General features: G+C 46.9%; 1 protein-coding gene across 1 annotated transcript; it reads right to left on the bottom strand.

The window, feature by feature from the left end:
* Positions 1–13,922: 13,922 nt before the first annotated feature.
* On the bottom strand, positions 13,923–69,043 carry LOC144767210 (uncharacterized). Its single transcript, XM_078650772.1, has 2 exons — positions 67,475–69,043; positions 13,923–15,867 (listed from the first exon to the last, which is right to left on the bottom strand). Exons 1-2 carry the CDS (start codon positions 69,021–69,023, stop codon positions 14,315–14,317), a joined length of 3,102 nt encoding a protein of 1,033 aa, XP_078506898.1. The 5' UTR covers positions 69,024–69,043; the 3' UTR covers positions 13,923–14,314.
* Between the last annotated feature and the right edge of the window lie 3,046 nt (positions 69,044–72,089).

The raw sequence follows: 72,089 nt of genomic DNA, 5'->3' as shown, positions 1-72,089 counted from the left end.
CTGACCTGCGACTTATGTTTTTCGTAGGATTCATTCACAACACGCACTCGGCACGTTTGAAACATGGCGAATTCCGCATGTAACTGAATAGGCTGTTCCGCTTAGTACAGCGTGGACGACTCTAAGTAAAGATCTTCACATGAGGTATGTCTCGGCCCTTTAAGTGGGGTTTGGTCGTCCCGTCGATGGGATCACGTTACCAATTGTTTTCATCTTTGTTACAGCGTATGAACACGTAACAATACTACAACTGAATCCTCCGTGGCCTGACCTAGATACATACAAAGGCCGAATTGGCCAATTTTTAAAGGTATGATGGTATGTTTATACTGCTGCGGCATTTTATCTAGTTGATCACATGAGCCAATCTTTAATAAGGGCTATACGTTTTCCAACAGTATCAACCAGCGAGGATGATCGATACCTGGCACCATATTTGATTACCAGTGTCCCCGTGCCTGGATAGCCAATGTGAGTTAGTAATTGCACTGTACAACATGGCGAATGCGTTTTATTAATTTTTATTTACTGACTAACACCAATGCTATTATCATTCAACCTAGAGTTGGTGTTTTTCTTGGAAGCAGCTAGTTTCTCCTGGAACGGTTAACAAATCAGATTTCAGACTGATTGTTCTTATCTGAAGTGAGTTCCCCTTTGTAGAGTGTTTTTCACTATGTCTCCTCCAATCCTTGTTGGTTAAATTGCCCTCTGTAAATATGACTCACACCATCGAGACAGAGCATGATTAATTACATACTCTGTTCTCGTTGTCCTAGTCCTGAGGTCCGTTATGGCCCGGACTCCATGGTTTATTTTGACTGCCAATTATGGGTAAGATGATGATGACTGTTGCGTAGAATGAATTCATTTATTTGACACGGGTTTTTAACTTTACAGATAGGACGGCCCCACTTCGTCCCCTTTCCCACTGGACCTGTCCTGATGAAGACCCCGCTAAAGGACTCAATCTAGCCTACATGTAGGGGTCGAAACGTCGACGACTTCTCTTCTTCGGGGTTTCCGGCACATTCCCTGGATTATAGTGAATCATATATGTGACCGTAGAATGTCCCCATGTCAATTGTGTTTACAATATATGCCACAACTAGTGTTGGCTTTTTGCTTTTGGGAATAATTCCAATTACGATTTAAAGATTGTAAATACTTACTTCTTTTGAGTCTATGTACTTTGCTTGACTTTCTCACCGCTTTTGAGCACCACCTCCTTTCTTCCCTTTTCCCTTTTCTTGCCTAGGGGCCTTTATTGTTTGAATTGGAATATAATGTTTCACTGATTTATACGTAGTGTTGTTGAATAAATGACAACATTTGTTTATGAGTAACCTTTTTGTTTATTTTCGACTTTTTGCTTTATAATTATATTAGTGTGTGTGTTTCACCCAACACTTTCTCCTTGCGGGGACCCCCTGCTTACAATTACCACATAACGCCCAGGTCCCCGCGACTGCATGGGTCCAACCCCCCTCTATTGTAATGGAGTCTTTTCTGTAGCTTGGCTGTGGTTCCGGCGTAGAGGGCGTTTCCGTAGTCCAGTCGGCTGGTGACGAGTACCTGGGTGACAGTCTTCCTGGTCTCAGTCGGGATCCAGCGGAAGATCTTGCGAAGCATAGGAAGGGTGTTGAAGCACGATGAGGAGAATGCGTTGACTTGTCTGGTCATCGAGAGGGAGGGGTCCAGGATGAAGCCCAGGTTGCGTGCGTGGTCGGTTGGCTTGGGTGCGGTGCCCAGGGCTGGGGGCCACCAGGAGTCGTCCCAGGTGGAGGGCGAAGATCCCAGGATGAGGACTTCCGTCTTGTCCGAGTTCAGTTTCTGGCGGCTGTCCTTCATCCACTCGGCGACGTCTTTCATCCCTTCGTGTAGGCAGGTTCTGGCGGTGTCGGGGTCTCTGGTGAGGGAGAGGATCAGCTGGGTGTCGTCGGCGTAAGAGATGATGTTGAGGTTGTGCTGGCGTGCGATGGCTGCGAGAGGTTTCATGTAGATGTCCTACGCCGACGACACCCAACTGATCCTCTCCCTCACCAGTGACCCCGCCAACGCCAGAACTAGCCTACACGAAGGGATGAAAGACGTCGTCGAGTGGATGAAGAACAGCCGCCAGAAACTGAACTCAGACAAGACAGAAGTCCTCATCCTAGGACCATCGCCCTCCGCCTGGGACGACACCTGGTGGCCCCCGGCCCTAGGCAGCGCACCTAAGCCAACAGACCACGCACGCAACCTGGGCTTCATCCTGGACTCCTCCCTCTTGATGACTAGACAAGTCAACGCCGTCTCCTCATCATGCTTCAACACCGAACGCACGCTCCGTAAGATCTTCCGATGGATCCCGACCGAAACCAGGAAGACGGTCACCCAGGCACTCGTCACGAGCCGACTGGACTACGGAAACACCCTCTACGCCGGAACCACAGCCAAGCTACAGAAAAGACTCCAACGCATACATAACGCCTCCGTCCGACTCATCCTGGACATCCCCCGCCGCAGCCACATCTCCGGACACTTGAAGGACCTGCACTGGCTCCCCGTCAGCAAGAGAATCACGTTCAGACTCCTCAACCACGCACACAAGTCCCTCCATGACCTAGGCACCAAGTACCTCAACAACCGCTTGACCTTCTACACGCCCACCCGCCAGCTACGTTCGACAAGCCTCGCCCTTGCCGCCGTACCACGCATCCGAAGAGCCACCGCCGGAGGAAGATCCTTCTCCTACCTGGCGGCCAAGACGTGGAACTCCCTCCCCACCCACCTCCGGCTGACCCAGGACCATCTCGCCTTCAGGAGACAACTCAAGACCTGGCTGTTCGAGCAATAGCAGACCTCCCCTCCCCCAAGCACCTTGAGACCCTCCGGGTGAGTAGTGCGCTATACAAATGCCATGATTGATTGATTTGATGGATTGCTACACTGCACTGGTGGCGAAGCCCCACCGTCCCTTCATATCACTTGCTTTGCTGATGGCTAAATGCTGTATCGCTTGCCGATGGGGCAGGGTCAGAGCGTCAAAGTTTAAGGACTGGCTCTCCGATCTCACATATTCTCAAGAAAATTGTGTTCTTATGCTGAGCTACTTCCATTTTCATCCCGCCCCAGAGGCATTTGGGATCCTTTGAAGGCCTACCTTGCTGCCCAGCCCTCAGACACTCCTGAAGACACTAGTGTGGAAACAGAGACATGGATCCCTAGGGAAGACGTGTGCCTGTAATGCCCCTTGGCATAGGGTGTAACACAGTGTCATCCTGGCCTTCCATATGCCTATGGGTGACTACATAAGAGTAGATATATGTCTACTGGATCATGGGCCAGTATTATGCGAGCACTAACTGCCTCCCCTTTATGTGTCCAAGGATTGTGGACACTGAGGTTTGTAGGATGTAATGCTTGATGTATTTGAGGGAGCCCAGAAAAAACAACATGATGAACATGACCTTTTCCTTTTTCCCTATGCAACGCTTTTCAATGTATTGACTAATATCTGATGATCCAAATTGATATGTCGGTCTATGTTTGATTCTGATGTAGTGATTACAGGCCGTTGAAAATCAATAAAGTTTCAACAAAAAAATAAATAGACCTACACGACAGACATATGCTTAGTGAATTGAGCAGTTGGCCCCTCCACGCGCAACACGCTGCGGCTGATAGGTACAAGGTGGGAAAATAACTGGAGAGTGCGGTGCGTCTGCACAGGGCACTGCATGGGTGCGTGGAGAATCCAGAATTGCAGCCAGGAATTTCTGATCTGTGGATTGAGCAAGCATACGCCCAGTGGCAGAGGAACAGCCTGGGGAAAGCAGATAAGGCACAGGCCAAGTTGCAATTTGAGCCACAAACGTATAAAAAGCAGAGACACCGAACCTGATGCTGCTGACTCCGGGCCTGAAGTTAGTGACCTCCTGTGGATGCAGATCTCAAACAAATATTGGTAGCCATGCAACACAGTTTAACAAAAATAGATGGGCAAATAGACACGCTTACTAACCGTATGGACAGAATGGTGGAAAGACTAGACAAACATGCAGAGAGACTTGACACTGTAGAAAGAAGAGTCTCTGACGTGGAAGACGCGATCAGTGAAGGAGTGATTAGGAACAAGGTAATGGATGGAATACTATGCACCCTGCAAGCAAAGACAGAGGATCTAGAAGCACACTCTAGGCGGTGCACTATACGTATAGTGGGAGTTGCGGAAACAGCTAAAATAATGAATATAGAGCAGTTCGTGGAAAGCACACTAGTGAGCATAATGGGCAGAGACACTTTTCCAGAGATCTTTGGTATGGAGTGGGCTCACAGTGCCTTGTCCTTGAAGCCGGTCCTGGGGTCTGCCCCTCGCTCAATAATTGCCAAACCTTTAAATTATAGGGACCGGGATGGTGCACTGCAGAAGGCCAGAGAGATTCGGACTCTGCGCCACGAGGACATGAAGTAATCCATTTATCCCAACTTCACGCCGCAAGTGCAGGAACCTTGCCGCCAGTTTGTGCCAGTGAAGAGAAAGCTGCCAGAGTTAAAGCTGGAATACAGCATGATGTATCCCACTAAGCTCAGAAATGTAAATGAAGGGAAGACTCTCTTTTTTACAGATACCAAGACAGCACTCCAGTTCCTTAAGCAAAAAGAAAAAGTTAAAGACAAAAGTGACTCCCCCAAAGGTAATTTGAACGAAGATGAGGACGCTCCGGACCTAGAGGAGCAATGAGGTGTTGTTATCATCAGAGCTGCCCCCAACTCCCCTGCTAAATTGGGGATATGAGATCAGCATGTGGAGCTGCGCTAAGTGCACTGCAAACATTGTAAGCACTCCATGGTTTTATCCTTTGCTGAGAGATGACTGTGAAAGTGTTCACCTGGTGGGGGAGGAGAAGATTGGACCTTCTTATGCAGCTGCACGGATGGATTATTGGTAAAATGGTACGGAACATGTAGATGCTGAGCATGGACATACTTGCGTGCAATGGAGACGGGGAGGCGGGGACAGAACTCCTCTCAAGGGAGAGGACTCGATTATCCAAACTGGCCCTTGATGTTCTTAACGCTTAGCTAACAAGTGGAATCAAGCAATGTTGTTTGTGCACAGAAAGTTAAGACCCCTGAGAGATAGCATCTAAGTGAAGGCAAGGATTAGGGAAGAGTGGAGATGGAGCAACATCCGCCCTCATGTGTGCACCACCTTGTATAGTTTACAGTACTTTTAAGTAACCGGGAGGGACATATGGGGGGGGGGTCACAGAGATGCTATGCAAAGTTTGGGAATGTATAGCGTGGGTGGGATCCATAACGGGGTTGGTATGGTCTGTTTAGTTTTATTAGGTAGAAGTGTGTATGTTGACAGTTTGGCTCCTGGTAACTGCACCGCACACAAAGCACTGAGATCATGGAAGATACAAGAAAAGGAATGATTGACCCACACACAAAGCTGCAGATTAGACTCCTCACAAGGAATGTTAGAGGGTTGAATGACCGTAGGAGAATACGGAAGGTGATAGAATATCTCAAACACTACAGTGTAGATGGAGCAATATTACAGGAGACGCACCGGCCCCCAATAGTGATGACTGCAAAGTCAATCAATGAATCAAAATAGAATGGGATTTGGGAGCACACTGCCTCACAGTCCCAGCACAGTTCACCCCTCTGCATCCTGGTAAATGCAGTACACAGTTCAAACTTACTTCAAAATCATCTGGGGTTAATGAAATGCCGTCAAGTTCCTCACAGGTCACAGTACACTAATCTGCACCAACTTTGATGGAACACTCCAGCAAAATACCAAGTACGCGCGCACTGCAAACTGCATTTACCATGATGCTAAGGGGCGAACTGTGCTGGGAGGTCAGCAGTGTGCTCCCACCCCTTCCCAATCAATCAAAATACTTTATTCAGCTTTTGTATAAAAACCATAAAAGTTCAAGTTACATTGTAGCGGACGGATCCCATCCATGAATATCATTGAATAAATAATTTTAATTCATTATAAAATAGATTTTTAAAAAAGGCATAAAAACGTATCTACATCATATATAAAAATCAAGAATGATCACACTTTCAGGACTACTTCATACATGAAATTTAAACGCAGCTAGATCTAAGCCTAACTGCAACCTTTAAACGGCTAAGAACGTGCCATAAAGTGGACCCTGAAAGCATGGCCAAAGAGATAAAAGAAGGGCGCACTTGCGTAAAGTTTTTTGTTTTAAAACGGGGATTACAAACATTTCCCTCGGCACCTCATGATACCTACAAAACATTAAAAAATAAGTCATTTCCTGATCGGATTTGCCATTGCAACTGCATGGCAACAGAGTCTCGCCTTTTCTACTTCCCCGCGGGTGGGCGAGGAGAAGGTGAAATAAATCAAAACGGAATCTTGTTAATAAAAAACGGTCATGCGTTTTGGGAAGCCCTAGGAGATGCGGTTCAATTGTGGGTACGTCTTCAGAATAATATATTTACATACACTCGGCTTCATTAACTCACGCTCTTCCCTGTTCACCAGCCGCTGTCTAAAAAAAGTCTCCTTGGCCCTAAGAAGATCTTTTCTTTCTATTGAATTTGGATTACTATAGAGATCCGCTCTACCAAGAGTCCTATATCCATCCAGATGTATTTTAACCAAGGAATGTAGTGGGCATGGTCCAGAATCATACAATCCCTTAGGCACTCTCTATTTAGGGCAGTACCCTTGTTCAACCAGACTTTGAGCCAATGAGAAAGGGGGCAAAACGACAACATGTCAATTTATTGCATCTGGATTTACCTCACATCCTAGAGGGGTCCTTATCTGGGCTGACAATAAGGCTGGTGTGACGATAAAAAATGTACGCATTGACCCAAGCAGTAGAATTGTGGTGTCCATTGTTATAAGGAAGACGTAGTGGAGAAGTGTGGCTCAGGGGTTAGAGGCGGCAGAATCGGAAGCTGAGATCGGTCCTGGACCAGGGTTCAATTCCCCGCCTCGGCGGGTCTTGGGCTAAAAAATTCCACGGACTCGATAATTCTCGTTCCGGTGCCTACTCGACTCACGGGTTCACACTCTGCGACTCTGGGCAATAGCTTGCTTAATCTCCACTACGGCCCCTCGCGGCGGGATGCCTGGCTTTCACCTTGTGGATACCCTGCTGGGGTTATCTCACAGGGGAATACCAGGGCGGGTTCCCAAGGCAAGCGCCTTGATGCCTTCGGGTGATACGTGCGCTATATAAATCGCAATACATTTACATACATTTACATTTACGTAGCAGTCCTGCCAGTTGGACTCTCCGGTCCTAACTATGATGGCCCGCAGTTTTATCACACACTCTGCGCCTACCTGCACCAGGACGATGGCCTGCCTCAGATTTGGGGGGGCGACTTTAATTGCTTCCTGGACCCTGCTAAGGATAGATCAATGGACCCGACCCGTTGACCGGCAGCGGGTGCACAAACCATCACCGATATAATGGACTGTTTGGCAATGGTGGATATATGGAGACATTGCTAAAAAAAAAAAAGGGGGGTATATGCTCTATTCCACCGTACATGACATACCCACTATGATAGATTATTGGATAATCTTTAAGAGCCTAGTGCATAGGGTTAACCAACGTGAACCTCTCCCCGTACATATTAGTATCACTCGCCAGTGATATTGACCATGGAGCTCTGACAATGCCAGACCTCTGCCTTTACTTGGCGATTCCCACCGTACTCTCTCCTAGACTCCGCCTTTAAAGTGGAATTGAGCCAGCTAATAAGTAAGATTTTCTCAGACAATGTAGGCTCCGTGGATACATTTGCTACAGTCTGGGAAACATTCAAAGTTTATATCGGCGGATGGTTATATCAAAGTACTCAGGGGTACTGAAATCCCCCTGGAGTAGGTGAACACTCCTAGAAAAAGAAATATCAGAGTTAGAAACATCAACGGTTGGGAGATAAAGAAACGTTAAGGTACATCCAGGTTTGACTAGAAGAGGACAATGAAATATCAGCCTAGGAGTTTCAGCATATGGGACAGTATGCGGTAGCCAGAGCATACAGAGAAGGGGAACTCCCAGGGGCAATGCTAGGAGCATTGGTGCACCCTAGGAGAGAGGTAGATACTCTGTTGGAAGAGTTAGATGAAGATGAAAAACCCCTACATGAGCCGCACCATATAGCAGAGAGATTTCGCAAATACTATGCTGAGTTATATAGGTCTTGAATAACCCCGGATGAGGCAGCCATGAATGCCTATTTGGGGCACATTAAAATTACGTGGGAGCATCTGATGGCTCCGCTGGACTCGGAGGAGATCCGTGCAGCACCGGCGGGTATGCAACCTGGGAAAGCGCCGGGGATGGATGGCCTAACAATGACTTTTTATAAAGCATATCAAGATGTCCTGATACCACACTAGTCACGCTCTATGAAGAAATGGTACAGACCGGAATAATACACCTTTGATGCGCGAGGCCCTCATAGTTGCAATACCTAAACCTGGTAAACCTCCCAATGCCTGCTCCTCCTGTGGGCCTTTATTGTTAGTAAATGTTGACAGGAAAATATATGCTAAAATACTTGTCAATAGGCTGGAGTTGATATTACCAAGGGTGGTGGGGCCAGAGCAGACAGGATTTGTCCCGGGTCGGAGTCTGAATACTAATCTTAGGACGCTGCTGGATGCACTATAGCACCTGGACCCCGAAAGAGAACCGATCGCAGTCTTTTTGGACGCCCAAAACGCATTTGACTCAGTTGAGTGGGTATTCATGAGAGCAACCTCAAGATGGATCGTAGTGGGAGAAGTATTTCAACAATTTGTTAGGACACTGCACAACAAACCGGTGGCACATATTGATATTGGTGCAATAACCACGTCCCAAAGTCCGATTACAATAGGCACCGGTTAGGGCTGCCCACTATCGCCCCTGCTATACGCTCTCATAGTGTAGCTGCTGCGTGCGCGCTCCGAGAATATCATGGTCACAGAGGGCCGCGATTCCTGAGCTACAGACTAGTCATAACAGCATACGCTGACAACATGTTGCTGTATGTTCGGAACCAGGGAAGAATCTTACGCTTATGTTAAGAGAAGTGGTACGATTTGGGGTCTTTCAGGGCTAAAAGGTTAACTGGGATAAGTCCTTCATGTTTCCACTTACCCCATCCACGTCGCCACCAGTATTGGAATTCCCCTTACGATATACCACAGAAGCAGAACGATATTTGGGAATACAGATTCATACAGACCCAGCAATAGTCATACTTGAGAACTACAGTAAGGCAATAGAAATGTTAGAAGAAAATGTGAACTGCTGGGTCATACTACCACTCTCTCTCATTGGGCGCATAACTCTTATGAAAATGGTAGTCCTGGCTAGGTTTCTGTTTCTGAACATACCTACTCTCCTGTCTAAAGCAATTTTTGCGACATTATGCAGTTTTCTGACAAAATTAGCATGGTCGGGAAAGCAGCCAAAGGTTCGGTGGGAGGTTCTCACTCTACCTTATGACATGGGGGGTCTTAATGCACCAGACCTAGAATTGTACTATAAAGTGGTGCAAAGCTCCTTCGTCTACTACTGGATTCATGGCCCACACGATCTGCCTAATCAGTGCTTGGAGAGAGACGCCGCACACCCCCACACAACCCCTGAGGAACTTTCAAGGCTCCAAACCGCCAAATTGGAGTCTTTGATCTACTGAACACTACATCACATGCACGGTGGAGCTTGTGAGATAAACAAGGGGCACACTCTTGTATTCCCGTATGTTAAACTGGAGCGGTGCACCTGGCTCTCGTTAGTACTGGTAAGAAAAATATGAGAACTGCCCTGCAAACACAAGGGGTAACAAAGATGGGAGATCTTTCTCACAAAGTAAAGTTTGGGAATTGGAGGAATATCTCTGAGCAAGACACCCGCCATCAGCCCTGACTCGATATCACTGCCATGAATTGAGAGAATTATTAGGACAAGACTTGCAAGAGCCACCAGACATGCCGGCACGTTCTACCCTGAAACAGAAGAAGCCCCAGACAAGTTAGTAAGAGTGCTCTATGCTTACGCACAGGCAGGTGCAGGCCCAGTGAGACTAAAGCAAGATCGGACTCGCGGAGAGACTTGGGTAGGCCCATAGAAGATAAGGTATGGCAGTCCTGCTGCGCTAGAACTAAGGAGGGATCTGTAAATGGGGACACTAGTTGATACACTTTAAGTACATAAACCGTGTGTATTATACGCTGGAAAGATTGTACCGATATGGCCTACGGGAATCTGCAAACTACCTGCGATGCAGTGAGCAGGAAGAAGGGTTTATACATGCTGCTTGATACTGTCCAGCGATACTTCAATTCTGGGAGGGAGTTTTCCAGGCATTGACGGCTAGAACAGCCTCACTATACAGATGGAACCAATGCTAGCTTTATTGGGATACGATAAGGACCTAGGAAAATCGGTCAGGAAGCTAGTAGTTATTGGACTACTATTAGCTAAGCGCAAAGTAGCGATGCGCTGGGCAAGGAGCCCTGCCCCAAAATTGGGGGATCGGCACTCGGACATGGCATACTGTAATGAGTAGTTGGACACTTCTAATGAGCTTCAGTCTGTGCAGAACCACCCTAGGGACTACTGAGCCCTTTATAAGGCATACTTAGTGGACAAAGGCGAAAATGCAGAGGAGGAAGGGCACGCAGAGGGGCGATGCTGGACACAGGATACTAAAAGAGGATTGCAGGCTGCAGCGTGGTGGGCTATGGAATGGGGCTGGGGTAACACCAGACCCCTGCAAAGGACGAACGAATGTATGCAGTTGAAGAATGTACGGACGACAGGTCCTCTGGGGCAGATGTGTGGGGAGAGGTCTATCGAATGACTGTCAGCAGCAGAAAGGCCACTTACCACTGAATGCTTTACAGCAGAGAGGAGTTGGACAAGAAAAGAAAGGAATGCCCTGAGAGTGTGAAATATTTTTCTGGACTATGCAGTTATTTCTGATATTTCAGGAATTGCCTTAAATAAATGGAAGATCCAAACTACCTGCCTGTGGAACGGAGGAGGATGAGTGGAGCCTGCAACCTGCAACCAATTATCAATTGCATTTTGTTTTCGGTGGACTGGTAATTGTGAGCCGCAGCACAGAGAACATGAAATGCAAAGTGCCACAGAAAGAAAGTGATTGTAGCTACGAAACAAAAAGGTTTAGGCGATCCTCTAAACCAAAATGCTTGTTGATCCTCAATTACAATTGACATACATACACAGTTGTTCCTGTGTCTTAGTAAGCATGTAAGGTAGCGCAGATGGTTAAGGCATCTACTGCGGACATCTGCAGCACGCAGAGCACAGGCTTGAAGCCTTTCAATATGCAACACGTCCTCGACCCTTCTTTTGTGAAGGCGTCCCCTCCCTATGATGGGGAATGCTATACAACACGTGGATTGGAGTATAATGGACATAAGGTGTGGATATTCTTAAAAGGGTTGATGCGTGTGTGTGTGTCTGTTTTGTATTTCCAAAATGCTTGCAGGTATAATCCTATGTACTGTTCATCCCACTAAAATCTAAGGGGCAGATTTACAATAACTGGCGCAACCCCAGGGATGCGCCAGTTATTGTGCGCCACAGCTCCGCCACCCATGGTGCGCCGCATTTACAATGCGGCACTCCATGGGGCAAAAACGGCACAGATGCATGACACATCTGTGCCGTAAAGGCGGCACATTGCTGGAGTTGCGTCGCAAGCAAGACGCAACTTCAGCAATGCTCTGGGGGGCCCTATCTGTCCAATGCTGCGTCAAGCCTTATGCCTGCTTCATGCAGGCTCAGGGTTTTGACGCAGCATTGGCCTAAAAGTGACTGAGTGAAATCTTGTAGATTTCACTCAGCCACTTTTAGGAGGCGTTCCTGCGCAGGAATGACCCCCCCTACGCCGGAACGCCTCCTTATGGCGCAGAGCTTTACAACGTGACGCATCTCCCAGATGCGTCACGTTGTAAATACCCCGCACCATGGCGCATCTTTTGCGCCACCGCTGCGTCACAAAAGTAACGCAATGACGGCGTAAAAGAGGCGCATGGGGCTTGTAAATCTGCCCCGATCGTTTCAGTTGCATTTAGGAACCAAACTGTGTTGTTAAATGAAACATACGGGAACCTTACTAAGGCAGAATGAAGTCCCTGCATGAACCAAGAAGAGGTAGACGAAGGGTTCCTGCTGCTCAGGCGTCGGCAGTGCAGTGACTCGTAATAATGATCATTTTATCTGAGCATGGTCATGAGAGATCGACTCTCCTTCCAAAACGTAAAGCCCTCCATCAGTGCTGGCAGGAACGTCCTGCTCGGGTTTATGCATATTTGTGGAAAGACCAGGATGCCATGAGCTCAGGTGCAAGCAAAGGAAATCAGCAATTTGACTGTTGTTGGGCTGCTAATATACAGTAATTTACAGGGTCAACGGGCCCTCACAGTCCTGGGACCCTGTGCCACTGCACCTGCTGCACCATTGATAAAGTGCACAGAAGCATGAAGAGTCAGCACGCACCAGCAGGAGTGTGTGATGAATGGACCGAGAACAGCAGGAGCTTCTGCCGTCCGCTGGGAAAACACGAACATGGACTTCAAACAAAATATTAGCTCCAATCCTAAGGCTGAAAGAGATATCTGCAATCACGAGGAGCACAAATAAATGAATGCTTGCAGTGATTCATTTGTTTTAAAAAAAACAACATGTACCGGGGCTCAGGCCACTGCTGTTGCTGCACACGTGCAAAGCTGGCGCTGCACCATTAGTGTACTGCCCTATTGGCTAGTTCTCCTGCTGGGGGAGTAAATCATTAGGGGCCACTTGTACAAAGCATTTTTGCAGTCGGAAACCCCCAACCACAAAAATGCTTTTACAAATGCACCAAATACAAATTGTGATTCAGTAACACGCTACATACTTGCAATTAGTGTTTGTGATTTGGTATTTAAAAGGGGCGTGTTTACGGCATTTATTCCAATTACTGAATCTGAATGGGCTGTATGAATGTTTTGCGACCGAATTAAGGTCACATTTTACTGACTCCTTGAAGGAGTTGGTAACCCATTTGCAAATAGGTAGGGGTCCTTTGAAGAATGGAAAACAAATATTTGTAAGAGCAGGCAGCTGTCCCACGGACCCCACTGTCTACTCTTAAAAAATTAAACGAAAAAGCTTATTTTCTTTCTTTTTAAATGCATCCCATTATCCTTTCAGGAAAACGGGCTGCATTAAAAAAACATAAACAGACTGCTTTATTAAAAACCAATCATAGACATTGTGGTCTGCTGACCTCAGCAGGCTGCCATCTCTGTGATGGTTGTGATTCCTAATGGGTCTCAAATTGCGACCTACCTCACTAATATGCATGAGGTAGGTCTATTTGAATCTCGCTAGCAATCGCTAATGAAACTCAAAAGAGTTTCATACATTAGGAATTCCGATTTCCAAATTACAACTCAGAGAGAATTACAATTAGGAAATCGGTATTCCTGATGCTAGTACATCCTGCCCTAAGTCTTGTTGTATTTTGCATTCTTCGAATGAGGAAAGCAAAAAAGGAGTGGGATGAAAAAAATAAATTAAAAAATCAGTCTGGACACAGTACTAACTCCTTACAAGAGGTAAATCAAGTTATACCTGGCGGCACTCAGAGATAAGGAGCTGCTTGGTGGGTTCGCTGCTTTCCAGTTGGTTGCGGCAGCACTCTTCACTACCGAAGCCTGAGTGCTGTAGAGCTTACAGAGCGACAAAAAAAGAAATGTGCGCCCTATAGGAGGGGATCTTAAATTAACAGAATGCTGACTCGAACCCATTGAAATGAAAGATACAGCAGGATTTATTTAGGAAAAGATGTCTACATACATCTGCAATAAACACAGTTCAACTACTAACTCTTAAACATATGTGGTAAAAGGTATGATGGGAAGGAAAAAGAGCCCACGTTTCTTTCTGCAGCTCCAACGTTAATCACGCACCACAAAGAGCGAACAGCACCTGGGCTGAAGATGGAAGCAAGTCCGTTCCATGAGGCGAGTACCTCTGTGCGCTGCAGAGGGGCTACGGGCTTCGATTTGTTAGGACTTTGGCATCTGCAAATAGGGGGCTGTGCTGAGAGCCCTAGCTGGGAGCTCAAAGTTGTTGTGACGTGTAAGTAGTAGTTTAGTGTGTGTTTTGTAAGGCAGTGTGAGAGCGTTGAGGCTGTGCCCTCATGTAATGCATGAGAGAGGTGGTAAATGAATCCTATATTCGATTGGTACAATAGAATCAACTAGCAGTGAGAAACGCTCAGCACATTTATAAAGAAATTAGATTAGTTGGTGCGTTTGTAGATTTGCCTTTTGATTGAAGCTCTTCTCGCACACAGTACAGCGCAAAGGCTTTTCTCCTGTGTGTGTTCCCTTATAAGCAAAGCGCTGGGAACACTCAGTGCAGTGATAAAGCTTCTTTCCTGCGTGTACGATTTGATGCCGTACAAGGGATCCCTTATCAGCATAGCGCTTGGAACACAGAGTGCAGTGATAAGGCCACTCTCCTGTGTGTGCTCTTTGATGCCGTACGAGGCCTCCCTTTTGCGAAAAGCGCTTTGAACACACAGTGCAATGATAAGGTTTCTCCCTGGTGTGTTTTGTTTGGTGCTGTAGTAGATCTGCCTTTTGATTGAAGCTCTTCTCACACATGGTGAAGTGATGAGGTCTCTCTCTGGTGTGTATTAGTTTGTGCTTTAGTAGAGTTGTCCTTCGCTTGAAGCTCTTCTCACACAAGGTGCAGCGATAAGGCTTTTCTCCTGTGTGTATGCGTTGATGCTCTACAAGGCTTCCCTTATAAGCAAAGCGCTTTGAACACACAGTGCAGTGATACGGCTTCTCTCCTGTGTGTGTTCTTTGATGCAACACAAGGTGTGCCTTCTGAGAAAAGCGCTTTGAACACACAGTGCAGTGATACGGCTTCTCTCCAGTGTGTGTTCTTTGATGCACCACAAGGCTTTCCTTATAAGCAAAGTGCTTTGAACACACAGTGCAGTGATACGGCTTCTCTCCTGTGTGTGTTCTTTGATGCAACACAAGGGTTGCCTTCCGAGAAAAGCACTTTGAACACACAGTGCAATGATAAGGTTTCTCCCCTGTGTGTTTTCTTTGGTGCTGAGGTAGATTTGCCTTTTGATTGAAGCTCTTCTCACACATGGTGCAATGATAATGCTTTTCTCCTGTGTGTGTGCGTTGATGCTCATGGAGAATTTGCTTTTGAGTGAAGCTCTTTGCACATACAGTACAGTGATAAGGTCTCTCTCCTGTGTGTACGCGTTGATGCCGTACAAGGGTTGCCTTCTGAGAAAAGCGCTTGGAACACACTGTACAGTGATGAGGCATCTCTCCTGTGTGTACGCTTTGATGAGGCCTCTCTCCTGTGTGTACGCTTTGATGAGGCCTCTCTCCTGTGTGTACGCTTTGATGGGGCCTCTCTCCTGTGTGTACGCTTTGATGAGGTCTCTCTCCTGTGTGTACGCTTTGATGCCGTACAAGGCCTTTCTTTTGAGCAAAGCGCTTGGAACACACAGTGCAGTGATACGGCCTCTCTCCAGTGTGTGTTCTTTGATGCTGTAAAAAAGTTGCCTTTTGAGTATAACACTTTTTACATGTTTCGCAGGGATATGGCCTGAGGCTGGTGTGTCCTTTTTTGTGCCTCACAAGAAGTGTCTCATTGATAAATCCTTTGTCACACACATTACAAGCAAAGCGTCTCTCCCTCCTGTGCATTCTGTGACGTTTATTTAAGTAGATATGTTGAGTAAAATTAATCTTGCCTCCGGAACCTTTATGGCTTTCTTTCCCATATATATTTTCTAGATGTGATTGTTGTTCTGCAAAATAGAAAAACATTGAAAATTGCATGAAGAAAATATTTCTTGAAAAAGCTGCATTGTTATAATATGGAGAGGTGAACAGTTACAATGCAGAGAAAACAATGTATGTTCTAAGAAGAAGAGTCACACTTCCCTTTGAGACACAAATGGAGGCTAGTCCTCCTACACAAAGTGTGTTGACCTGGTCCTGCAGCAGGAGCATGCTGGGAAATCAAGTGATTCACAAGAACCACTGTTCGACATGGGGTTTCTGGTTGGCTAGGGTAGGCACCTAAGCCAGGCAGAATCCACCACTCTAGTCAGGGTAAGCCAGATACACACCTAAGATAACCTGCGCTCACCCTCTGGTAGCTTGGGGCAGAGCAGTCAGGCTAGTTTAAAGAGGCAATGTGCAAAGCATTTGAGCAACACACTCGCGCAGCAACACAGTGAGTAAACCACAAAAGGGAATCCACACAGTATTAAGTAAAAATAGATTCTATATTGTACATCAAACAAGACCATAATGACTTAAATCACACCCTTAGTGCAAATAAGACAGGTTTGACAGAGAAAAACACACATTACTATGAAAACATAGGTCACAGCGAACCTGTGCTCCTATTACACGTCATATGGTAACTGTAGTAAACGTGGTTGAAGTGACTGCATTTAGAAACCAAACTTAGGGCGCAGGAGCACCTACTAAACGCTAAACAGTAACTGAGCTTGAGTCTTACAGCTGTTCTCCTCTATGGACGGCCTGCGCCATTCTTGAGGTCATCTCCAGAGCAGAGACAATGCTGTGAAGGAGAGCAGGGCGGCTTTACCACTCTTCTGGACCCAACCCACCTCACAGTACCTTTGTGGGTGCAGGGTCACTGTCCTCAGGGCATCTGTAACTTGCTAAAAATGTTGTCATGTCTCGGGAGTGGGACCCGATGTTGTGAGCTTCGTGCCGTATACACGTTAAAACCAGAGGGCGAGGCCGGCTGGAATTTGCCTCAGAATGCAGGCCCGCCAAATGTTACAGAACAACGTGCCGTTGAAAGGCCTGCCTTGAAGGCTTTGTGCAGCTCCAGTAGCTCTGCAGCCTTAGACTCTGCACTGTACCACCTCAGAGCAGTACAAGTCTTCAGGACCACGACCAGAGGGGCCACACTAGTTTGTTCTTGGTGGCATCTGACGATGGCGATATCTTGCCAGACTCCGGGGGGTGAGGTTCACAATACAATTCAGCTGCAGTGAGCACGCTGGCTCAAGGACGTGTTTGTTTCTATGGTAATGCCTCCAGGGGAAACAACGCTGTGCTCACTGGAGAAAAAACGCTCACCACATGCTGGTTTGTAAAATATGGAGCACTTCCCTAGAATGCACAAAGGCACTCCCCTGGTCAGAGCGCTGCACTGTAGGCCCATGGTGCACTGTCCTGTAATGCACAAAGTTTTACCTTGTGCAGAAGGGAGCAATATATACTATTCAGTTTGTGTCTATCCTTACCTTGATCCCCCAAACTACTAGGGTCCACTGTTTTTTGTAATAAGTTAACGCCCAAGGTCCCTAGTGTACTACCTTTGGGACCCTTGTTTCTCATAACTATATGTAGCGCAATCCCACGATTGCAAGGGATTGTGAATCCTCACCCCTGTCTCAAGGGGTTTTTCCCAGCACCACCCTTTTGTTCCCTCCTTCCGCCCTTCACACACACTCTTGCGTTTCTTGTTGCTTAGGCTAGGCATGTCTGACCACCCACCTCTTTCCACTCTTGACTATATTAACAAAATCCTAGAGGGCCCCTCCCTTCTGACAGACTCAGTAGATACCCCAAACGAACCCATGTACCTCACTGGTTGAAGAACTGAAGAAACCAATAAACAAGCATTTACAATGCAACGGTTTCGCCTTTGGAGAAGTTAGAGCTATTGGCATTGTAAATGACAAAACTTGTATTTATATGTTGGTTTTGAAAACAGATAAATAAATGGCATGGTCATTTACATTGCCAATAGCTTAATCTCTCGCAAATGTGAGAACTATTGTACCCTACGGACGAGCTCAGCAGACAGCAATTACTACCACCCACACACACACCCAGAGCCAAACACACACACCCAGAGCCAGCCACACACACCCAGAGCCAGCCACACACACCCAGAGCCAGCCACACACACCCAAAGCCAGCCACACACACCCAGAGCCAGCCACACACACCCAGAGCCAGCCACACCCAGAGCCCCCCCACACACACAACCAGAGCAGTCACATACACACACCCACTGGAGCAGTCACACACACACACACTGGAGCAGTCACACACACACTGGAGCAGTCACATACACACACACACACTCTGGAGCAGTCACATACACACACACACACACACACACTCTGCATGCGCCCCATCATCATCACCCCCCCCCCCCAGTTATTACACATCTCTATCCTGCTCCGCCCTGGGTGTGTGGGGCACCCAGTGAGGGCAGCTCTGGCATCCGAGAAAAGCCCTGGAACTGCCAGGACTCTCCCAGCGCTGGAAACGGGGGGAAAGGTAGGGGCGGGGAAGAGTGACTGGGGAGCCCGCAGCTTGAGCTCTGATCACAGAGACCGGATTTACCTCCACCCCATCCCCCCGAGAGGTATCCGCTCAGCGCCTGCTGTCTGTGGGGCTCTGTGCGCTGCCTCGTGCAGGGGTCTGTAGGGCTCTGTGCTTTGCTGCCTCGTGCAGGGGTGGCGGTGGTGGAGCTGCACTAGGGCTCAACCACAGCTGCTTCTTACAAGCCATGCCACCCCCCTGCGTCACTGCTGCCGCCTCTCCTGCCTCCCCTACGTCACCGCTACCGTCTCGTGCCACCCCTACGTCACCGCTGCCGGCTCGTGCCACCCCCTACGTCACCGCTGCCGGCTCGTGCTTGCTCACAGACGTCCTCAGAGGCTCTGGTAATGAAGAGCACCAGCGCCACACGCAGTGCGCAGACACAACTGAGGAGCGTTGGGTCCCGACCCTCGCACTGCACCGGCCAGAGCATCCTCGCTCCCTGAAACCCAGTGTGTATGGGGCGCAGTGTCGGTGGCAGGCGCCCCCCCTGCTGTGACAGGCGTGGAGGGGACACAGCTTGTGTTCAGCTAGATCAAAACATTCCAGAAGGGATAGAGTAGGAAAGATGTGTGGGAAATGAGTCCCTTTTCCCTTGAGATAGCACTGGCGGGCTTCAGGGAGCGAGGTTGCGCAGGGGCTTCACCGGTGGACAGGCCGAGGTGCTGCCTTCAGCATAGTGTAACGGAACAACGAGGGATTGGGTGGAAAAGGAACTGAGAGGGACGGGGACATATGGGGGGGGGCATGGGGGTAGAGAGTACAAACGAGGGTGCTTGAGTGAGGGCAACGGAGAGATGCGATGACTTTAAAGCATAATGAAAAGCGGGCAGGATGGAAGAGTGGGGTTGTACAGGCTCTTGGGCGAGATGTAGAGAAGAGGTGAGCGGGCTATGAAAGGGGAAATAGAACAAATAGTTTAAGAGGGGAGAGAAATGCGAACGGGGGGAAGGGGTTAAACATTGTTTAAATACGTCGCAGACCCGCGATGAGGGTGCTAGGACAGGCCACCAGTCCAGGAGGCAGACAGCGGGGTATTCCCGCCAAAGACCAAGGGGTGTGGGGGTGCGGCGGTGGTCAGAAGCGGGGTGCCGGTGAGACCAGGAGTGTTAATTGATAACGTGTGCTGGTGAGAGTAGGGGTGCTTGTGGAGGAATAGTACTACTGAGGGGGGAGCTGCTGGCGGAGGAGGGGTGGTGAGCAGAAGGGGTGCTGAGGAAAGCAATACTCGGGGAAGGGGAGTGCTGGTGAGTGGGCGGGCTCTGTGGGATGGGGGTTACTGGTAAGTAGAAGGGGCTGGAGAGGAAGGGGTGCAGGTGAAAAGAGTGGTTATACGGAGGTACAGGGGTGTTGCTAGGAGGAGAGCTGCTTGGTTAGAATTCCTGGTGTAGGTAGGTGTTAGAATGGGGCGCTAGAAGAGGCGCTCCTCGGAAGTGACAGTAGGTGTGGGGGGAAGGGGACCTGCAAAAGAGTGCTGGCGAGAGGAGGTTGCTGGAGAGAGGAGAGTGCCTGGGGGAGGGGTGCTGGAGGTGGTGGTAGTGAGAGGAAAGGTTCTCGTAAAAGGGGCGGGCTGTGAGCGCGGCCGGTGTCAGCTCCTTGCCTGAGGTTTCTGACCCCCCGCCCCGTGTGATATGTCAGGCTGATCCTATCTGGGAGAGCGGGACAGGCAGTCTGTACATCCCAGCGCCAGCTCCAGCGCACCACAGTCCAGCTCCGGTGCAGGCGGAAAGCTGCGAGACCCCAGAGGAGGAGGGAGTAAAGGACCCGGGACAAGGCGGAGACCCCCTGTGAGAAATGCCGAGCGCAGGGCAAGTCCGGTCCTGTCCCTTCCAGGGTCACAACCAGTGCGCGTTGTAAGCTGTGCTCAACACAGAAGCATCCAGTGCTGAGTGCACGCAACATCCCTGACACGCGGAAGCACCCGGCGCGAGCAGCACAGCGTGTGTAACATCTCCGAAGTGAAGAAGTGTCCAGCGTGCACAGTGCAGCGTGTACTGCATCTCAGAAGAATCAAGTGTGAGCAGCGCAGTGCGTGCAACACATGGGAAGTAAGCGCGCGCACACTATGAACAGTGCAGTGGGTGCAACACCTCGGAAGTGCGGGAGTATCCAGTGTGCACAGTATCACCGGCACTTACTCGGAAGTGCTTAGGATCGCGTCTGTGCAGCTGCAGTGCCAGGGGCTGTGACCTGCATCTCGAGCCCTGGAAGGCGCTCAGAGTCCCGCGTCAGTCCGCACCTCGCCCCTGCTCCTTTGAAGCGCATGGGCTGCATATCTCAGTTCCACCCTGTCTACCCCGCATACTTGCACCTTTAAAGCGCCGAAGGCTCCGGTGCTCCCGGCGTCTCTCAGCCTGTGTATGCAGATGGTTCTGGCGGCGGAGCCTGAGGCTACAGTGTTCCCAGGCTCTCCCAAGGGAGCACCCATCCTCTAGGCACTTTAAGCACCGGGATGCTCCGAAGTTCCCAGTTTCTCCAACAGTACACTAACCCTCTAAACCCTTGAAGTGCTGGGAGGCTAAAGCGTTGTTTTGCAGCTTTTCAGACACCAGTACCCGGACACGGAGGCTCCTGCAGTCTGAGCCCATCTCGTCTACCAGCGGGCACCCACCCTCGGTACTTCAAGCACCAGGAGGCTCAAAGGGCAGTCTATACTGCTGTGCACTGACGTCGGTACTCCATACAGTGCCAGAGTCTGAAGTGTCGTCTCTGCTGATCTGAAGACGCGGAGGTTGAGTGTCCCGAGCTTCGCCCAGTGTGCTCTGCACTCCTGGACTGTGGATCGCCGTGCTTCCGCCTCCGGCGTCTGGTGTTCAAGGCGCTACATTCCCGGCACTGGGGCAGCAGGTGGACTTCTACAGAGCGGAGCCCCTGGAGGTGCCAGGTTGCGCCTGACTCCACAGCAGCACATTGGGCGCCTGGATTATTGCCTGCACCGGACCCGTGCACCATGCCCCGCAGCTCCACTCCCAGTACCCTCCTCGTCATCCCCTCCAGGGGCAGATTGCAGCTCTCGTCCCCCGCCAAGGGTAGCATGGCCCGCACGGGCTGCCTCCTCTTCATCAACGCCTTGGTGCACCTGTCCCTGGCTTCCTCTTTCCTGACAGGTAAGTGCTTCGTGAGGGCGTGCACTCCAGGGGATGCTGTTAGAAGGACTGGCGTAGATTCAGCAGTAACATGTTAATACTTGGAACAATAATACCTGTTCAGGCTTTAGTAGAGTATGTAAGCGCACAGAACATTAAAGAATCTTAATGCATTGCTCGATCTTATTGGTACGCAGCTTATCGACAACAGAAGGATGAAAGGCTTGGCAGAAGGATGAAAGGCTTGGCTAGGTAGAACAGAGCATGTGTCGCTCAGGTTACACACATCTCCACATATTGTGTTTTATTCCATTTAGATAATCTGCAGGCTATGGTACACATCACACTAAACACATAATTGTTCTGACTCATAAGCGCCTACAGGCGCTTTTTGTTCTGTTCGCTGAATCAATCAATATTGTGTATCAACATTATGGTAGATAGCACCTATAGTGTGATACATCCATCACAGAATGGATGATAAGTCTATGTGCTGCTATATGTTATGATATAAACATTGTATGCGCTGTTATATTTCATAATGTGATACGACCACGTAACCATACCCCACGAACTCGCCTTGAGGCTGCCCTGCAGTTGACAGCAGGCAGTAGGGTTCGCCTTAGCAGCAGTGACTGCAAGTTGTCGACCGGGCCAGGGGCACACTGGTGTCTGGAGCTCAGCCGTGACTTACACCTGGCGCTGCGGGCCGAACGGGCTCTTAATTGCGCGTTGGGTTTCAGCCCGATCCCTGGGTGAGATAAGGTAGGGAGCCCGGCCAGGACGGTCGCCCCCATGCCCCAGGTGAGGGGTTCTCCGCGGATCAGCAGTGAGGTGACCGTGAGATAAGGCAGGAGAGCCCGGGGTCTGGGCCCTCCTGCCCCCTGCGATAATTTTCTCGCGGATCATCAGCGAGGGTCGGACGCAGAAGCTGCCGGACTGAGGCTCCCCTCTCACTCTCCCCCACAGCTGTACCCTCTCCTCCACAGGAGCACAGAGCAGAGGCCAGTGATGAATGAGGCAGAGCAGACCCCGGCCGCGCTCGGCTGGAACCGCTGCTACCGAAATGCCCCGGTGAGAAACATGCAGATTCGCGAACACCTCCTCGGCTCCGCAGCAGAGACTGACTGGGGCTGTCTATCTGGAGGGGCTGTGTGTCTCTGGAGGTCCTGCGGCGATGTCTCCGTATCTGCACTTCCCGCAGAGGAGAGATGTTAACAAATCCCCACTGTACACAGAGGTCACGAGATACCGACCCATAGGAGAGCTAGGGGACATATCGGTGAATTCCCGGGAGAGACCGTCGGATCTGTCTGTAAGATACGGGTATCTCCGTTCTCTGTTATTTTTATACTTTACCTGTTCAGACTCAACAACATTTGGCGATTCTGCAGACTGAGGCTAAGAGATCATAAACGAGTCAGGTCCCGGCCGCGCTGTGATTGGCTGACGTCACGGGGGTGTCCCGGGCCGGCAGCCAATCACAGCGCGGCCCGGGAATGACGTCACGGGGGTGTCCCGGGCCGGCAGCCAATCGCAGCGCGGCCCGGGACAAAGGGGCGGGGCTTAAAAAAGCACCAGAAACGCCCCCGAATCGCGTTTTCGTGAGAAAGCGCGATTGACAGCCTCTGCCTCCCAATGGCTAGCCTCCATTTATGGAGCTAGCCAATTGGAAACAGAGGCTGTCCTAACCTCACTACTAAAAACAAAAGATTTCGACTGGGAGGGGCTTCGCCCCTCGCCAAAAGTCGAAACCTAAAAAAGAAATAAGACTATCTCTCCTGATAAAACTCTTGACAGATTACCTAAAGGCTAATACCATCCCAGTTGGCCTGCAAGTTCGCAATATTCTGGGTGTCTTCACAGATAACTCGAAATACCTTAACGGCTTCAGCTATATCAGCACAACATGCTCCCGGCACTGGATGGTGCTGTAGTGTAGTTCCTATATTCCCAATAGGCTCTGCGCATTGGAATAACATAAACGATAGTTTAGACGTAGGACTGAGGTCGACTAGGTCTCTATTGAATATGTTAGACTTAATTATGAATGCCAGCTAGCTCGGAGGTCACTAGAAACTTTCTCGGGTGAACAGGAGGAGTTAACTTTCCTGAATAGACAAGAAGGGATTAGTTTCTGACAACCGCATACACATGACAACTTTGCTCCCTCCAGAATAAGGAGTATATCTCCAGAATCGTGTGAAAACAATAGACAGCTATTTCACTCAGTCAATCGTGCATGCTTAGTTTCACCAGAGTGCAGAGAAATAGAGAGACAGGCGTTTTCAATACAAGGTGTTATTTATTGAGCAGTCTTCTTTCTCATGCAAGAGAAATGAATTGCCACAATTGCAATGCTTTTCATAAAGTAAAGTGCGTTCAGTAAAAAGAGTATTATGAAATAATACTGTAAAAGCATTGATATGGTTTCTGAGCCATATGATACTTAAAATGGATAAAATGCATAAATTACATACAATGATAAAAGGTTGACTAAACGTGCTCAACTGGTGTTTCTAAAATACGCCTACCTCGGTGTACCTGACCTAAGCCTAATACGTGGGAAGGAGTAAGTAAGTTAAGATAGTTTTGCCAAGAATCTGCATCAAGAATTCTCTAAGGATCTAATCAGCTCCGTACCTTGTTTATAGAATGAAGGAGGTCTTGTATCTCTTTCTCAGGACTCGATCTCCCAGCAACCCGCAAGGGTGACTGGAAACACTGGAGCTAAATTTCTCGGCAGGAGAAAAGACAGCGCCTCTCTCAGTGAGTCAAATGGGAGGGTCGGCTTCCTTCAGCACTCGCATCAGCTGGGCGTCGGGCAAGTAGATACCCGCTCTGCTCCAAACCACCGTGTGTTTGCTTAAGGCAAATGCTGGTATATTTATACCTGAAAGGTGCAGAGTTTGACGTAAGGTTGGACATAAGACGTCATTAAGAACTTACAGTTCTTTCTGGACTCCAGGAGTTCTTGCACAAATCAAAACAAAAGCAGGGGGAATTCCCGGGCTGCTGGAGGCTTGGTTTGTTTATAGAACGCGTTGTACTTTCTAGGAGTCTATGGGAGTAGCCTTGCCGTATTTGGACTGCATTGGCTATGGCTAAATATGGATATGATTCTTATGCCTTTATAAGGATATTATTTGTTATAACCACATAAGGGCATGAATCGGAAATATTTAATTAGGGTCCTAGATACGTTTACAACATTGCTGGGGATTGATATTGCCACAGAAGAGCTACAAAAAGTAATTACTGAAATACGCGAACTTGAGAAACAACTCAAGGATAAAACCACTAACACTGAGGCCCAAAAACTTCTTGAACAAATACAGAAAACTATTGAGGACTTCCATAAATTTGAACTCAATAAAAAAACTATAAAAGTTCAAAAGGATATTAAAAGCTTCTCCCAAGAGAGAACATATCCATACCTCAGTAAAGACTATTACATCAACCGCTCCTACAGTGGACCTCAGAACCAAAGACCCTGGGATCGGTTCAACCAACGCCAAAACTTTGTGGGACTCTCCGATAGCTCGGTAGATTCATCTGACCAGAGCGATAGCCCAGGCCCTACCCACAGGAATTTTTTAGGCCGAGGCAGAGTCCAGCACGAACCTCTAGGAGTCGGGAGAGGAAAACAACCACAGAGATGGCCAAACCCTCCCAACCCCCCAGGCGAACGCTTTACCTGTCGGCAACACTACCGATGGTAACCAATGAACCTGTCAGTCTCAGTAATATAACTGAACAAGATAATGCACTTCTCCCTATTTTCAATCTTACCCAGCACACACTGTCCAGTGGTGAAATGTCACTGCTCAACAAAGGACTCTCATTTGTTCCTACCATTCGCCCGAACTACCTTGATACCCAAACCGAGCTACTTAGATTTTTCTGAAAAATCAGGCTTCACAGCTTTTTTCTTCTGAACCCATCACACTTGAAGCATGCCAACACTCCCTTCAAACCACCCTCGAAATTTTCTCCCACTGGAGGAATGATTCCACCTGAAATTCCCACCTTCGAGAAACTGGTTCTGAATGACTTCACCACCCTGGAAAAACAGAAATCATTCATTCCATATAACATTTCCATGAATGACAAAAACGCCCTTGCATCTCTTAAAAACAACCCATCCCTTGTTATTAAAGCGGCTGACAAGGGGGGTGGAATTGTAATCCAAGAACTAGACAACTACCGGAACGAAATCTTCCGTCAGCTCAAGAACACCAAACATTACTGTAAACTTCCAAGCAACCCTGCAGAGGAAATACAAAAGATGATTCATGATGTCACTAACGAGGCACTCGAATCAGGATATCTATCCAAAAAGGAACATTAATTCCATAACACAAGAGCCCCCAGAATACAGGTGATTTACTGCCTCCCCAAAATTCATTAAAATTCCGACAGTCCACCTGGTCGTCCGATTGTCTCGGGGTGTGGCTCCGTGTTAGAGCCCCTCGGACATTACATTGACTTCTTCATTAAACAGTTTGTCCCGGACACCCAATGCTACATAAAAGATAGCATGTCCATGATAAACATGATTGAGGACCATCCGTTTGACCCCACACCCAGCACCATGTGCACGCTGGATGTGGAGTCATTATATACCAACATCCCTCAATTTGAGTCTCTTCGGGTAATTGAAAAAGTTCTGAATACACGACCGCGCCCACATAATAACCCCTCACTATTCATTTTGCAACTACTGGAAATGTGTTTAACTAAGAATTTCTTTCTTTTTGAGGGACAATTCTATGGCCAGGTACGTGGAACTTCTATGGGAGCTATTTTTGCTCCCAACCTGGCCATTCTGCACATGGACCACATCGAAACATCATGTATCCTGACCCCTCGAATCCTTTCCACAGTGGCATAGCCCTGTGGAAACGGTACATAGACGATATCTTTCTACTATGGATAGATTCTACAGATTATCTCATCCACCTACTACACTGGCTCAACAACAGTGGTGGGCTAAAATACACGCTCTCCATGAGTAAAGACTCGATACCATTCCTTGATCTTGACATTAAACACACAGATTGCCGCCTGACCACTACTCTCCATCGTAAACCGACTGAGCGTAATAATCTGTTAACCTACAACAGCCATCATCCCCGTGCCTTGAGAGACTCCCAACCTTACTCTCAGTTCCTGCGTATCCGAAGGAATTGTTACTTTAAGGAAGATTATTTTAAGAAGGCTAACATTCTCAGCAATAAACTCAGGAACAGAGGGTACTTGCTAGAAGCCCAAGCCCAAAAAGATCCAAGACAGACTCATTTGCGTAACTACTTTCTCACCAGCCTCAAACTCTGTAAGGAACAGCATACTGAAGCACTGGCCAGTACTGAATGCAGGGGAACTACAATTAGAACGCCCCATGTTCGCTTTTAAACGGGCCAAAAATATCAAAGACCACCTGGTACGAGCGTCCCTCCCACAACCCACACCCAAAGTTACATTAAATGACGTATGGGGACAACCCGCACTAACTGGCCACACGAAATGTGGCAACTGTGTAGCCTGTGACTCCACTATTGAAGGCAAAACCTTTTCATTTGACTCAATCAAGTTCGAAAGAAAACAATTTACTAATTGTAATTCATCAAATGTTGTGTATGCAATCTTTTGCCCATGTATGAAAATATATATAGGTCAAACCACCCAGAAAATAAAGCTTCACATTGGGCAGCACCGGAGCAGAATAAGATGCAACACGGAAAACGCCCCCTTGGTGGAACACTTTATGGAAAAGGCACACAATGAAAGAGACTTGACTTGGACAATTATCACACAGATCAAACCACCACCACGTGTTGCGGATGTGTCACAACTTCTAAACAAGGAGGAGCTCCATTGGATACTAAGGACTAACAGTATCCGCATGGGACTCAACCGCCTTGAGGATTGGACAACACTCCTCTAACTGAATGTGCAAACATCCCCACGATATGTCTGGTTAGAAATCACTGTGTCAAAGAAATGTTCTGTCTCCATCTATGGATAGAAAATATTCTCTCAATGCGATCATCTGTCTCCATTTCCTAATAGTTGAATTGCCAATTTGAATGTACATTGTTAATACATTTTTGAATTTTTCACTGTAACTCACGTCACCACCACTACCACTTCACAACCTCTTATTTCTCCACTCCAAGATGGCCACTGTGTCCTAGGTACCCGATTCCCAATCCAAAATGGCCGCCACACAGTTATCATGAGTCCCTCCTCTATTTTCCCAGACCACATGCCCAGTGCTAGCTTTTTTAACCGGCTCTCCCAGTACAGTTTAACAGCGATCCCCGCCAGAGATGCCGTGCCCTGCGATCCTGCAACCGGTACAACTGTGCAACATGCTAGCCCTTGTAAAATGGGCTCACCCAGCAGAAGTCTTGGAGAAAAGAGGCAACAAGGTCTTTGATGGCGCTGAGATCTCGAAAGAACAGGGGGCAAGCAAACAAGCCCTTGGAGAGCACTTCGGGGCACAAAATGAGGTGGCAGGGAGCAGACAGCACATACAGTTAGGTTGCAAATTGGCAGTCCCTTCTGCAGCCCAGCAGCAGCAGGCCAACACAACAAGGCAGTTAGTCGTAATGGTGGTTGCACCTGACAGCACAGCAGTCCTCATGGCAATGAGCAGTTTGTAGAGCCAACAGTGTCTGTCTACAAGTCCCAAGCAGCGTCTAAAAACATGGGATCAGAGCTCCAGTACATATACTCAAAAATTTCTTTGATGAACGGGTGTTTTCAAATGAACCCTCAGAAGTGTGCAACAGTCCCTTGCAGCCCATTCCTGGCTCCGGACGATCTGTAGGGGGTAAATCAGCCCTTTGAGTGAGGGCAGGACACAACCCATTCAAATGAAAGTGTGAATCACCTCTCCCCCAGTCCAAGAAGACTATCAGCATGCAGATGAATGCAGATATATCCCCTGTCACACCCAGCTCCTCCCATTTGGAAAGCTTGGTTGTCATGACTCTTCCAAACATGATAGTTGCAGGGGTTTCTTTGTGGTTGAGCACTTTATACTCCTTTTCATCTATTGCATCTATGAACTCTTCAAAAGTCTCTATCCATCCATCTATCGCCAATATTCTGTTTTTTTGCAATATCAAACGCAGTTGGCGGTTTTAAGAATGCAGTAGCCGTGTATACATTAGAGGACAGTAGTGGTCTCTCAGGCACCTTCTGTGGAACTTGATCAGACAGAGTTTCTCTAGCGCCTTGTGATGTGCTGGCTTCGGGGTCAGCCTCAATGACTTTTGGAGCTTGGATCTCGTCCTGGATCTCCATCGGAGCTGTGTATGTTATGGCTTTCTAAGGAGTTGTTCTGGGCCCCTTATGCAGCAGCTTTGGTGGTGGGCCGCTTCGTCTGGGGAAACTCGGCAAACCCAACCCGGCCCTCTTTCTGGGACTGCTCTCCAGCATGTTGAGAGACAATGATTTGTTGATGGTTTCGGGAAGGAGATAAATCTTTGTACTTTACAAGTACATGAAAGCAGATAACGTTGGTAGATTGTGTGCTTAAATATTTTTTCCCAAACACTTGGTTAATCTCGGCTTCATAGCATGTGAATTTCAGTGTAATGTGTACTGAACTATTTCTGTGTGCTTTCCTTGTCCACCTTTAGTTTTCTTACTCCGCATAGCATAATAGTATTACTTTGCGTAATGTCGCCATATATTCCATTAGAAGCTGTTTCATTCAGTTCCTGTCCAGCGATATGTAGACTTTCAGTATCGCTGTCATTATCTTTAAACATTTTAAGCAGGCTGGCACTGCGCTGAGACTCCACCAGTGCCAGCATCGATTCGGCACTTAAACTGAGGCACACGTGGCACGCACGAGCAGTGTGCTGGCCCACAGCAAACTTTCTGGAAGAGCGCTTTGAGTGTACGTGCTTTGTCTCCCTTATCTTGTCACCAGTTATAGCTTCCTTCCAGCCCAAGTACTCGCCAATAACCAAGCCACACATGGATAGTAGTTGAACACGTCTTGATTACACTGCGTGTACGTCAGAACTCTACATTCTACGCCGGCATTTATCTCATCTCTACAGGGCTTACGTGCTTACCGATGATATACCTTGGAAGTCACTCATGAAGGATCGAATTTGTTTCAGTTAGCCTTAGGACACCAACCTGTTCTACGCCACTGTGAACCCATGTGGTACCCTTTGTAAAAGCTTTCAGGACCAACTAGGCTACCCCACTGGTACTCCATAGCTGTATAACTAGGCTACCCCACTGGTACTCCCAGGCAGTCCGCGGCCAGGACCAGGCCCTAGACCACCCAGATGCCACTGGTCCTTGCCCATCCAGAGAGTGGGGGTAGTTACCCCTGGCACATAGTAGCCATTCTCCACTCTTCCCCTCATCAGGGCAGTTCTGGACAGCCACTGATCCTCCAGCCTATGGCCCGCACCCTCAGACTGACCAGAAGTCACGGGCGAGGCTCTTCCCCCCATACCTCTCCTGCTAGGGTTCCGCACTCTGCTCCTTTGAGAGGTACCCTTAAAACACAACTCTCCCACCAGTTCAGGAACTCTCTACAGCAACTGGTCTCCCAACCTAGGGTCTAAACCCTCAGGTTGCACCGGGGTCAGAGGTGAGGGCTCCCTCCCTCTGCACCCCCTTCCAGAGTTCTGCACCCTCCCACCTGAAGCGGTACCCCTGGAAGCCAAACTGGTCAGGACACTGGTTACAGATGTCCCTCCCTCCAGGTCAGGCAGATCCTGAACCTGTTCTCCCAACCCAGGGACCAACCCCTGCGGTTGAACACTTGTTGTGTACGCAAGGACTTCTGGGGATGCACACAGCCTCAACCCCATGAGGGTAACACATGACTCATGTGTCATGTGAAAGTCTGCCTGGCGCAGATCTCCCGACCCCTGTTCATCTGACAGCACGTGAAGATCCCCCGGGACAGTAGTGGTGTCACCATTGCCATTCATCGGTTACTCAGCCCTTTTGACTGGCCCCTGACCCACTGGTTCTTCCACTGGAGAACACATCCTTTTCTCAACCCTCAATCCAGACTTCTGCACCCTCCCAACTGGAGCGGGACTGCCAGACACGAGAACCAATGGAGCTCCGTTTACAGACGCTCCAGGGTCTCCTGACACTAGGAGATCCCCCTCAAATGGCTTCCTAGTACAGCCTAGGTCCTCAACCTGGTGTTCCCTTAGGGATCCCTCCAGGCCCTGAGACTGGGTTTCGGGCACCTGGGGACACACAGTCCCACACTCACTCCTACACCACTGAGACAGGATGTGAGCCCCTACACCCCTCCCACTACACTGGGACCTAGCTGGGTTTACACTGAACCTCTTCCCCCACACAGGACGGGAAGATACGCAAGCCACTACTTTTGGAATAACTCTCCAATGCCTTGGCAGAACTTCGGGCCCTTACCCAGAAGTCTGCTTCCTGTGCAAGTTCCCAAGGATTAATGGACTCACACTCCAACAGGTGTTGGCACAACCCCGGCAAACAATGTCTGAGCATGTGCTCTTTGATAATTATATTGATCAGTCCCTCAAAATCATGTTCCGGGTAAACCGTCGCCCAATCAACCAGTGCATCATAACATTCATCCGCAAACTCCCCCCAAGACTGGTGAGACAGTTTTCTTACTGCCCCTGAACTTAAACCTGTACTCCTCTTCTTGGGAACAAGGTACTATACTTTGGGAACTGGGAATGGGGTTTCCTGCACTGGACTCCATATCGCTGCCACCACTGGATCCCACCCTCACTGGTGAATCCAGAAAACCACAGCTGCCCTCGGGATAATCTACCCTCCAGAGCTAATCTCTCCCTGGTGAAGGCCCTCTCAGCCTCCGCCATCTTCTCCTGCGCTAAGACCCTTTCAGTCTCTAGTTTTTTCTCCTCCACCCTAAGCTGCGCTATCTCCTTGGCATGCTCTAACCTGAGCTTCTCCAAAGCCAGCTGATGATCCATTTCTTCCTTCCTATCTACCCACTCCTCTGGGGATAGGGAAAGGGATGGGGCACTGCCCCCGACACTGGACCCAGCTAGAGACTCCCTATCTATGGGGTCCTTACTTTCTACTAGCGTCCTTGTGCTGTCATTTTCTTCCTCCCCTTTAGACTCCACAGGGCCCCCCTCAGACCCACCACCCTCTTAGTGTGCGGCCAGGGTCCTAATCTCCTCATTGCTCTCACGTTCCCATTCGTCCTTTTGCCATTGGATCCGGTTTTCCCAAAGTTTTGACGTGGTGTCTGACCCATTCACTGCTATGTCTCTCTCCTCACAGAACCCCACCAACTCCCACATACTGTATCTAACCAGACCATAGAAATTAAAGGCAGACTCCATTTTGGCAGGACGCTCAGAGACACATGCAACACAGGAGACCTAGGTGCAAGAGCTGCAACAGGGGTACGTAATTCAAAAATGACACTTTTAGGAGAAAAAATCAAATACAACTCGGAAACAATAATCCCCAAACACGTGATTATCTAAATGCAGGGATTGTAGTGCAACCAGTTGTCGCTGTGGTACTGCGCAAATGCAAATCCTATCCTCAACGCTGATCACCAATGTTAGAAATGGGATCTCTGGTTGGCTAAGGCTTGCGCCAAAGCCAGGCAGAGACCACCACTCTAGTCAGGGCAAGGGAGTTACACGCCAAAGATAACCCCTGCTCATCCCCTTGGTAGCTTGGCACGAGCAGTCAGGCTTATCCCAGAGGCAATGTGTAAAGCGTTTGTGCAACACACATACACACAGCAGCAACACCCTAGGCACACCACAAAAGGAACTCCACACAAGGTTATATAATAAATATCGTTTGTATTGTCATAAACACATTAGAAGCATAATCACATAATATACACTGTGCCAACTGGCACTAGGCAATATTCACAGGGGATTATATACAGGACCATGCCAATCAGGCCCTGGTCATAACCATCAGTACAGGTAAGTAAACCACAAGTAATGAAATAACCAGTAACTACTGATACCATGATGATCTCAGCATTATCACCTGTAATAAGCACATTATGTCTGCATCACTTTGGGCATTCACACATTACACTATCTCATTAGGCATAAACACATTAGGATAGACCTCATACTCATTAATCACCTTAGGGTCTGGCACCCTACAAACCTATTAGTCCCCCTGGACAACTGGCCTTCTCAGGGGCTCAAATGCCCTATGTCCCAAATGTCAGGGCAGAGGAATGCATCTCACTCCTACCTCACTCAGAAATGCCCCCAAAGGAATGCTGGCCTAAACGTGGCAGCTGCCCACTACTTGCTGGGCAGCTGTGAAATCCAAAAAGATGGGCACTGGCACCCTCTGTCCTCCACTAGGACTCTAACAAAATAAATGGGCCCAAACATTGCAGCTGCCTGCACTTCGCAGGGCAGCTGTGGGAATGCACTGGCAGTCCTGGCACTCACTGTGCCTCTGGCGCCCAAAACATTGCCCCACAAGCAATGAGGATGGGCACTGTGCACATAGGAGTCCCGCCCTGGGACCCAAATGTTGCAGTTGCCCACTGTCACGCGGGGCAACTGTAATGAAATCTTGCCAACACGGGAAATAGCACGGGTCTCTTATTGGAGATTAGACTGGAGAAGGGCCCAAAATGTTGCAGCTGCCCTCTTCTGCAGCGCAGCTGAGAAAATGCCACAAGCACCGACAATGTGCCTCGAGCAGCATCAACAAGGCGGTGCATTCAGCTTCCCCTCAATCACTGGGGGCGCACCGGCAGTTTTCTCTGGGTTCTGGCGGGTGGGGGCAGGCACCAACAATGTGCATCGTCTCTCTCCCACCCCTGGGCCCCTCCTCACCTGGCGGTCTCTTCCTTCTTTTGGTCCAAGGAGCACGGGGTAGGCTCCCGTCTGCTTCCTTTCTCCTTTTTCTACAGGAGCACGGGGTAGGCTCTCGTCTGCTTCCGTGTTCTTGCGGAGCGCCACGCCCACAACCAGGCTGCTCTGCCTGGCATCCGGGTCCCCGAAGGGCAGCGCGGCGGCCCCTCTTGTAGATCCTCTGTGTTCTCTGCAGCGGCCTCACGCGGGGGCCAGAACTGGCAGGGAGGGCTCCCGCTTCGGTTTTAAAAAAAAGTACTGGGTTGGAGGAGCTTCGCGAGCATACAAGATGGTCATGTGAGCGAGGAGCTCCCGAGACCCGCGCCGCCCTTCGTATTTATCCTTACTATATCCTGACTTTGAAGATGGGCTTTTGAAGGCGAACTTTGGCTGACTTCAACATTCTTTGAAAAATCGAAATCGGATTCTTGGGTCCACTTTTACATCGTCTGTAACTTTCACGGCCCGCCCCGAGGTGAGACCGGGGGCTCAGTTGATTTGCAGGCTGGGGAGTAGTTGAACAACAACGGCCTAAGGGGGTTCTCCCCCTGGACGGCCCCTGCCTAACTTTCGGTTTCGCTTCCTACTCCCGGCGCAGATGGACTGAAACACCGCTCAGATCGACTCCTGATCCTGCTTTGTTTCGCTACACTGCGGATTGCCATCTCATCTGATCACCGTGTCTTCAACATTGTTGGCATTTGCGTTCATTTGGTCCAGTTTCGTTGCTTTTTGCCCACAACACGCCCGGCCATTTTCACCAGGTCGCGTGGACCCCTCCGGGGTCCCTATTCCAATATGGCCGCCAGACACGAGATGGAGAAACGCAAGACCAAGACACCTCTCCGTGGAGGCCCATCCCAGACTAACATTATGGACCACTATTCTCAACTAAAGGGATCCCCCAGCAGTGCTTGCCGTTCGCCTGACGATCCTAAGGCTGCTTCTGCCGCAACAGAATTATCGTTGCAGGATGTCATGAGTGCCATCACCGGTCTGAAGACCTCCATGGGACAGCAATATGAGGCTCTTGCCTCCAAGATAGACACGGTGGCCGTGGACGTCACGCTGATTAGAGCTGACCTGGCGAAGACTAATGAGAGGGTTAAGGAGTTGGATCTGAAGGCTTCCAGCCTGACTGCTGATGTTACGGAAGTCCAAACTGAGGTTGGGAACCTGCGCTCCTCACATGATATGATGGCCCGTGGGCTGGAGGATTATGAAAATCGGTCCCAACGCAATAACGTGCGCATTATTGGTGTTCCTGAAAATCCCGACCTCTCTGCTACTGACCTCCTAGTGGAAGATCTGGTCTCGAACTATCTTGCTCCCCCCGGGCTTACCAAATTCTTCGCGGTTGAGCGAGCACATCGGGTTCCTGGAGAAAAGGCTAAGGTCCCCCCCCACCCACCCCCCGAGACCCATCGTTGCTAGGTTGTTCCACTTTAGGGACAGGGACGCTATCCTACAAGCTTCCCGGGACAAAGGCCCTGTGAAGTTCGAAAATACCTCTGTGAACTTTTATCCCGACTTTACCCCTTTCGTTCAAAGGCAGAGGATGGGATTTCAGGGAGTCAAGAGACGGCTGCGGGACCTGGGACTCAAGTATGCCATGCTGTTTCCGGCCAGACTTCGTATAGAATATGGAGAACAAACGTTTTTCTTTGATCGCCCGGACAGTGTTAGTGACTGGTTTGAGTCATTGCCAAAAAGGGATGATCGAACTGAGCACCCCGGCGGTGCCGACGGTCGCTTGTCGGAGCAGGAATGACACTGTGGATCCTGATGTCTGAACTTTCCTTCTTTCTCAGCTGAGTCTGGACATTGGTTCTCTCGTTCTTATTTTGATTGGGCCTGAGGGTGGCGGGGGTTACTGGGGACTCTTTCTCCTCCTGGGTTCTTTGTGTAGAGTAGTTTCACTATGGGGCGACAGGCACACTGCAAGTTGGGGTGGCTTCTAAGTCTTACGCAGGGGTGCAGGGTGGGGGGTGTTGTAACGGGTGTCTGTTGGGGGGTGGTGGGGGGGATTGTGTGTGGTTTTTTCTTTTCAAAAGGCTTCGTATTGTTCTTACTTCCTGCTCATGTCGTTTGGGTTTGTGTGTGGGGTGCTCTGCTTCCCTCTTGGGGATGGGGGTGTTGAGTTGAGACTGATGTCCTGGAATGTTAATGGGTTGGGAGACAGGATAATGCGAGGGGTGGTGCTGCAGTTCCTCAGACGCCATTCTCCCGATATCGCTCTCCTACAGGAGACACATCTGATCGGTAACGTATGTCATGCTTTGAACAGACGCGGATACCGATTAGTCGCTCACTCTGGTTTCACTTCTGGCTCTCGGGGGTGGGCATCCTCATCCGGTCATCTCTCCCCTTTGAGATCGATGAGGTGATACTCGACGATAGAGGGTGCTATGCTGCCCTCACAGGTAGATGGGAGGGGAAGACGCTCTCCATACTCTCGATATATGTCCCTCCGGGCCTACGGGCCCCCACTTATGCTGATCTGGGTAGGGTTATACTGGGGCTACCTGAGGGACTTTAACTCTGTTGTTTCTGGTACTGCTGACCGTTTTCCCCCCCCCGGGATTTGGTCCGATCTCAAATGTGGCTGAGTGATCTACTGGAAACTTTTGGGTTCATAGATAGCTGGAGATTGATGCACCCAACGCAGCGTCAATACACCTTCCATTCCGGGGCGCATGGCAGCCTCTCCCGGCTAGACTATTTCTTATTGCCATCAGCCCAATCCTCCTTCATTAGTGAGGTTCATCATTTTCCCAGGGGTATTTCTGACCATTCTCCTTTGTGGCTCCGGTTTCGGGTTGGTGTGGGCAGTGCGGGTAGAGTGGCCCCCATCAACCCTTGGTATTTCTGTAATCCTAAGACCCTTTCCGAACTTGTGAAAGCTATTGACCATTATTTTAATGACAATGTGGGGACGGTTTCTTCTTCTGTCTCTCTGTGGGAGGCTTTCAAGGCGGTCATCCGTGGGCAGTCACTGTCACTTATTGCTGCTGCCAAGAAGGCTAAAAATGAGGAACTTGTGCGCATTGAAACTGATATAACTGCACTTGAGAACGATCTCGATTCTGGAGTGACACGTTTAGCATTGCATTCCCTCAGCTTGAAGCAGGCTGATTACAGAGCCCTCGTCACCGATGCGGCGAAGGGGATGTATAGAGAGCAACAGGGCCGGTTGTATGATGTGGGGGACAAGGCTGGTAAATTGATTGCGTGGCTGGACAAGAAAGAGAGAGAGAATCGTGTTGTCCCTTTGATTGAGAGGCCGGATGGCGAGTGTGTTACTGATCCAGTTGGGATTGTTGATTGTTTCGTCGACCACTTTCAAACAGTGTATTCCTCGGTCTCTGCTAGAGACGAGGATGACTCCCGGTTACTTCTTCGGGACATCGCGTTGCCCTGCCTCTCAGCGGACGACAGAGACCTCATGGACGCGCCCATTACGGTAGACGAAGTCGCGGTTGCCATACGTTCTCTCCGCTCTGGCAAAGCAATGGGCCCCAATGGCTTACCCATTGAACTGTATAAGCTGCGGCCCGATGAAATAGCGCCCTATTTAAAGGGGATGTTCCTGGAGGCTTTGGATTCTGGTTCCCTTCCCGCTGATCAGCGGCTCGCCACCATCGTGGTTATACACAAGGAGGGTAAGCCGCGTGATCGCTGTGCCTCGTATAGACCCATTTCATTGCTTAATGCCGAACCCAAAATTCTAGCTAAGTTGTTGGCTAATCGCATGATTTAGGTGATCGGGGACTTGGTCCATCCGGACCAGTCCGGTTTCATTCCCCATCGGAACACCGCCCTTAATCTTCGGAGACTCCACAGAGTTCTCGCGACGGCTGCGACTCTCACTGAGTCAGCCATTTTAGTTTCCCTTGACGCTACTATGGCTTTCGATACCATTGAATGGCCCTACCTTTGGGCGGCCCTCTCAAAGTTTGGATTCGGCCTGGGATTCATCGCTTGGGTTAAACTTCTTTATGAGAAGCCCCTGGCTCAGGTGGTGGTTAATGGGAAGGTGTCCGGTACCTTTACTCTTGGGCGGGGCACCCGGGAGGGCTGCCCGCTGTCTCCGTTGCTCTTTGCCTTCGCTTTGGAACCCCTGGCTGAATGGCTCCGTTGGGAGCCTTCTATGAAGGGCATTCGGTGGACTCCCGATTTTGAGGATCGTATCTCGCTTTACGCGGATGACATCCTCCTGTACTTTACTTCCCCTCAGAAATCTCTTAATGTGCTCTTCGATGTTCTGACCTCCTTCGGAAGGAACTCGGGTCTCATTATTAATTGGACTAAATCCTGTGTCTACGTTGTGGCTGGAGGTCTTCCCCCTTTGCCTCGTAGATTTCCAATTCAAGTGACTGAGACCGGCTTTAAATATCTGGGGATCTATGTCTCCTTGGAATCCACCGTTCGCTATGAACGTAATCTGCTGCCTCCTCTTCAAAGGCTGAAGCTTGATGTCGCACGATGGCGTCAGTTGCCATTGTCACCGCTCGGTCGGCTCTTTTCAAAATGATGTCGCTGCCCAGATTTTTGTACGCTCTCCAGAACTCACTTGACCCTGTTCCCTCTAGATACTTTCGGGAGGTGGAGAGTCTACAGAGGCGACTAGTCTGGGATGGACGTGTGCGCATCGCTCTGTCTAAACTCACGCTTCCGTGGTACGACGGAGGCATCGCCCTCCCTGACATTAGGCGCTACTATTGGGCTTCTCAATTGAGTGTGGTTAACCACGCAACATATGTTCCAGGTCCGACCCCAATGGATAAACACCTTCTGCCGGGAGGAAATTTCAATAGGGCACTTTACTCCAAGAGGCTCTGTGAAACACTAACAGGACCCACTAAGATTGCTGTACGAGTGTGGCGCGATGCGACTGCGGCTCTTGGATGGAATGACAGACGTACCCGTGCAACCCCCTTGTATGACTCTGAATGTTTGGGGAATCTGTGGCAAACGAAAGGGTTTGATAAATGGAATATGATTGGTATTAGCACGGTGGGGGATCTCTGGTCTAAAGGCGACGTTAAGTCCTTTGCGGTGCTAAAGACTGAGTACGAACTCGGGGATAGAGAATACTTCAGGTATGTCCAAGTCCGACATGCCCTATTGTCGGTTTTCGCTGTGGGTACAGACATTCCTGAGTCCTCACCTCTTGAGGATCGTATCCTTGACGGACATGTTCCCGATAGCACGATTTTCTTGATTTATAAGAAGCTAATAAATAATAGAGCTGATCTGCTTGTGCACCTACGGGCCTCGTGGACCGCTGTTGGTCTAGAACTGGATGATAAGGACTGGCAATCCGCCTTGTCCTCGCCCAAGGAAGTCGCCATACCAGCTCGCCTTCGATTCGTTCAACTCAAGATCCTCCATCGTGTGTATGTCACTGGTCCGAGTCTGGTTCGCATGGGCTACTCTATGGATGATCAGTGTAAGCGCGGCTGCGGCATGATTGGTTCCTTCCTTCATATTCTGTGGGAATGCCCGGTGGTGTGTGAGTTTTGGTCCCGTGTGCATGTTGTGATGGAAAGGGTTACTGGTGTTCCGCTACTGCCTGAAGCCAGGCTTTGTCTCCTTAATGTCTGGGAACCCAATGATTATAGCACGGCACAGATCATCTGGGCGACCCTGGGCAATATGATTGCAAAGAGAGATATTGAACAGCTGTGGGGTTCCAATAGGCCGCCCATGGTATCATCATGGAAGGAAAACATGGACTGGTGCATGTTCAGGGAGAAAACTGTCTATCTGTCACGGGGTCGACCCAAGAAATGGAGTAGAATTTGGTCACAATGGAACTCCTATCGTGGCAATATCTGCACCCCCCCACATGCTTTGCTTCCCGATGTTGCTTTGTCCCCATGATTGACGTTCCACGCATTGACTTTTCATGTGTTATTGCTGGTCTCCTCGCTACCCCCCCTCACTATTGATATTGAATATATTGTATATTCTGTTACGATGGAGCGCCGTCCGCATGGACCAATGACCACCTGTTTGATCGTCATTATGCCTTGTGATGTTTGTTGTGTTTCTTGTTATTATTTCAATAAAAAAAAATTTAAATAAATAAATAAATAAAAAAAGTACTAATACGTGGAAACAGCGGCAATGCGGGGTGGGCACCGCTCTTTCACTAAAGATTATTGTGGGGTGGGCACCCGCTGGCAGCACACACAAATGCGGGGCTGCGCCTGCTTCAATAAGGAGCTCAGGAGGGAATCCCACATGCCCTGATTCCCTCGCAGTCTTGCGCTGCAGCAGGGCCTGCTCCTCTCCCCTTAGGCAACCCACAAACAGCGCTCACGAGGTGCTAGACCACAAAAGTCCTCAGAAAGGCAGAAATAAGAGAGTCCTTGGTGCTAGGGAGACCCCAGCAAAGTGCGGCCAGGCAGGCCAGCACAGAGGGACCCCCAGGAAACAGCAGCTAGGTCCCGTTGCGGTTCCTCCTGGCAGAGTGTCCTCCCAAAGTAAGAACAAGCACAACACTTTCATGGGGTCACAGCCCCTACATTTATAGGACAATTTCCTTTGTGTTACAGCACTGGGCTTGGGAAACCAGATGCAACTGGTTTTGGAGCACTCTGTTTACCAGGCTCCTCTTCCCTATTGTTAGGTGGGGCTCAGTGATCAGACGCACCACAAGAGGCGGAGCCAGCAATGTGGAGGGAAGGCACAGCCCTATTCAGGTCCCAGGTGCAACTCCTCCCTCCCATCTGCATGCAGATCTCTCTATTCATCACTGGGCTGACTCACCCTGTCTCCTGGAGCCACCCACACCATCCAGCCCCTGTCACTCACAAGCCAGACATGCAATTCACATCAGGCAGGCAGACACACACAACACAGAAATGCCAATTTCTAAAGTGGTTTTTCTCCACAAGTCATCATAAATCTGTGCATGCCATTGCGCAGCATTTATTCTCACGAGTTCATACATACTAAACTCGACCCTGCACTCCTCTCCTACCAGGAATTACCATGGACACACATTTCCCCCATGCATTCCTATGGGAGGGCAGGCCAATGTCACCACACGCACTCCGAGAGCGCACTTACTCTACACTGGGCCACAGTGCTAAAGTGCACAGGGGTCTAAAATCACTACCACCATGTCAGAGCTTAAGGCAAAAAGTTCATGGGTGAACCTGCCAAAAGGGCCAAGTCCAACACAGATGAAAAGTGGGTGGAATCTATGGAAGAGCGAGCGCCGCACTCAGCTTTAAAGTTACAAAATAAACATTAAATGGCATGGCTGAAGGGGCGAAAGGAGAGGGGGTTATTTGTAGTGTAGCCTCTGGAGTATGCGGCAGAAGGGGTAGGGTTGATGAAGCAATTAAAAAAAATGTAGACTGACAGCAACATACTGGTTACCTTGGACTTCTGCACATTATATACTAGTATCCCCAAATCTGGGGAGATCGCCGCCACACAGCATTTTTTGGAAATCGGAGACGCCAATCTACTTGAGCATTTTGAAATGCTAATAGATTTGATTACTGTTGTTTTGGCTAACAATGACTTTATCCGGGGAGTAGTATGATTTTATAGCAAGTTGCAATAACTTAGCATGGTCAGATTAACAGGCAGAATCTGTTTTAGGATTTCACCCGATGCACTTGGCTCTTCACCGGGTATCGTTCAGGATCACAACGGTGTTCTTCTTGTTCTATCTGGTGGCGGTGACTTAACTGAAGCATTTCTTATCCCTATGTCATAGTTAGAATTGTGTAAGATACTTTGTATATCCTCTTGCAGCCTTGAAAAAGTCTCCATGACAAAACACGTGACGGCTGCCTGTCTGTAATGGATTTTACGTCTCCAACGCAAGAAAGGTGAATAATTGTGGAAACAATAAATCACGACAAACATCTCTGATCTTGCAGTACTTCTTTACGGGCCACAAGGCATGGCCATTGGACTTCGCTGAGTGCTTCAGTATTCCTCTGCTCATTTGGAAGCGAGGTGTTGGCAGGATAGGCCTCTTTGACTTAACGAGGGGGAGAAGCTGTCACTTATCCCTGTTGCACATCACAAAGGCTCTGTATGAGCACTCTCACAAAGGAGTTATCACTGGTCTTTTGTGACTCCAGACAATCTGGACCCAGGGCAAGGAGGAAGCGGATGCCTGACAGGTTATGGCGGTGGAAGCCTCTAGAAACTCCAGGTGTAAATATTGGACTCCAGACCGCAAAAGAATAAATGAGGTCCCAGTGTCATCTACTGTCCCTTCTAATACTTCATGCCAGTAAAAACAACTCTCAACAAAGTCCCACAAAATTATAGCGTCAAAAACAATTTGCATCACTGACACCTAGTGACCCCTCCTAACATATCTCACCATTAAAATGAACTATCAACGAACTCCCACAATGCTCAAGTGCAAGATGTTCTCTTGTGAGTATACTGTGTCTTTATAACTACACTGTTATTCTAAGCCTACATGGTGATTGTTTTGTGCATATACTGTTATCTGAAGTTGATGCTGCTTCCTATCCTACCATGTGCCTATAGCAGTGACCCATCATTTGTGATGCCTACTAGTCTATGCTGATCTTTATTTATTTTATTTATTTATGACGTTTTCTATAGCGCTGTCAAGACCCAGAGGTAACAGAGCACTTTACAGTAGAGAATAGCATATAATCAACAAAAGCATGACATATGAAGGGTTTTCGACAATCCACGAGTGTCACAATGAGCGCTGCATATGTGTACTGCAGAGCTTCTTTGGTATCAAGGGTTCAATACACTTTACAGAGGCATATAATCACCAAAGGCATGACATAGGAAAGGTATTGACAATCCACGAGTAATAGTAGGAGCTGCATAAATGTACTGCAGAGCTTCTTTGGTATCAAGGTTCCATGCGGGCAAAAAGTTTTGGTGTTGCACTCTGTTACATCTTATCCACAGCCAAGAGAACGGATGAGGAACAAGGACTTGAGTTGTGTTTTAAATTCAAGAAAGGACGGTATGGTTCTGATGTGCGCGGGGATGGAGTTCTAAATTTTATGGGCGCTTCCCGTGAAAGAGCAGTCCGCTGTTCTTTTCTTTCTGGTTTTAGGTATGATGAGCAGGAACGAGTTAGAGCTTCTCAGATTCCTGGCTTGACCAGCTTTTAAAAAAATTTTTGCCAGGTATTCGGGTTTGCCGGTATGGAGGGCTTTGTGGGTTAGGCAGGCCGTCCTGAAGCTACTTCGCATTTCAACTGGTAGACATTTGAGTTCTTTGAGTGCCGGGGAGATGTGATCAGATTTTTTGATGCCGGTGATCATTCTGGCTTCCGCATGTAATGTTCTTTTGATCGGTGTCAGGTGTGATTTAGGAATACCTGTTAGAATTGCGTTCCCATAGTCCTGTCTTGATAGTACCAGGGATTGAGTGGCCAGTTTGAGATGCTTGTTATGAATGTAGGGTTTGATTGTAGAAGACCGACTTAGATGACACACAGAAGTGGTGGGAAGTTGGGGAGGGGGGATGGGGGTGGGGAAGCCCCACTGAGAGCACTAAGAGACTATACATCATATAGCACTGCCCCTCATGCACATTGTAGAATGTAACCCTTAGACCACGACACATGACTTTATGAGATCGACGAGGGACACTCTTCAGAAGTGTTACGAACGTTGTTCCACTTGACCGGGAGGAGGGAGTTTCATATAGGGCATAGCCACCTGCTGAAGGGCACGCAAGATTAGGGGGCGAAGTGCCAGGGCAAGCTGCATTAAGGCGCATACAGCTGCTTATGATGGTTTCCTAAAGTTGCTAAAGAGTGGGGAGTTGTTGGGAGGGGGGGGAGTTTTCTGAAGAGGGGTTGTTCATAAATAGAAAAGCGGACTTGAGATATTTCCACTGGATGGCTGCGATCGACTCTTACTTTGAGCCCTTTATTTTCTCGTGGTTAACGCCGCCCGACCTCCGGGATGTGGGCACACGGGCTGTGTAACGAGATTCTGGAAGAGGGGTAATTGGCAACCACTAGGTTTGGAAACGTAAAAAGTGGTTACATGTAACTTTCTATTGTCTGCAATAAAAACAAAATTAAAAAAATAAAAAATAAAAAATGTAGGGTTTGATTTTGTTCAGAAGTTTGAGGTTAAAGAATGCGCTTTTGGCAGAGCTCTTAATGTGTTTCATCATGTTTAGTTTTGGGTCCAGGGTGACGCCAAGAGATTTAACAGAGTCTGCTAGAGTAAGATTCCCTTTGAGCGCATCGATTGCCTTTAGCCATTCAGTGATTTGAGGGTTGTCATCCTTGTTCGAGATGAGGAGTGTCTCGGTCTTGTCTGGATTTAGTTTCAGATGGTTGTTTGTTAGCCATTCTTGAACATCTTTCAGGACATCATTTAGTCTTTGGATGTCAGTGAGAGAGGTGGTTTCCAGGTAGATCTGAGTGTCATCCACGTAGAAGTGGAAGCGGATGTTGGTTTTATTGAGTAGTTTGGCGAGCGGTTCCATATAGATGTTAAAAAGCTGTGGCGCGAGCACCGATCCTTGGGGGACGCCCTTGTTAACTTGCTGGGTTTCGGAGGTTAAGTTCTTGATTTTTATTAATTGGGTGCGGTTGTGTATAAAGGAGGAGAACCACTTAAGAACTACCTCGCCATGGGGTTCTTCGTTACTGTTATACCGTTATATAGTATGGAAATGTAACATAAGAAAATTGGCGTAGACATTGATACTGTTTTTCTGATATTTGAAGCACAAATGCAATTTTCTCTACTCGTACATGGGTTCACTCTGACGCCGCCCTGCCTCCGGGATGTGGGCCGTAATTGGCTGTGTATTTACTTTGGGGCTAACCTCCCTGTTCTCTACATATCAACTGGCTTGATAACTGTACAATTTGTGCCTTTTTACTATCTTCGCCGTAATAAACATATTTAAAAAAAAAAAAAGAACTACCTCGCCGACGCCAGCTCTTGATGAGGAGTTTGTGGTCCACTGTGTCAAATGCTGCCGAGAGGTCAAGGAGAATGAGGAGGCAGCATTTGTCTGAGTCTAGAGAACCATGGATGTCATCTATAATGTTCAGCATCGCGGTTTCTGTGCTGCAGCCCTTTCTAAAGCCAGACTGGTGGGGGTCTAGAAGGTTGATGTTGTCCAGGTGCTGTGTCAGTTGATGAAGAACGCAGCGTTCAAGTGTTTTTGAGAGCCAGGGGAGGTTGGATATAGGTCTGAAATTGTTCAGATCTGTCGAGTCTAGACCGGGTTTTTCAGCAGGGGGGTGACTTGTCCCATTTTTAGGCAATCAGGGACCACTCCATTTTTTAAGGAGCTGTTTATGATTTTGCCCCAAATAGGTGCAAAAGCGTGTTTCAATTTCTTGATTAGTAGGGGAGGAATGGGATCAGAGATGTGGGCTGATGGTTTGGAGGACGCGATCAGCGAGATTATCTTTGTTTCTAGAACGGGACGAAAGCTGAGCCAGTGGGTGAGAGAAGAGCCAGGAGAGAGGGCATGGGGTACAGCCGAGCTGCTCTTCTTAGGGAGTGATTCATTGATGTCTAGTGATAGTTCAATTCTTGCTATCTTATCGTTGAAGAAATGAGCAAAGTTATCACAGAGTTCTTTGGACGCCTGTACAGAAGAGGACACTGGTTTGGAGGTTTGTTGTCTGATGATGCTGTAGAGTTCCTTCGGTCTGTTTTTGGCCTTGTCCAGTGCCTCGCGGAAGAAGTTGGATTTCTTATTTTTGATGTGGTTGTTGTACTTCCTACGGGCTGATTTCAGTTGGTCACGAAGGATGGCAGTCAGGTTATTTCTCCATTTTCTTTCTTTGGCTCTTAGGATTCTCCTTTCTGTGTTGAGGTCATCGTTGAACCAAGTTCTAGAAGGAGTGGTTCTGTTCTTTTGAGCTTTAGTGGAGCTAGCTTGTCGAGAATGGACCCTAGCTCGGAATTGTACCGATCAGTGAGATCTTTGGTGGAGAGGTGGGCTTTGTTGTCCGGGAGGAGTGAGCTTAACTGCACTGCCAGGGTATCCAGGGGTACATGGGAGATGTTTCTCATCCATTTTGGGGGGTCGTGTGGAGGTTAGTATGAGATAGTGGGGTGATTGATATGAAATAGGATCATGTGGTGGTCTGACCAGTCGACGGGAAGTATGTGGTTGATCGTGATAGAGTTCTTTTGCGAAATGATGGCATCTAATGTGGCTCCTTTGTTATGAGTTTCCTCAATGCAGTGTTGTTTAAGGTTGTTATCCTCGAGGAGGCTAGATAGCGATTGGATTAGAGGGTTGTGTGTCTCGTTCCATCGTAGATTCAGGTCCCCAAGAATTAGGCTATTGGAGTCGCCGAGTGCACCTTGTGTTATCAGGTCGGATAGTTATTCTCCAAAAGCGTTGTTTCTGCCTGGGGGGTGGTAGAGCAGGTGACATGGTAGAGAATCATTGTCTTTAGTCTTGAAGATGGTGGATAGACATTCAAAGGAATCGTAGTCGAACGAGGTGGTTTCCGAGATGGCCTAACTATCCTTGTGGATGATAGCTACCCCTCCTCCTCACTGCTCTATCCTGTCTTTGGTGATGAGGGACAAGCCAGGTGGTACGAGCATGTCTAGACAGGGAGAAGATAACTTATTCAACCAGGTCTCCATGAGGAACGCAATGTCAATATCATCAATGAGGATAGCCTCGGCTAGTTCCATTCCATGTAGTGAGGCCGATCTGCAGTTGATTAGTACGCAGTTAGTGAAAGGTATCTGATTTCTGGTAGTTCTATCTTTAGTCGCCCTCGGTATGGCGGTCAGGACAGGATGTCTCAGTGGTTTGGTGCAGGGAAGGTCTTTCCGGTGTCCTGTGATCACTTGAATTTCGGATTTAGGAGAGTCTGAGGCGGGAGTGTGGTATGCAGCAGCTAGAAGGGCTGCTTCACAGTCTGACATTGGTGCTTCTGTTCTGGAGGGCCTTGAGGTCGGGAGTTTTGTATCTGATAGAGTATGGATCTTGGTCTTAGGGAAGGGGGCTCCATCGCACTCCACTTGCTACCACTGACCGAACCGCCACTCAACTGATCCCTACAACAGCCCAGCTTGAACTCACAATCAACACTATTCTGGATCAAATCTCGTCACTGTGTAAGAACGCAAAGATTACCTACTTCCTGCCCCAGCTTCACGCATCTATAGCGAACACTGATCCTGCCACAAACTATCCCCTATATCCATCACCAACTAAATCATATATGCACCATGACTGAAATTATGCAACGGGAAGCTGAAATGCTGAGCAACACGTATGACAATGCCCCGAGCAAGCCTTGCCGCCGCAAGACCCCGGTCATCCTTGCCACGAACACCACTCACCCTCCCAGGCGGCCTACCCAAATAACAACCATCTAACCCTGTCAGCCTGGTCCAAGATCACTACCTACGCGTTGATGCATGCTACTAAACTGTCAGTCAGCAGTCAAGCATGCCACTCAAATAGCCAAAACCATCCTAGGACGCAAAATTGACTTCTGCTTTCCAACTGAAACCCGGCTGAACGAACACTCATCCTCTTTTATCAATTATCTCAACCCACAGGGCTTCTCAATCATCCGCACGACCGCTAGGATTGTATTGGCCGTGGATTAACAATTATACACAAAAACTATCTGTGCTTAGCTCCATTCCTCAACACGAAATACCCTACCTTTGAATATGTAGGAGTTCAACTCTCGTCCAAAGACCCGAACTATATCAAAATTCATGTCATCTATCACCCTCCAGGTGAAAAATGACAAATCTTTGGAGGACTAAACAAACCTATTAACGCAAAACTACCTTAAAGTCAGCGCAGACGTTCTACTAGGAGACCTGAACCTGCACTTGAACAATGCCGATGATCAGTACAAGCCGTATCCACCCTCCTGGAAGCGAACGATCTCACCCAACACTGCAATAAACAAACTCATACCAAGGGCTCCACCCTTGATGCAATCATCTCTAAGCAGAATACCTTATTCCTCCGTTCTATCCTACCCACCGGCTGGACACCTCACCACCTAATTCTTTTCAATCTCAATGCCATCCAACCAAAGGCCCACCCCCAATGTTCCCAGCCCAAGCACTGGGCGGGGAACATAAATTGAATCTCCCAGGCAGAGTTAGAAACGTTAGTCAGTTCCCAAATTCCAAGGTGATGATCTCACCGCCCACTACAACAGAAAAATGGGAGAACTACTTGACATAGACGCCCCTTTGAAACTCAAGAAATCAAGAAGTAACCCTTCCAGATCTTGGTTTAACAAAGACCATAACAAAGAGGCAACAACTCCGGTTGGCTGAAAGAAACTGGAGACAACAACTCTTGTTAACACATCTTGCGATACCGGGAGCTAGACGCATAAAATACAAAAAAAATATCTTCAGAGAAGAATCCCTCTTCTTCTGAGCCCAACTTGACCCTTCTAGGAACCTAAAGGCCTTCTCAACATCATCAAACAGCAAACCTACTCTTTCCATCAACAATTAATAAATGACTCTACCATGCGCTGCGAAGAGTTTGCAACATTCTTCTCTGAAATATCTAATATTAAAATCTCTCTTGACCCACTCATCTCTCCGTCCTCCACCAAAGATGTCCCCCCTAGCAAAGAGGGTCTACCCAAGGCCCTACCTCACACTAATGGTCGTCTCGCCAAACTCACCCTATGCCAGATGGACTGAATTCGACTATGTATTTTAAGAAGAAGTGCTCCAATTACTAGCTTGCATGAAACCAACATCGCACATTTCCGATCCCCTCCCTCCTGAGCGTGTCAAGAATCTCAGTCACATCATATCTCGCCTGCATGGACCAAAATCATCAACTTCTCCTTTTCGAGAAGCTCCATGCCAACCTTCCTCATACTCGGCCAAGTCACCCCCCTCATCAAACAACACAGACGCCGACTAGAACAACCTTAACAATTACAGACCTATATTTATTCTCATTTACCTTCAAAAGCATGTCTCATCAAAGCACAAGAGTGCCTGACGAACTTAGAAGTCCATACGCTGGTACTTTTCAGACTGGATTATTGGAACTCTTTCCTGTCTGGCCTTCCCAGAGAAAATTAGCATCACTGAGAGAAATGCTTCATACAGTTATCCACTTTGTGACAGGTCACAACATTTTTTAATCACGTTTCTTCTATACTTCGCATCCTACAATGGCTTCCAATTGAAGCAACAGACCAATGTAACACTGAATGCATCACCCACAAAGCCCTCCACAACTCCACACCCTACTACTTGGTAGAAAAACTCAAAATCTCTGGATCTGAACAAGATCGAGAATTCGTAAAGTCCTCCTGCTGGAACAAGCGACATTCAGGCAAGAACGCTTTATAAAGCTCGCCTTCTCTGCCAGCGCTACAAGGATCTGGAACTCCCTCCCACAACCACCTTGAACAACCACAAGTCTTGCCACAATTAAAAAGGAACTCAAAATCCTCCTATTTGAGAGAAGCTCTGAATAATAAATCTGTGATCGCTTTTCTGCATCCACTTTTCCCCTATGGGGATTCAAAGGACGCTGGACAACTTTAGTGCCTTCTGCAAGCATCAGGGCCTGGAAATTAATCTGCAAAAGACCAAATATATGTCCTTCAGTCCTGGCAATACTACTCGCCCAAATCCGAGTTTAGATGGGCAGTTACTAGAAAAGGTGAACATCTTTGATTATTTGGGTATTACATTAACAGAGGGAATGGATTGGGGTTCCCAGATTACTATAGCTAGCTTGAAACTTTCCCAGGTAGCCGGAGGCATTCAAAATTTTTACAGGAGTGCTGCAAATCAAGTTGTCAGCCCTGCATTAGAGTTATATAAAGTACAGGCAAGGAGTGCCTCTTTATATGAGGCAGAAATATGGGCCCATTGTGTGTTAAATAGGTTAACGTGTACCGAAAATAGCTTTATTAGACAACCCTTGATGCTTCCATCCAGCACCCCTTTAGTTCCTCTGCGTATGGACCTTGGTGTTAGACCCATCGCAGAGGACGCTTCCTTACGATCATTATTGTATTGGCGGCGTTTGTGGAGCTCCTTAGAGTTAGTGCATTATAGGGAGGAGCTTTCAGAACTAATGGGGCTTCTGGGTGCTCAAAAACTTGCTTGGCTCAAACACATAAAAACCTCGGTAGGTCCATCCTCTGGAGCAACCCTGAAGTAAGTTCCATGATGATAACCAAGAAGGGTTTGGCTAAGAGTTTTATAGATTTTAAGCTTATGGGTCTTTACACAAGCACCTCTCTGGGCCGATTAACATCTGAATTCTTATTACTGAAGGATGTTTATTCCACAGAATTGGTGTTAGATGACATCCAGCCATTCCTGGTAAATAAACTTTATTTACAGTTCAGATATGGGGTACTGCCATTACGTACATTTACAAAGAAATGGGCAAGCTCTGAATCAGAGAATTGCCCTGTATGTAATACTGCAGTAGAAACGGTCCTACATGTGCTATTCTTTTGTCAAGCTTACAAACGCCATAGATCCCGTTGGTTAAAACAACTTATAATAAATTTGGGATCTGGCCATTGCGAGGTATTTAGGATTCTCAAATCTGATACACAATTACCGATTGTTTTCTCTGTATCCCGATTTTTGTTCTCCATGTGGTGTACCCGTAATGCTATTCTCAAAAAGGGCCTCTGATAAGTTCAAACTAATGATATTGTATTTTAGTTAATCAATTTTTTAACTCCCCAGTGACCAAAATTAGATTGGTTCTCTTTGTGTCCATAGAAAGGATGGGGTTTCCTGTGATCTGTTTTTATTTATAAGTAAATTTGTTAGAACTTATATATGATCAATGCATTGTATTTGTATTTTAACTCAACGGCCAATCAGGCATTGCCTTTTTTATCTGTGTTTTTATATGGAAGTTATGATGTATTTTATACATTGTAAAAGAATGCAACTATTTATTTTATTTGTATTTAAACAATTTTATGCTGTATTCTAAACAATGCTTTTATGGCTGTTCGCCGAAATACAGTTTTTCAAGCAAGCAAGCATCCACTTTTCCAATGTATCCGGATAGTGACTTTTGAACTCTCTCCCCTGGCGTGATCTGTGGGATTAGTCTATTGCTTATCTGTTATTTTATGGCACATCTAATCTGCATTTTGGTCTTTCTTCTTTAGAAAAGTACTTCAATGGCCTTTAGCCAAGATTGTACTATGTAAAACCATAAAAATAAACACATTTGGTATGACAAAGAGAAACCAGAACAAACATCTTTTTGAAAAGTTTGTGCAGATTTGTCAAAAGATTCCAAAGTTATTAGCAACGAAATAATTGCTTTTCAATAGAAACTCTTATAACCACAAACTACGTGGGAGTGAAGGACTGGAGAGCGGGAGGGAGAGAGAGAGAGAGAGAGAGAGAAAGAGAAATAGAAAGAGAAAAAGAAAGAAAGAAAGAGAAAGTGAAAGAGAGAGAGAGAGAGAGAGTGAGAGAGAGAGAGAATATGGTTTAAGTGAGTTTCAAATAATTTTTAAAAATAAATTAAGATGTTAAAAGCAATCCCAATAATAACTTCATTGTGACCTTTGTGTTTTAGATCCACGACTACCAGACAGCACTAAAGACATCGTGGGGATATTCAGAAAGCATCCCTGGGAATACATTCCTCACATCCGCCCCTCCCGCTGCCCAAACCTAGTTTACTGTATTCTTCCACAAACACGCTTTATGTAAAAAGGCCTTTAAATCTTGTTTTTATCTGGTCATATTTGCTATGCATTCAAAGACAGAGGTTAAATGTCAAGCTCTCTCTTTGAGGGAGCTTGATGTTTACTTTTCTTCCTATGACTTCAAAATTAGAGAATTTATGTGACAATTCTGCTGATTATCCATACAAGAGGAGAAGGTGTAAGATTGTTTTCCTAGCACACAACATAAAAACAAGCACTGGCAAAGCCAATTGGTCTTGCCTTGCGAACCCTCTGACTTTGCAAATGACTTTTAGCAGTGTCCCACACCATCAGTTGAAAAATAAATATCATACTGCATTTTGCCGGGTTACAAAGATTGACACGTAGTTACTGAGGCCTAACCCTTTAAATTTCAATCAAAAGTGGTGGATATGATAAATAAAAATAGAATGCCGGGAACGGAGAGTTATTACTGTGCCATCAATAAGCTTCTTAGGTGCTGCACCTGCAAATGTTGATTTTTTTTTCTTCTAAACCCCGGGAAAGGGGACTATTAGTCTCATAAGAAGCTAGATATGGTTGCTCTCTGTTGCAGGAAATGCCAGCCCACAATCAGAGCCTGAGAAGTCTCTCCCCAGTGTAAGTATGTTATTTTTTAAAAGTAGTTTGGCCACGCCGCCGTACTTTATTTGACTATTTTCCTCAAGATACCACTAGCAAAGCGCCCAATAATTTCTAAATCAGCCTACGGGCTTGCCGTCTTTCACGGTATTGGGTGTAAATGCCTGAGATGTCCTAATGGTGTTCTGCTTCAATATGGCCACCACGCAGGCAGCATCGAGGGCGCTGGCCTTGCAGGGTGTGAAGGTAATTTTTCTGCCCTCACACACCTTCTTCACAGAAGGCGCCAGGTGTGTGTGTGGGGGGTCTCCCTGCACTCAGGTGTTTTATTCATTTATTAATTTGGTGTTTTATATAGCGTGAACATGACCCAACTGGGTATCAGAGTGCATCACAATTCTATAGCACTGTACTTCTGACATTTGGTTTGATTAGTCCTTTAAACAAACTACCAAGTATATATATTCAATTTTAAGTGAAAGCATTTCTACTTTACAAATAATACATGTCCTAAACATTACTAGAGATCAACTTCCATTACAATAGTATGTGTCCTAAATATTACAACATGTGACATTTTAGAAATACATGTACTAAGAATACCTCATATCATTTAGTACAGTGGATTGTATGTAGCAAACAGACTGTGTAGGAAGGTGGCTACCTGACTATGGTTACCCCAGATTTTTTGCCTAGTGTTTAGCTGGTTTTTTACTTAGTTGGCCTGGTTCCCTGCTAATCAGGGCCCCAGGCTATCTGCTCTCTCTGTAAAATGGATTCCATGTACCCTAGGTACATACCACAATTGGAAATGGACTCCTTGTCAGCCCCTGTACCATGCACTATAGGTGCCCAGGGCATAGGAGCCACCAAGGCCTTCCAGGGGCTGCAGCATATCTTTTGCCACCCCTGGCTGGTTCTTAAATTGACACAACTGGCTGATCACTCAGCTGGGGTAAGGTGGTGTAATCACCCCTTACTTAGATATAGTATACCTATATCTAAACCTATATCTGGACACATATAAACCTGTGAGCCACTCCTATGGAAGGCCTCATCAATCCTGGAGGCAGAGTGCATGATTTAATGTGAGATGGAGCTCTAGCATGAGCTGAGCCTGTCTGCAGCTGTCCGGAACAACTCCCTAAGCTGTTTCAGGATAATGCCATACCATATACTCTTAAGTGCATTATAATCCTCGCGGTTATATAGCAACTTTGGTTTGGCTTTATCAAAACATGTCGTGTAAGGTGTCATGCGATTTGGAATACTATCCCCTCGCCAGTCCTGGTGACGGGGATAGCATTCCACCCCTCTAGAGGGAGAAGACATGTTACTTTACTGAAATGCGGTTAATTTTGAAAGAGCCTCAGATCCACAAAATGGATGCTTCTGCCACAGACACAGGTCTGACCCCCTGCAGCTGACCGAAACTCAGCCAAGGGGGCCTGGACAAAGGGTTTCCTGTCGCAGGGAGGTGTCACACCCCCCCAGACAGGAGATAGTGGATTGTAGCAGGGAGGTTTGAAAGAAACCAGACAGTGCTGGGGGCGCACAAGGCTGCCCCTTGCATAATCCAGCCAAACCGGTTCTGGGGCACTCCAGCCCTCGTGCCAGCGCCACCTGGATCAAAGGAAGGGGGTGTATCCACCCACTTCCTGGGTCCCACCCATAGGAGGGGACCTAGCAGGTAATCCAGCCCCCTAGATTGGTATAAGAATGGGAGCAGTGCCAATGCACTTCAGATTATCCTGATGAAACATAAGAAACGAAACTCTGGACCCTTCGACATCCTACTCGACGTAGAAGACTGAAGAATCTCCCTTGTGGTCAAGGAGTGACCACCCTGTGCAAACAGGCACCATCCAGCCCTCGACGTCTGCTTTGTTGCAGTTCCCGCCGGAACTCGAGCGACAGAGATCGACGAGATCAAGCTTGCCTGCCTTCTAACAGCCCGATCCACAGTCCCTGCAGAGCTGAGACCCGTTGAGGCGACCGGAAGCGTGGGGCACGCCATCTTGAAAAGACCACAAGACGCTGACCGTGCAGCCCACGAGTGACCCTCGAAACTGTACACCGGGGTTTGAGAAGCCCCAACCCTGAGCCACTCTTGCACCGAAGCTCACCCGTCTACACTCACCGAGTGCTGCGTGGGGCCCTTCTGCTTCTTTTGGCTCAACAGGATGGCCCGGTCACTTGCCAGCTGGCTGGTGGCCCCTGTGCCGACGAAACTTGAAAATCGACTTGTGATTCTGGTTGCTCCAGACTTACACCAGCTCCCCTGAAAAGGAGCCCCCACTCTGACCCTCCTGGTTCGAGTGAGAAGCAATCTCCCGGTTCCGCGTGGATTGCTCTTGCCAAGTGTTGTTTGCTCCAATCTTGAAGCCGACAGCGCCGACGGTGAGAGCCTTCGTGGGACAGATCGTGACCCGCTCCTGGACGTCGCAGATGCCTCAGAGCCCACGTGACAGTGGAGAGAAGCTCCTCGACGACCACCTGATTGCGCCCGACATTGCCTGGTTCCGTCCTGGTTCCACCCTGGTCACTGCTGAGTGACCCAGACTCTGTCCCCTCTGCTTTCAGGTACTTTTCGACATGAGTCCACCCTTGGACTCCACCGGACACTTCTCCTTCACCTCTCCTGCAGCCCTTTCAGCTTCAAGCACCAAGAACCTGCGTGACGAAACCCGACTCAACTTTGACTCTGTGCACCCGCTTCCTGTGGGTGAGGTAACATTGCAACGCCGGTGTTCCCATACTGGTACACACCTCTAGGGTCTGTGTCTTAAGTTTTGTTCCTCTAGGTTCAGCGGAAGTGTCCTTAAATTCTATTTGTGTAACTTTTACGCACCATTGACTTACCATTGATGCATGCTTGTGCTTTCAGCACTGCACCCGAATCCCGCGGGCTTTTCCCGACTTCAGCATTGCTTGTCCCGACTGCTCCCAGTGATTCCCTAGGCCCTAGGCCTAACTACTGATCGAATGGTCTCTCTTATACCATTTTTTTTAGTTTATGGTTTGAGTGGCCCCTCGGCCTCATCCAAAATTGTGCAACTTTGTATGTTATACTGTGCTTTTGGTTTAACGCTTGTGCCCCTTTCTTCATAATGAATACTGGGGATTGTTTTTAGTAATAAATACATATATTTTTATAATATATACTTGTGTGGTGTCCTTTCATTTGATATTACAGGATTGTATGTGGTAAAACAGCTCGCTTAACACGACCTCTTAAGTTAAGCCTTTAGGCTGCTTAGTCCATGCTACCCCTAGGATAGCTTGTCTAATAAGGTTGACTTACAACCAGACACCATAAGGGTTGTTTGGACTGATACAAGGTGGTTCCAGAATTGGAAACATCATATATCAGGCCAACTTCTCACAGACTGGTTACGGAATATATAACTATTATCCTATACAGCTTTCGGCCCGGAAACGTTGTACAGATGTGGCATGGTCGCGTCATAATGCTGCTGGTGAGAGCTGCCAGAAGCTTCAATGGCACTGCCCTCTGTACATGCCAATGTCCCCTCCACCCCAAGCCGTCCTTCTATTACCTTAGCTGCCAACTTTACAGTCGACAGTGAAGTTTCTGGTCGGCAGCAGTAGACATGAGCACTTTAATTGAAACGGCTGCTACCATTATGCAAAGGGGAGGTGGCGAAGGCAAGAAAATGAAGAAATTTGCTTTTATAAATAACGAGCAAGGAGAGGCAAGCAGCGATGAGTGAGACGGTGAGGAACTGGCTCTCTTACTTTGAAGTCAGAGAAAGAACAGGCTGTTTAGGGGAAACAGCATTTGACATTTGATCTCGGTCTGTGAATGAACAGTAAATGTGACGAGATATGAACAAGAATTACAGCCATTTACAAAAAAAGCTTCGAGCGAGTGAAAAAAGTGCGCATATGAAGTGCTCTCAGAATATATAAGAATTAGTACAAATGAAGCACATTTGTTTTGTATTACTGAAGTGTGGAGAAAAATATTTGAATAAGATTGAAACACATTAATACACTAGGGCATGACATCTGCAAACATTATCATTTATGTTCAGTAAAACCATATTAAGGTGTAAATGTAATGATCATTTCAATTGAAAATGTTTTGTCTGTAATGGCAGTGCGCAACCACACCAAGTATACTCCACACTACGCCACTCAACTCCACACCACTCCACTCCAATCTATGCCACTCACTCCATGAAACAACACGCTACTCCACGCTCCTCTACTCCACACCACTTACCCCACTCCAATCCACCCCACCCCTCTCCAATCTATCCCACTCCACTCCAAAGTACCCCAATCCATCCAACTCCAATTCACCCCATTCCAATCTATCCATTCCAAATTTACCCACCGCAATCTAGCCCACTCTAACTCAATCTACCCCATCCCGCTCCAATCTACCCTAATACACTCAATCTAACCCAATCAACCCCACCACACTCCAATCTACCCCACTCCACCCCAATCTACCGCACTCCACTTGATTTACCCCACTCTGCTTCAATATACCCGTCTACCCCACTCCACTTCAATCTACCCCAACTGTAATCTACTCCAATCTAACTGACTTCACACCAATCTACCTCACTCTACTTCAGTCCAATTTACCCAACTCCATTTCAATTTACCCCACTGCAATCTATCCAACTCATCTACACTCCTACCACAATCTACCCACTCCACACTACCTCAATCTACTCACTCCAAACTACCACAATCTACCCAAATCCAATCTACTATAATCTACTACACTCCACTGTAATCTACCCCACTCCACCCAAACTATCCCTCTCCGCTTCATCCAAACCACCCCACTACAATCTGCCCAATCTACCCCATTTCACTCCAACCTAATCTACCCCACAACACTCCACTCCAATCTATCTAATTCCACTCCACCCCACTCTACCCAAACCTACCTCATTCCAGTCGAATCTAATCCATTCCACCCTACTCCAATCCACCCTACCCCACTCCACCCCAAACGTACCTATCCCAATCTACCCCATCCAAACTACCCCACTCAAATCTACTCCAATCCATTCCACCACACTCTACCCCACCCCAAGCCAATCTACCCTACACCACTCTATATAACTCCACCCCATTCTACTCCAGTCCAATGCACAGCAATCCAAACTACCCCAATATATTGCACTCTAATCTACTCCACTCCAGTCTTCCCCACTCTACTCCAATCTATCCCACTCCAATCCACCCTAATCCATCCTACTCCAGCTGAATCTACTCCATTCCACCCAAATCCACCCCAATTCCACTTGACTCCAACCTACCCCATTCCACTCTACCCCAATTTATCCCCTTCTATCTACCCCACCCGGCCCCGTGCCACTAACTTTTAGCCATGCCGAACAGCAGTCACACTGGTGTACATAATAGTTAAAACTCGTTGCCAAAGCCAATAGCTTTCGGATAGGAGACACCTATTTGTTTTGCCAATGCTTGTTTTCAGTGGGTTTTTTTTCATCATATACACACGCAACAGTTACTTGCAGCCAATTCCAAGGAGGCACAGGTGTTCAACGGTGTCTGGGCACAGCAGGGGATTCGCTAAAGGGCCTGGCTTATGTTTTTTTATTTTTTATTTTTAAGGGTTCCTGGACACTTTCTTGGGGTTCTCGGACCCCTGCAAACTTGTGTATCCTTATTGGACATCGATAGAGTTTCAGACAGAGCAGCAGGTCTCCGAACATCACAAATGTCCACCAACGTACAAGGCCAATTACGGTGCCTGCGCAGACTCCTGCCTAAGGTTTGCGGACCTCAAGGGTCATGATGTGGAATCCAACCTCTGTTCAAAATCAGCAATTTCTTTCTACATTTTAACATTAGGCAGCCCCTGTGCCAGGGAGAGACAGGACGGCACCACGGCTCTTTATGGCTTCTTTAGTATTTTTACAGGATGCGGGGAACAAGTCTCTTCATCATGTAATGGTTCAAGATGTAGCCAGCCAATCAGGGAGCTTCAGGTCCGCAGACCCAACTTTGGGTTTACGTATCTATATATATATATAAAGTTCTGTCTGTTGCTTTAAACAGCTGCTTCAATTATGCTTCGTGACTTGACCTTCCTTTCACATCAGCTGCTGGCTCTGGCAGCAGGCATTGTGCCCTCAGGACTCGACTGTAATAACTTATAAAAGCCGAGTTCTGACGTCTTTTCTTCATAATGACTGACTTGGTGTGTCGCAAATTCCTGATTATAAAGAAATTAGAGACCGCCATATATACAGGGATTACAGAATCCCACGTAATATAATTATATATATATATATATATATATATATATATATATTTATATTTTTATATATATATATATAAAAATATAAATATATATATATATATTCACTGAAAAAACCATAGGTTATAGACCATATATAGTTAGGAATTAGCATTTAAAAAACCTTATTTTACTCACACAAAACCATTGAAATTCCATATATAGTTAGTTGCACTAACTATATATCGGGCAACCGCAATCCACTGCTGATCATGTCACATATTACATCATTCATGACATGGTCAGTGACATCACTGATGACATCACTGATGACATCTCAAATGACATCACTGATGACATCACTGATGACAACATCCAGTGACTGTATGTTTCTGTAAAGTTAAAATATGTCTTACATATTGAAGAATGAGTGGATGTATAAGTGTCTGGATGAAGGATTTAGTAGGTGCGTGACTGACTGTATGAGTGAGTGATTAAATGTGTCTCACTGAATGCATGGGTTAGTGACTAAACTGTCTTAATTTGTGCATTATTATGTCTGTTGTGATGTAAACTGCTGCATGTGTTGATCATTAGCTATACGAGAGGCTATATGTGTTATTGATTGGTTGCCCAAGTATTTGTATGGGAGATTGAGTTTGTGTAGGGGTGGCTGGGAGGTGTGTGACTCTGTGCATAGATGTGTGAGCAGTTGATTCACTAGGTGTATGAGTTCAAGAGTGCATGTGGAAACAGCTACATGGGCAGTTGACTGTGTGCATGAGTGTATTGATGAGTGAATGGATATCTCAATGCTACATGTCATAGTAAGTACATATGTAAAACACAGTACATGTGAGAGTTGGCATATATAAATAACTGTGCATGAGAGCCACTGAATATGTGAGTGGTTGTATGGATCATTGTGAACTTGTATCAGGGATTGTATAAGAGAGTAAATATGTGTTAGTATATGTTTGAATAAGTAAGGTGTGTATAACTGTATAGTTGAAGAAATGGAGGTGAGATTGTTTCTTTGCATGACTGACTACGTGTGTGAGTAACTCCATGGATGAGTGACAGTGTGTGAGTGTCTGTATACACTGAGTGTATCTAAGAGGTTTATCGTATTAGCACAAGAATGATGTCAAATGAGATGTCATCATTGATGTCATCAGTGATGTCATTTGAGATGTCATCAGTGATGTCATCAGTGATGTCACTGACCATGTCATGAATGATGTAATATGTGACATGATCAGCAGTGGATTGCGGGTGCGCGATATATAGTTAGTGCAACTAACTATATATGGAATTTCAATGGTTTTGTGTGAGTAAAATAAGGTTTTTTAAATGCTAATTCCTAACTATATATGGTCTATAACCTATGGTTTTTTCAGTGAATTTTCAAGGTTTTGTAAATGCTAATTCCTAACTATATATGGTCTATAACCTATGGTTTTTTCAGTGAATTTCAATGGTTTTTTAATAGCAAATATCATAAACTGTCGAATGTCAAGTACGTGGTAAGTAAAAACATTTTCGTGTTTATGCACACTGATCTGCTTTGAATGCTGCTCCCCACCCCTCATTTCTATTAGGAGTACTCTCTCTTTGCAGATAGTGAAGGGTAGTTAACGCAGGCCTTTGCCCCCGTTGTAATCCGTCGTGCCTGCTTCTCTCTCCATTTGATTGATTGTTCTCTTTGGTTCATTCTCTATTTACAAACAAGCACAGAGTCGCAATACTCTGTTTAGTCTTTGCAGATAGCGAAAAATCGTGTAAAAAAACAAAAGGAATCGAGCAAAATCAGTAGGCCACTAATGGGATCTCTTTTTGACCTCGCTAAAATAGAAACATTAGGAACAACCTGTTGAAAATAGCAATGTGTATGTACATAAGCGGCGTTCATTTGTGTTCACAGTACCCCTTGTTGATTGTTTGAATCGAGCATTGAATTGTTCGAAGTTGGTTCTCTTAAGGATCTTCTCTGCCTGCAAACGAGGAAGAATAGGAATATTCTCTCTCCCTGTGCAGATAGTGAAGGGTAGGTAACGCAAGCCTTTAACACGTCGTACCTATTTAATTCCTCATTGATTGATTGGTTGTCCGAACATTGACTGTTTGGGAATTAGTTCTTTTTGGAGGTATTCCCGGTTTGCAAATAAATGTAGGAAAATCTTTGCAAGTAGTGAAAGGGTACGTAATGCGGACCTTTCTCCCCCGTTGTAATCTGTCATGCCTATCTACTCCCCACTGATTGATGCACCTGTTTGACCTGGACCATTTACTAGAGATAGGTCATCTGGCCCGACCAGAGAGCACCCCTAGTGAAAAGGACATATGCAATAATAACGAAGTGATCACTGTATCCTGTTAACAGAAACTTTAGCATGAAACAACCTGGAAAGAAAAGAATAGGAAAACGAAAATCAGTAGGCCACTGATGAACATGAACTTTTATTAAACAACGAACAAAGAAACGATAACATAACGTAATGATAAAACCTATTAATGTCCTAGAAACAAGAAAACGTTAAAATATGCCAGTGGTGAGAGACCAGAAAAACAGTAAGAGAAACCAAATCACCCCTCGCTGTCCCACCGCCTGCCACGCCAAAAAAATCGATAGACTAGGGAAAATGCAAGTCAGTAGAACATCCGCCCCCACTCTGGAAACTACCAAGGTGGGGCAGGGTTGCGGCTACGCCCAGCCGGGAGCAGCCCATATAAGGCGGGTCCTGCTGCCACGCCTCGGCCAGGAGATCCTAACGTAGGGTGTAGCCGGAGGAGAGGCCGAGGCCAGCGGGACCCGGCCAGGGGATTGCCTTTACAACGCTGAACAGTTGCAGGGGGGGGGAATGTCTCCTCGACCCTCCCCTCTCTCTCCCAGTCTGGCCGCGGTGGCCCTTGAGAGTTGCAGGTAGTCCCGCCACATGCTCTTCCGGTCCGGCCACCAACGGTCGGGGGGCCGAGGCCGACGGGATCCGGCTGCAGCCGATAAACCAAGAAACCCGTTCATGGGGCCAGAGCCAGGGGCGTCCGGCCGACATCTACCGGAAGCCCGGCCCGAAGACGGACGGGACACTTCTTCTTTCTTGAATAATGGCTGCGACAACACTGGGGGGGGGATGTCTTGCACATGCCTCCGACCCCCCCCCCCCCTCGTCCTCATCGCCTGGTCCGGCCATAACAAATGTCAAGCGAGACGCCGTGGGGTGCACTGGGAGGGAGAGACGGTGCGAACAGGCCTCTCCCGCCTTCCCAGGTGGAGGCTTCCCAGCTGCACCCTCAGCGCTCCAGGCGCCCGGAAAAGGGTTCTTCCACTGTAGCCATGCTGCAACGTCTCGCCCGGCAGGGTGGAGCCCGTCCGCTCATTTGACCCCGCGATCGCCAGTAGCTACCGAACTCTCAAAATGGCGGTCGACCTGGCAAGAGCGGGCCCAGCATAAAGAAATGGCCCGGTCACTGGTTGACTCCACCACCGTAGTCCTCCACGACCTTGAAGATTCTAGAGGAGCAGCGGGAGTCTCCGACCCCCGATGGGGAATGACTGCCATGATCGCCCGTGGAGTGACGAAACTGTATCCGCGGGACGTCGGCGCTCCCATGCTGGCGCCAGCCTCACTTTGAATTACTAGAATCCTGCAGACCTCAGTTCCGGTGAAAGCACAGTGTGACCCGGTAGGAAAAATTGTTGCACCCCCTCCCCTTTTTGACTGATAGTTCAAACCACCGATCCTTTCCTTTGCCCTTTTAACGGAACTTTGGACTGCCTCCCCCTCTTTTACATTTTCTAGAGAAAACAAAACATTAACCACTACATTAGCATAGCAGTTGACACCAGAACTGTTTTCAAATTGAAAACCAACAACATCTTCAACAGAATCCTTTTTGTTTCTGCTGTGACCCTGCTACAGCACAGGCATTGTCCCCAGCAGTAATTCTGCAATGCCGGTAAGAATAGCTGTGGTGCCTACTGGACTCACTCACCCCCGCGGCGCCCCACGCCGTTATTTGCTGGGCGGCAACTTACTAGACATCACTTTCGTGCCATCTAGATTTCAGCGCGTTCTGCTGCCTTGGAACTATTCGCACAACAGACTGCTACTCACGACCCACCCCCAGGCAACATCTTCTGAATTTTCATAATTTGAAAGAACTAATAACATGTCCTCATCAGGAATTTCCTCTTCAATCATCTCATCAGGAATTTCCTCATGAAAAGTCTGCAATGACGATTCTTGTAACTCTATGGTCCCCAAACATTCGATAAATTCGCCATCAAGAGATTGATCAAAAAAATCATTCAAGTCATCTCCTCCTTGTGAGAATATTTCATTGTTGGTGCTGTCAATTTCAATAAATGTAGTGGATAATTCAAAAGAAATTGCCACGGTCTCTTCGTTGTTTAAATGTTTTTACTGTTTTTGTTTTGTTGTATATATTTATATGTTATTAAAGTTTTATATTCCTACTACTTTGTTGGAGTGCTATATATTTTTAATGTGACACATAATTGTAAAAACTTTGATGTACAAAGAGTCATTCCTAGAATCTTCCGCTTCAGGCTCGGTCCCCTCCCCAATCACAATACAGGATGGTTTTCAGATAGTAGGAACACGTGTGGTGTGACGGATCTCATCGGGTGTGGGCCTTGATCTACTATAACTCCTTTGAAGAGGGGTGATTCTTTACAGCTGGAGCCATAAACTACATCTGCAGGGCTAGCTGATAGCCTGGACAATCGGACACAGAGGAAGAGGAGTGTCAGAGGGTGCGGTAGTGAATAGGGCGAAAGGGAGGTGTCGGGCGGGCACAGAGTGTGATTTTCAGGGAAGAGCAGCGCAGATGGGGGGAGGTTTATTGCCGATGCATAAGACAGAGAGCGGGGGTGACCAGTGCCTGGGGAAGATGCTTGCGAGGGTGGGGAGCCATGCTACGAATCGACACCGTGCAGAGAGTGGGTCTGCTCAAGGCATCTAAAATGGCTGGCGTGCACGACAAAAGTGTGGCATTTCAAAAAAGGCAAGATGGCGCAGACAATGTTTTTCAACACTTCCTCATTTCCTTCCAATCGAACGTTAACAGACGTTGGTGCATATTACCAAAGTTAAGCGATATTTATCGCTAACGATGCTTACCAACGAATTTTTTTACCGCTAAGCATCGTCAGAAATTATCGAAGATAAACCTTGCTATTATCAAGGTTTATCGCAAATGCGATAATAAACGGCCGCAATGCATGAATATCGCTAAAAAGTCAGTGATATTCATGCATTACCGAGCTAATGCTCTTAGCCATGTTATCCACCTCCCATTGGATAACATGGCTAAGAACTGCTCAGGACAGGTGTTACTAAGCGCGAATATCTCCAAAAGTTGGTAATAGGAGATAGATATCTTGCATGTTGTAATGCAAATTATTGTGGTATATGGAACTCATACCATAATCTCTCAGGAAAGCAGAAACTGATCCTTTTGGGACCGCCTAAAAAGGCCTAGGGGGTGAGGGGTACTCTACTTTGCCCCCTTTTCACGTTCCAAACTATTTTATTTTACTCTCTTCTGTAATTACACAAAATAGCAGCGATAAGATGCATCGGAGACACACAGTGAGAGAAAGGAGGCCGGAGATGAAGAAGAGATGTCAAATACACATTGGAGATAATATAGTGGCAGAAGGGAAGTAAATATGAGTAAACTTACCATGTAACATAAAAATGTTGCACTCTATACTATAAGTCTCATTTTATACTACAATCACTTCGCTACAACCTCATAAATTAAAAATAAAAATGAATAATGTCTCAAACAATTTTTGATTTCTAAATATAAATTTATTCTTCAGAATTTTCTAAATTTGAAAGAACTAGTACCATGTCCTCATCAGCAATTTCCTCATGAAAAGTCTGCAATGATAATTCTTCTAACTCTATGGCCTCCAAACATTCGATAAATTCGCCATCAACAGATTGATCAAAAAAATCATTCAAGTCATCTCCTCCTTGTGACAATATTTCATTATTGGTGCTGTCAATTTCAATCAATGTAGTGGAATCATTCAAGTCATCTCCTCGTGACAATATTTCATTATTGGTGCTCTCAATTTCAATCAATGTAGTGGAATCATTCAAGTCATCTCCTCCTTGTGACAATATTTCATTATTGGTGCTGTCCATTTCAATCAATCTAATGGAATCATACAAGTCATCTCCTCCTTGTGACAATATTTCATTATTGGTGCTCTCAATTTCAATCAATGTAGTGGAATCATTCAAGTCATCTCCTTGTGACAATATTTCATTATTGGTGCTGTCCATTTCAATCAATCTAATGGAATCATACAAGTCATCTCCTCCTTGTGACAATATTTCATTATTGGTGCTCTGAATTTCAATCAATGTAGTGGACAATTCAAAAGAAATTGCCACGGTCTCTTCATTGTGAGCCATTTTATTTTGAAATTGCTTGCTGTAAATTGCAGAAAAAAATAATCACTTTCATTTATCGTTTTTAGTAATACATAATATAAAACTAACTTTATCAAGTATTTAGTATAACAGAAGGACTGCAAATAAATAACAGAAAACATTTTTCAAATTATCTTCAAGTGTACAACATAGTTCCCCTTACAAAGAAATTGCCACGGTCTCTTCATTGTGAGCCATTTATTTTGAAATTGCTTGCTGTAAATTGCAGAAAAAAATAATCACTTTCATTTATCGTTTTTAGTAATACATAATATAAAACTAACTTTATCAAGTATTTAGTATAACAGAAGGACTGCAAATAAATAACAGAAAACATTTTTCAAATTATCTTCAAGTGTACAACATAGTTCCCCTTACAAATTAACAACTCACCTTTTTAAAAGTAGGAAAAGTGTTAGTACTGTGTAAATCAAACACCAGAAATTCACCACCAACAATTCCTCACAAATGTACCTCAGACAGTAGTATCACAAAATGGCTGTGGTTTCCTCTCATTTGACATATATACATAACCAATTAACTTTCATCACACACAAATACAAAACCAAAGTAACATTTTAATTGGTTCTAAATTTCAACACTTTCAAATGTGTTTCCCCATGCAATTTTCCATAGGACATTTACATACGTCTACAGCCTGAATGGCTGAACGGAATTACACCAAACTTGGCAAAATGGTACATCAAACCTAAGAGGTCAGGAAGAATCTACTATGCCCCCTTATGGTCATTTCCCCCTTCGCTTTGGCCTCCTCTTGTCTCTCAATCCTACCGAGAGACAAGATGGCGGCCGCTACGGACTGTTTGGAATGTTGACAGACGCCGGAGAACCAATCAGCTTCGCAAAGCTCCGTAACACGAAAAGTACGCGAAGCGGAGCGCTGTTACAGATATATATCTTTTTTTGAACGTTAATTTCTCAAAATCCACTGGAGCACATATATTGAGACCTAGCAAAGGCACATCGGGCTACCAGTCCCTAATATTTTGCCAAGTTTCGTGCAAATCCATTCAGCCGTTCGATTATTATTATTATTTTTTTTTTTTGCCCCGCGGGGCCCTTTTAAAACCTCCACATCAAACCTAGGGGGTCAGCGAGGATCTACTATGCCCCCTTATGGTCATTTGCCCCTTCGCTTTGGCCTCCTCTTGTCTCTCGATCCTACCGAGAGACAAGATGGCGGCCGCTACGGACTGTTTGGAATGTTTACAGACGCCGGAGAACCAATCAGCTTCGCTTCACAAAGCTCCGTTGCGCGAAAAGTCCGCGAACCGGAGCGCTTCCCGGTCCGCTGTTACAGATATATATCTTTTTTTGAACGTTAATTTCTCAAAATCCACTGAAGCACATATATTGAGACCTACAAAAGGCACATCGGGCTACCAGTCCCTACAATTTTGCCAAGTTTCGTGCAAATCCATTCAGCCGTTCGGGCTAAAAGTGAGGCCAACCGCCCTATGGAAAACTCAATGTTAAAAACACGTTTTGGGACCCCCCTTTTTTCTCAGCCCCCCCTTGACGAACCCCCCCCAAATTTCCAGGGGCTGCTCAGAAACAAAATGTTCCATTTTCCAGAACATTTCAGCCAATTCCGTCCACAAACGCCAAAGTTATTAGACATAGAATTTTCAAAAATCCCATAGAGAAAAAATCCTAACTATATATACCTACTGGCGACCGCCAGTAGGTAATATATATATATATATATATATATATATATATATATATATATATATATATATATATATATATATATATATATATATATATATATATATATATATATATATATATATATATATATATATATATATATATAATTATATTACGTGGGATTCTGTAATCCCTGTATATATGGCGGTCTCTAATTTCTTTATAATCAGGAATTTGCGACACACCAAGTCAGTCATTATGAAGAAAATACGTCAGAACTCGGCTTTTATAAGTTATTACAGTCGAGTCCTGAGGGCACAATGCCTGCTGCCAGAGCCAGCAGCTGATGTGAAAGGAAGGTCAAGTCACGAAGCATAATTGAAGCAGCTGTTTAAAGCAACAGACAGAACTTTGCTTTTATTACTTCTGCTGTGTGTTACTAGCTTACTATGAGAAGCAGAGGGAATATGTTTATTAGTTTCCTTAGATAAAGGAAGGGTGGAATCTTTCTGCAAGTTTCTACACGTTCCGAGCTACTGCAGCTTTTTTTTTTTTAAATGGACTTTTATGAACTGTTTCTAACATCTTTTTGCAACAAATATATAACAGTTTTTATTTTTACTTTTGCACAAGAGGTTGTAAATTCATTTTTCATGTTGGCAAACATGTTAGCTGCTGCATATGTAGGAGCTATGCACCAAGGTTTGTGAGAAAGGTGATGGTGTGACCAAGTATTATACAGGATAAAGTACCACCTGGTGCATATAATAAGATTATTGCAAGTAACCTCAGAGTTCCAAAACCTTTGTGTATCTGTCTATCATGAGATGGTGTGCACTCCTGGAGAACCCTGTAGTGACAGCAACATCCCTGGTCAGCCCTGCTGTTGAGGCCGAATACAGACTAGGATTTTTATATCAGGAACTGGAGACGACTGCGTCTTACCCAATGTAACTGTGCAACTAGAAAAACAGTTACCTCTCTAGACTGCGCATGTCTGCTATTCTCAATGAACACCACATCACTTGCATCTGACTATTACGTGTGGTTCTGGCCAGTAATTCCTCCAATGAATAGTGCTATTTACAGTTCCTCAGCCTGGAATGAGGACGAACAAGGAACGACAAGAGCTACTGGCCTATTTGTCTCATTCAACATCCCATTACCAGGCTTGTTTCTGCACAGGAAGGATGCAGTCCTGTGTGGAACCTGAGGAGGGGAAAGCAGGGAAACATCTCCACTATGTGTACTTGTACTCTGGGGGTCAGTATTGCTCAGTGGGTTCCATACAAACCATAATCCTCCCCTCAGAGATTTTCTAAAATCTGCCCATACGCATTTTGAAGAGTTACATGTGTTAGTATGCACTCCGAGAGTCCATTTATACTGAAACACATACCTGGGGTAGCTTCGAACAGCAATAAATGTGATTTTGTATTTCCTCTCTCCATTGAGTCTTCATCTGCAGTATGTGTATCCAGTCCTAGGAATGATGGAGGCACACACTGACCCCGCTCATCAGGACAGTGCAGTTCTGTCTTGCAGTTCTGATGTTGATGCTGTGAATCAGGGTGCAGTGGTTCAAGTATGTAGTTCTGATCTGAACCCTCTGCATCAGTACAGGGAGGTTCTAGCTTGTACTTTTGATCTGAACCATGTGCATCTGCACAGGTCTGTTCTAGCTTGTCGTTCTGATCTGGTTCCTGTGCTTCAGGGCGCCTGGATTCCAGCTCGTAGTTCACGTTTGGATCCGGTGCATAAGGAAGTTCCTGCTTCAGGCATAGGTGCAGCTGTAGGCCCTGGGTTTGTTGTGACCCCAATTCATCAAAGGACAACAGCCCAGACTCTAAGTTTTCATCTGGTGCCTTCCCATCAGGTGACACGGGTTGTAGGAACTGGCTCTCCTGGGGATCTTGGAAATAAAAACACATCAATTCTTCCTCCAAAGGATCACCAGCTTCCTTCCCATCTGGCAGCGCGGGTTGTATACAGTGGTTTTGCTGTGGTTCGTGTCCTTCAGGAAATAGTGGGTGTGGGCAGAGGGTCTGCTGCTGGTCCCAGCTATTAGCAGACAATGGGGATGGTTCTTGCTTCAGGGGCTCATCTGGCTCCCACTCTTCTGGGAACGCCGTCTGTCCGTTCTGGTCTTGCTGTGGTGTCTGCCCATCAACAAATTCTGAGGGAAGACACAGGTTTGCCTCCAGTGATCTGCCTGGAGGATCCGTCTGAGGGCACCGGGATAGAGGACAATCCTGCTGTACTCCATTTCCATCTGGAAACCCAGGATGCATGCACTCATCCTGCTGCGACTTGTTTACATCTGGAAACCCAGGTTGCATGCACTGGTCCTGCTGCGACTTGTTTACATCTGGAAACCCAGGTTCCACGCACTGGTCCTGCTGTGGGTCACATCGATGTAGAAACATTGGCTGTAGACAAAGGTTTGGCTCCTCTGGACGCCCTTGAACATCAGTTGGTGAGGAGAGCGTACAGTCCTGCTTTGGTGCATGCCCATCAGAAAACACTGTCTGAAGACACAAGCTCGGTTCCTCTGACCTGTCCAGTTGAGGTGTCAGAGGAGACCGGCTAACAGCACAATCTCTAATGCTCGCAGGACAGACCACCTTCAACGTCACTCCAGCATTATCTAGGGAACCTTGTTCCTTTTCCATCCAGATTTTCTTAATCAGCTCTGTGACTCTAGAAGGTACGTCCTCCACAGTGTTCAGCAAGTTCTCCAGTTTGGCTTCCAACTCCTCCAGCATGGATAGAAGGATAATGTGAGGCAGGTTCTCTGAAAGGGGTTCCAGGTCCTGGTCCCTCTGAGCATCATTTTGAGATCCCGAAGCGGAGACGTTATGAAGAGGTAAAGATGGGGCTGTGGCTCTTACGGATTCACATGAACACTGCGCTGTCACTTTCTTTCCTGGAGCCCGTCTTCTGCCCATTCCGGTAAATTGATGTTCAAGTCTCAAGTGTCTGCAGAGGAGAGGAAAAGAGAAAAGACAACACGTTATCACAGGACAGTTGGGTCAAAATACTCATTCCTATCACACTAACCCCAGTGTGATCAGAGAACATCGCTCATTTCTAAAACCAGAAAAAAATTAATCATTAAAATGTCACAATACCCACAACATAGTTCATATATTATGAAAGGCACGGATTTGAAACGTGTTTCCAACACTATGTCTGTTCCTTGGTCTGCTCAAATTGTACACTGTGCTACCACAAAAAGAGAATATTGTAACTGCCTTGCAGCAATCGAAGGATTATACTACCCTGGCAGACAAGACTGCGCTATCATCCTCACTTGCACTGTACAGCTCTCTTTTGCAATATTCAGTTCAGTGACTGAAGGACGCGCCAACATACCAAACCTCTACAGGATCTACAAAACGCTTGTTATGTCATTGAATATATAGAGAGCATGTTCAACCTGGGGTTTCTTGGAACTGAATCAGAAATACATAAAAGAGGAGATAACAAATCAGACCAGGGAAGAATCTAGTCTGAATAGGCTTGTGGGCTGTCAGGTTTCTGGATGAAAGGAGCTTGTACCAAAGCTGCGTCCACCTGATCTGATCTTCTATAATTTTGCAATAGCAAGTAAATTCTAGTGAGGCGATCTCTGGTTTTGTACGGGTGTACGCATTTCCACCTGGTTTGCAATGAAGTGAGTGGCAAGACCTCTCGAACCTTTAGGGCTGAGGCAGAGGGTCTGATAGTGGATTTGTTATTTCTATATAGGTGTGACGCGTGCCCACCTGTGAAGATGATGTAGTAAACAAGCTGCGTCGCTGTGAATTACTTGTAGTCCATGAATGGTGATACTGGGTATTCTTACATATACTCGGTTGGCATGATGAGATCTAGATAGGAATGCGGCCACCACTATTGATTTTCTTGTCTAAAGTGGGAGGAGTAGAGTTAGTTTCTGAAGCAGTTTCAGCAGAAATCTGCATTTAGATCCTACTGCTCCAGCAGCTGGGTCTTTCTAAGATTGCTATCGATTATCACTCAGAGGCTTTTAGCTGTGGGTTTAGACTCCGGTAACAATCTCATTTTTGTAGGAGAGTAAAGTTGGTTCTAAAGATTGGTCTTATTCTTTCGAATTATTATTATTATTATTATAGACATTTGTAAAGCGCGACTGTCACCGTTGCAGGCATCCTGGCGCTGAAAGATCAGAGGAGATGGAAGAGAAACACACAGGGAGTGAGAGCGGGCTAACCAGGGAATAGCCAAGTTTTAATCTTTTTTCTGAGCAAGAGGAGTTCATTGATGTGCCTAATCTCGCTAGGGAGAGTGTTCCATAATCTGGCAGCTGCCACCTCGAAAGATCTACCTCCGGCTCTGACTTTCCTGAATCTAGGTACGACTACCAGTTTGGCATCAGAGGATCGGAGCTGTCTGGTTGGAGTGTACCATGCAAATTTAGATTGTAAGGGAGCTGGGCCAGATCCATGGAGAGCCCTAAAGACTATACAGAGGGCCTTGAATTGAATCCTCTGTTTTATGGGAAGCCAGTGCAATTTTGCCAAAGCGAACGCACCATGAGATCTTCTCGGCAGCCCCAGAGCCAGTTTAGCAGCTGCTGATTGGACCCTCTGGAGCCTGTCCAGCAGGAACTCAGGGGACCCGAGCAGGAGGGCATTACAATAGTCCAACCTGCTAAGGATGGTACATCTAACCACTTGGCCGTGGGCATGGGTAGGTAAGAGGGGCAAACCTTTCCTTAGGGAGCGAAGGATGGCAAAGCAACAGGCAGACGTTTTTAGAACATGCGTCTCCATGCTCAGTCTATGATCCAACTTGACCCCTAGGTTGCGGACTGATTCCACCGGCTGTACATTGGACCCTGTTTCCGGGGGCCAAAAATTGATTGGAAATGGTTGGGGAATCCTAGTACCGGCACTGAAGAGCACCTCCGTCTTCCCTGCGTTAAACTGAAGGGAGTTATCCTTCAGCCACCGAGACGTGTCACGCAAACAATTGCGTAGGATCTCCACAGAAGTTGAGTCCTCTCCTTCCAGGGAGAGGATCATCTGCGTGTCGTCGGCGTAGTTGATAATCCTGATGCCGAAGCTTTTGATGAGGGAGATCAGAGGTCTGAGGTATAAATTAAAGAGTATAGGGCTGATTGCCAAGCCCTAAGGGACTCCATGTGTTACCCGGGAAAAAGCTGACTGGAACGGTGGCATGGATACTGCCTGCTGCCTATCCTGCAGAAATGAATGAAACCATTGCAGCGCGGTGTCTCTCACTCCCGCCTCCCAGAGCCGCCTCATTAGAATCTTATGGTTCACCGTGTCAAAGGCGGCAGACATGTCGAGCAGGATCAGGAACGCTGCCTGTCTTCTGTCACAGTTTGGTCAATATTCAGTTTTAGCTGATTCAACCCCATCAAGAAATTATCAAATTGCATAATTTTTTGAACCTGGAGTGGTGAGGCTGACATTCCATTGATAAGAATTATCTGAGAGCTAGTGTATTTATAAAGCCTGTATTAATGTATCGCCATGTGTGTATAGTTTCATTTCCTGCTTGTGGATCAAGTTAGAAAAATCTACCGGAATACAAACGCTGATCAAATACTGATTGGACCATATGCAAGGAAGGATGATTATATCCAGTCAATTTGAATTATACGCCCAGATCAGATCTTAGGGATTTCATTTTATGTGATCTGAGCATGTAATGTGTTGGTGTAAATTCAACATCATTAAATCAGCAAATTCATTATCTTTAGGGACCGAGTTGTCGTCATCAATTCGAAACTTGAGAAAGGAAAGCAGATCTACCCCTTCAGTTTGAGTAATTTGTAAAAGAGATGTGTGAATCCACAGGAGAATAATTGCTGATATCTCATCTCCTTTCTCTGAGTTTGTTCTCTTTTGGTCATCTTCGGGTACGGCTTCTGGAGATCTGGAGTAGATTTCCCTGACAACCAGGTTTCAGTTAAGAACAGGATATCCGGCTTAGGAGATTCTAATAACTTGAGTATTTCCACC

Source organism: Lissotriton helveticus, chromosome 1_1 (genome assembly GCF_964261635.1).
Source record: "Lissotriton helveticus chromosome 1_1, aLisHel1.1, whole genome shotgun sequence".
Classification (NCBI taxonomy): Eukaryota; Metazoa; Chordata; class Amphibia; order Caudata; family Salamandridae; genus Lissotriton; species Lissotriton helveticus.
The sequence above is the reverse complement of the archived record's forward strand: the minus strand, read 5'-3'. Positions and strand labels throughout refer to the sequence as shown.

Excerpts from the sequence above, each read along its gene's own strand:
- LOC144767210 (XM_078650772.1), bottom strand. The coding sequence starts at position 69,023 with ATGGGCAGAAGACGGGCTCCAGGAAAGAAAGTGACAGCGCAGTGTTCA. Across the intron at positions 15,868-67,474 it reads GCTGTTCGAAGCTACCCCAG|AACAACAATCACATCTAGAA; the intron begins GTATGTGTTTCA and ends TCTATTTTGCAG.